Source organism: Thermobia domestica, chromosome 8 (genome assembly GCF_964235325.1).
Source record: "Thermobia domestica chromosome 8, izTheDome1.hap1.1, whole genome shotgun sequence".
Classification (NCBI taxonomy): domain Eukaryota; kingdom Metazoa; phylum Arthropoda; class Insecta; order Zygentoma; family Lepismatidae; genus Thermobia; species Thermobia domestica.
The window spans coordinates 286,616,348-286,688,436 of NC_137461.1; the positions used below are offsets into that span (position 1 = coordinate 286,616,348).

General features: G+C 37.2%; 1 protein-coding gene across 1 annotated transcript; it reads right to left on the minus strand.

Annotated features, from left to right (window-relative positions):
• Window positions 1-2,072: 2,072 nt before the first annotated feature.
• LOC145693674 (uncharacterized) lies at window positions 2,073-49,111 on the minus strand. The gene is made up of 4 exons (XM_081769914.1): window positions 47,562-49,111; window positions 32,153-32,231; window positions 10,937-11,133; window positions 2,073-4,112 (listed from the first exon to the last, which is right to left on the minus strand). The coding sequence occupies exons 1-4, from the start codon at window positions 47,833-47,835 to the stop codon at window positions 3,649-3,651; spliced, it is 1,014 nt and encodes a 337-aa protein (XP_081626040.1). The 5' UTR covers window positions 47,836-49,111; the 3' UTR covers window positions 2,073-3,648.
• Between the last annotated feature and the right edge of the window lie 22,978 nt (window positions 49,112-72,089).

Below are 72,089 nucleotides of genomic sequence, written 5' to 3' on the forward strand. Positions count from 1 at the left end.
TCAAAATTATATACCTTCATCTCCCAAAGGGAAATTCGTACTTCTCTGTGTATTTATATATATATATGTATAAAAATTTTAAATGCAAGTACACACACTCATAAAAATGAAGTCAAATGTCATTATATACATAAAAATTGGATTATCGGAAGTATTATATACAATCAATGACAGGGTGTTGATCGATCTTTAGAAGTCAAAAATGATAAAATGTCTCGAAAGCCGAGAAGAGAAAAAAAAGTGTCACCAATTTTCCATTTGATCGAATGAATAAATTAGATTGTACCAGAAGATTGAACCAAATGTAGAGTTCATAAGTGATTTTGTAATAACGTGTTTAAAATTACACTAGAAATAAAAATGAAAAACAAGTTTCTGACTTCAGCAGTTACTTTGACACAAAACTGCTCATAGAAAATTTTAATATTATTAACTTTTTACGAAGTATTTTTATTTTTTAAAAGGTTTTCCGCGTACATGTGCAGATTTTGTGCTTCTTACGTCGTTTCCCGTATTTCTTGTAAAACCATATATTTTTTTTTTCGTTGGATGTCAATCATATGCAAACAGAAAACCAACTATAATTTACTTTGAAATTTGAAGAATTTTTGCATTTCTATTCTACAGGGTGTTTCAAAACAACATCGACAACATCATTTGAGAGGTGATTCCTGACACCAAGATAAGACAGAAAGTATAGACCAACCTTGGTGCACAAATATTTCATTTGGAAGTTATAGGGTGCCGAAAACATGAAAAAAAAAAAAAAAAAAGAAAAAAGAAAAAAAAGAACTTGAAAGGAACATAGCTCCAAAACTATGGGACATACCACAGTCGAGTCAAGACTTCACGTATTAACTAGTGTGTGCCCTTTCCAAATATCCAAGTTTCAGAATCCTGCGATACTTCCACAACAATTTTTACAGAGGTAGTTGGTGAGTACTTCAAATTATATGCCCGTAGCCAAACTTCCTCTATAAAAAGTTGTTGCGTGAGTACCTTAGGATTCTGAAACATGTATTTTTGGATAGCGCATGTATTAGTTCCTAAATGAAGTCTTGACCCAACTACGATAGGTCCCATATGGAGCTATGAACCGTTAAAGTTTATTTTTTCATGTTTTCGGCAGCCTATAACTCTGAAAGGAAGCATTTATGCACCCAGGTTGGTCTATACTTTTTGCATTATCTTGGTGTCAGGAATTACCTCTCAAACATTGTCGGTGTTGTTTTGAAACACCCTGTTTAAGACTAAATTAAAGGAAAAGCAATGAAAGTATGATGGGTGGATATGCGAGGGAGAATATCTTGGACAAATTAGATCTCAAAATTTAATTTTTAGTCCAAAAACCTCACGTAAACGTAAGTTTGAATTCTGTTCGACACCCTTATAATCGATTGTATATTAACAATGGCAGTAGCAAAGTAAGATGAAAATTTACAAAGAATGTAGTTACATTACATATATGAGATTCGTTCATTTTGTGCGTTTTAATCTAATTTACGTATTTTCAGTCCGGCAAGTGTTTTAATTGTAGGAACAGAAAATTCAAATCTGTCTAATGTTATAAAACAAAAAAAACTTATTGAATCGTCATATTTTCACAACAGTTTTACCAATTGCTCAAAGTATACAGGGTGTTATAAAAATGTATCACAAATTTTGGGAACAAATTCTTGACATAAAAATAAGAAGAAAAAAGTTCATATAGACCTGTGCTCAAAAGTGGATAGTTTCGGAGTTATAGGCATCCGAAAATGGGAAACAAGTGAAGTTTAACAGTTCATAGCTTCACTACTATGGGACCTATCGCAGTCGTGCCAAGGCTTCACTGATGAACTGGTATGTGAACTATCCAAATATCCATGTTTAAGAATGCTCCAGTACTTGCACACCATTTTATAAGAGAGGTAGGTGGAGAGTGATCAAGTACTCCCAAACAGCTTCTCTAAAAATGATTGTGCAAGTACCGGAGGTTCTGAAAGTTGGATATTTGGATAGTTCACATACCAGTTCATCAGTGATATCTTGACCCGATTACGATCTGTCCTATAGTAGTGGAACTATGAATCTTTAAAGTTTTTTTTTTTTTTTTTTTTTTTTTTTTTTACGTTTTCAGTACCCAATAACTACGAAACTATGCACTTCCGACCACAGGTCCATATGAACTTTTTTTTTTTTTTTTAATTTTGATATCAGGAATCTATTCTCAAAGTATTGTGACATTTTTTTTTGCAACACCCTGTATAATTTTATGTTCAAAGTCACGATTTCTTGAATAATCCAAAATTAATTGATAAAATTTTACTTATGATTGTGAATTAATGGAATGTTGAACTTACAATAGAATGTAATTTTTTTTATTTTATTTTTGGAATGTATTTTTTTATTATCCGGAACCGAATTTTGAATAATTATATTTGATTTATTGTTTTCGTGTCTTAACAATTTGCAGGGTTTTTTTTTTCTGTTGCGTAAAATCAATATTTTTCAGGATACATATGGATATGAAAGATACAAGTTTCAAACCGAAAAGCTTTGTTCACAGTTTAGAACAAGGGCAACCATCTTTACACAACCGATGAGAAATTAGAAAGATTTATTTCATAAAAGCGATTGTGAAAACTTTCGAATATTTACAATAAACTGTAGTATTACCATATTTTACGGACTATAAGGCGAACCTTATTTTTTAAGCATTTTTTTAAATACCCGTAACATTTTTTACCATTTTTATTATTAGATTGCAGGGTTGTCCACTAACAGATCGACTGGTTAGTTTCGTCGTCTCATGTTAGAGTCGCTACGGTTCGCATTGTTTCCAGTGTTTCGCAGAGGTTACGGTCTGTATATTCTAGTCTGTGGTTCTGGGTTTGTGATGGCGGGGCGGGAGGAAGAGAGTGTTAGCAAGGTTGTGAATCCCCGCAACTCATGTTCGTCGCATCGGTGCACTGCTGCTGACAGTTGAATTCAATGTTGCCAGATAGAGATGGGTTTCCCGCGACATCGAATTTGTGGCCATTTTTAAGACTGGCGGGAATTTTAAATCAAACAATGGATATTATTATATTAATTTCGAGTATAAGACACACTTGAACTTTGGAGACAATTTTTCGAAGAAAAACGTGCGTCTTAAAGTCCATAAAATATGGTATAGGCTGCCATTGGATAAAAAGAGAAGGGTTGGAAATAGAGTAGGCTCGAACCGCATCCTGTTCCTTCATATGTTAGCCTGTGCTCTAGAATGCAGATTAAAAAAAAAAAAAGTCTTAAACTGAGAAAAGGTTTTTCTTTGTAGGTGAAATTCAAAAGTTTCTGCTGAAGATGTCTTTATACAATGAGTAAATGACACTTGTAGCTGTGAAGAATATGAATACCACAAGTACTCTGTAAGATATATGAGTATAATCTTTTTCGAGTCTTGTAATAATAGTTTTCAAATATTCTTAAAGTACATTTCGCAAACGTTAGAACATTGTCCCACTGATGTGTTTATCATTTCCTTAAGTAGCTTCCCATGAACAAGTCACATAAGTAAGCGCCTCTTACACTTGTTAAGGATAATAAGGATTGGGCGTCTGATTACGTCTGATGCAACATTTGCATCCTGAGGGACGTACAACCATCGCCGCCGCCAATGGAGCCAACTCAGTTGAGAAAGGGCGGCAGGCTTACAAACGTCTGTTGCTGTTCCTTATCTTTCGCTCGTCCGTTCTCGTAGTCCGTGGGTTCTCGTTTTACGTTGTTCAATAGCGTGCTTACGTCGTCTAGCTTATCAGGGCCAGGGCTGATGGGGCTATAGTCCATGCTCTTCATCGTATTGGCTGCTGGTGGGGGCTGGAACTCCCTCATGGCGTTGTTCGTTTGGTAATCGGGTGGTCGCATGGTGTTTGTGAACAATGATTCATTGATGGTCATTGGTTGCGAAAGCATGGAATATGAATATCCTGAGCTGGGATTACTGGAAAAGGTGTAGGAATTGGGGTCCATCAAATTTAAGTGAGATGGGTCATAGGTGGAGCTGGAATAGGCCCAGGAGTTTGTTCCTGGATTGAAAGGGTTCAGTGTGTTCAGGGCGTTGAATGTAGAACCCAAAGCATTAGTACTCGAGCCTGTAAAAAAACGAAACATAATATTGTTAAAACTCTAAGCGCATACAGTAAGCGAGTAACTTAATTTAGCATTGTCATTATCCAAAGCAGTGGCTGATCTAGAAGATAAAAACGGGGAGCACCCAGAACCTAGACTGTGATAGGTATATCATGCACTATACGCTTTCAAAAATATATAAATAATAGTGTAATATTGCTCCAAAAACTGGGGGCCTAGGTCCCTCGGCTAGATCCGCCACTGATCCAAAGCATCAACGAGATACAAAACATAAGTAGTCTGTGCGTCCCACTAGGAGAGAGAGCAAACAACAATAGATAAACCTACTACGTAACAATGTATTGTAGCACATAAACAATCTCTTTCAGACTTCTTCCCGTTCCTCGGATAGTGTTTTCGCCGAGGGACGTCTTCCATCATTCGTGATGTGCTAACGTGGCCACAGATGCTGAGAACTCAGAAATCTAAAATCCTAAAATCCCATTGTAAACAGCTTTAAAAAATAACCAATAAACCCCTTTTGGGCGGAAAGACAGGAGAAAGTTTGAAGAGCGTTAGGACGTTTGCACACGGCAACGATAATATCGGTGGAAGCCCCGATAATATCGGTGTCGGTGTCGGCGTACTTTGCACACGTCGCCGACAATATCGGTGGAAGCCCCGACAATATCGGTGTCGGCGATAGTTTGCACACGTGGCCGATAATATCGGCGCTGAGACTAGTATTGGACAGGACGTGAAAGAGAGAAGATGAGTCCAGCTATCAACAAGAGATATCTTCTTGCCTTGTTGTACTTACGACGTAGAAACAGGAAATGTAGATCGCGAAAGCTTTGGGTTCATCCATTATTGACTGTGCGTTATGTAGAAGGTGCTTTTTATACACTATATGAGAAATTACGCGAAGACGATGCAAAATTTTTTAATTACTATCGCATGTCCACACAAACTTTTGATTTTTTAATAGAAAGAATTGGAAACCATATTCAACGCCAGCATACAGAAATGAGACCCTGTATTCCACCCATAGAAATGTTGGCAGTTGCAATAAGTCATTATTATTATTATTATTATTATTATTATTATTATTATTATTATTATTATTATTATTATTATTATTATTATTATTAAAAAGATTTTAAAATATTCGAGAGTGGGTATACGTTATGGCAAAAATTTCTAGAATATCACTTTCAATGGAAAAGAACGTTTTTTCCCGTCGACGGGCTTTAACTCAAACGAACAATTATACAAACAAGCGTTTTATCCAGTCAGGGATTCCGCCAGACCCCCCTCCCCCCGATAGGGGGTGTCACCCCTAAACTTCGAGTAACACCCTCCAAACTTCTGCCTTGATCCTTGCCTGAATAGGCGATTTTTCACAATTATTTCATGTTTTGTGCGAAGAAGTCCTATTTGAATATAGAACTTTCAAACGATTGAAAGAATAAGTTTCTTCAAGGGATTTCTAATGAAACTTTCCTGTGAAGAATATAAATCCATTATATTTCCTAATTTGTCAGCTCTGGCAACAAAACGTGTGCTTGTTCCAATCGGTACCGCTTCAGTCGAGAGATCATCTTCAACAATGAATAGAATTTTAACTTCAGAACGGTGCCGGCTCCCCCAGAACACGTTAATAATTTGAAGGTGTCCTTGGAAGAACCTTGTTTACTGATGTTTGAAGTGAAAATAAAAGTGTTGAGGCTGATTTTGAAAATTTTATAGGTTGTGCACAGGCCCATCCGCCCGTATCCAAGGGGGTCTAGGGGACGGCCCCCCTAAATTTTTGCTGCCCCCTCCTAAAATTTTCACGGTAGGGTTGCAAATGACCTATAATATGGTGATGAACTATAATATGGTTGGATCGGGCCATAAGGGTTAAAATATCATACGGAAAAATTTTTGCCATCTCTAAAATTGTAAGCAAAACTAGAAAGGTAAGAACACAAGAATACACAACCTTTTCACCCACTCACTATAGCTAAACTGGAGAACTCTTTCAGGGGTCGATCCCGGTACAAAGGGGAGAGGGAAAACTTGCATACATAGCTCTGGTCTTTGTTTCCATTTGCCATTCCACAAATTCTTTTAAAAAATGGGAGTTGCGTTGGAAGTTAGAGAAAAGATGTGCGACAAGTGAAGCGTGGAGTCACATCCCTGTTTTTGAGATCACAACCAAGAGAATGCCAAATGAGTCACTTGTCCTCGGGAGCTTTGAAAAGAACGTTTGATTATCCTAGGTTCGTTTCAAAATAATAATAATAATAATTCTACTTGTCAATAAATATTCTATTCAATCATTGCTTATCGAGTGAGACCGGGAAAATTGTGTGCACACAATTCTGATGTAAATAAAAGAAAGTAATAATAATCAGGATTTTTCCATATGCTTATGTTCACAGAGTATCAAACTTTGAAAATTACGCTTGAATTAATTTCCAGAATATAATAAAACTTAAATGCATTAGTAGATTTAAAAAGATACAATCAAAGAGAGAGAGAGAGAAAGAAAAAAAAGGGAGTAGAAAATAATCAACGGAAATTGGTTATGTAAGTTTCCTATATTCTATTTGATAACTATTTAGAGGGAAATCAGTACTCTTCAGACTTCCCACATTTTATATTTATTTAATAAAGGGAATTAGCTACTCCAAAACAGAGACTGTAAAAAAATAATATGCTGTTCCAAAGTTGTTTATAGGACAAGATAATAATAATATTATACAATTGTAATAGAAAAAATGGAAACAGCAAAATTCCAAAGAAAAGAAAAAAACAAAAATACACAGCGCCTTGTCACTCTCTTCATCTAACCCGCTGGCCGGCCGACATTATCGGTGGCGTGTGCATCCAATCATAAGAAAACATTGCCCCCGACAAAATCGGTGTCGGCGGTACCGCCGACAGTATCGGGGGCTTGGCCGACAGCATCTGCGTGTCGGAGGAACGGCCGATAATATCGGTGGCGTGTGCAAGCTACGATTTGAATACATTGAAGTCGATTTCACCGCCGACATTATCGGTGGGACCACCGATATTATCGTTGTCGTGTGCAAACGCACTTAGGCTTCCATTTATGCCCAGTGGCAATTATCCTGCCCACTCCAGTCGAGTTCTGAGATATATATAGGGTGTCCGGAAGTGGGCGTACCCCTAATGGTGTTTTCTGACGGTTTTAGGTTTTACCCACTTTTGTTTGGTAACATTGCTTGGCATTGTCTGCCACGATTGCTATTCATGTTCATTCACGATTCAGCACTTCTCGATTCACATGTGCAATTATCTGAATTAGACATTTCCTGGTCGCTGGATTGGAAGAAGTTGTACATCTTTACCAGCTCCCTTTGCCTGGCCTCCAAGTAGTCCCGATCTGACGATGCCAGACAATGCTCTCTGGGGTTTCATAAAGTAACAAGTAAGAAACACTCGATATCAGACAACGCAGGAATTACGAGCAGCTGCGGAACACGCCTTCATCCTCGTGACTCCGGAGTATATCCGCAAACATCTGCGAGAACTTGGCGCAGAATTCAGCTGTGTTACGACATGGATGATGATCATACCTATGTTTATGACTCTTTAAGACTTCAAGGTAACTGTGTACAGATATTCTACCATAACAACTATATTGTTGAAACTAAACGGGGTACGCCCACTTCCGGACCACCGCCGGTATATATATATATATATATATATATATATATATATATATATATATATATATATATATCGTGTGTTCTATAAATGGCGCCCACGGACAACAATGCTATTCTTCAGTACAAAATAAAGAGAAAATCCTATATAATGGTATACCCTCCACGGCCAGCTTCAATCCCTAAATGTGGCAACGTCGCAGATTAACTTGGAACCATTAGTGTTGCTCTACGAATCCATCAAACAGCTACATTGGTTGATATGCTATTGCTAATAAGTGCTGATAGTGACAACGTACATAGATTTTAACTTCCATCTGGAAAGAATAGATGTAACAAATCTTATAGACTATATTTTTTTTTTTTTTTTTTTTTTTTTTTTTTAATCTACGACATTGTCACAGTGCTATTCGCGTCTCCAGACGAAAATCCGAAAGTTATAGAATTATATATGTTTTTCGCTTTATTTTGACTTGTAGAATAGTAGTCCTGTAGTCCGTAGGTACCATTCTTAGAATACTCGATATAGTGTTAGTCCAGGTATTTGATTGAAAGTATGAGAGCTATTCATAAAAGAAGTAGTGTTGTTAAAATTTAAATAATTCATTATACAAATATTCGAAAATTATTAGCATAACGAATAATTGTTTGAATTTTGAAAACGAATATTGGGATATTAGCATAATTGTCGAGATATTCAAATATCAAGAGAAAATGTTCGAATAATTTTAACAGCATTTTTTTTTTTTTTTTTTTTTTTTTTTAAGTTTGTTCCTCACAGAAAGCAGAGTTAGGGCCATTTCAGAGAGTGGATTAAAGCAAAACAATGAAAAAGATGCCTGCAACATATGGTGTGAGTGAAGTAACCATAGTGGATTAGTGTCGAAATAGGTATAAATGTACGAGAAGCGTACAAGTCGATCCGGGATTTCTTTTCGTTTTTCTTAAACAGGTTTAAAATCGAATCCATAGTGGAGGTAGTACATGCTGTAGGAACTGGCAACTGTGTCCTATTACTGGATGACGGTACTCATTTCGTGTACCAATCTGGAGACCGTTATTCAAGATGGCGAATAACAGCGTGAACAGGTACACGGAATACCGTTTGGTGATAAAGTTTTTAGTGAAAGAACGTATAAAACTGGATGAAAGTTGCAGAACACTTCAGTCACAATACATTGGTGAAACATTCAGTCAAAGTATGACATTTCAAAGGTGCAAGATCTTTAAAGATGGCACTACGTCTGTCAATGATGATTCCGGTGATGATGGATCCCAGCCCATAGCAGTTATTCCTGGGACCATTCAACGCGCTGAACAGCTTATATTTGACAATCGTCGCAACTGTTCCGGTATGTGAGTGCGCACCGGGTTCAAAAGCAGCTTTCCACTTTTGACCAGCAATGAATTACCACATACTCCTTATAGCCCGGACTTGGCACCAAATGATTTTCACCTGATTGGACCCATAAAAGAATTCTTCGGAAGTCAATATTTCTACAGTGATGACGAAATTAAACACTTTTTTTCTAGAATGGTTCACATGTACTGTCAAATCCTTCTATACCGAAGCCTTCAAGGCATGAGTTAAAAGTATAACCGTAGCCTGTAAGAGATTATGCGGTAAAAAAAAAAAAAAAAGAAAGTTTCAGTTCTTGAATTTTATTTATATTTATTTATTTATTAGCAGAGTACTCGTTCTTCGCACGTTTCATTTTGGACATAAAGTGCTGAATTTTTATTTAAACGGCATCGGAAGTGTTGCCATTCATCTCAGCGGCCCGGAAAACTATGGATTCGACACTAACATCGGTCATTTTCCATCATTTTAATATCTCTCAAGTTGCAAGGCTGAATTTGTATTTAAACGGCTTCGAAAGTGTCACTGTTCATCTCAGCGACCCGGAAAACTATGTATTCGACGCTAATATCTGTCATTTTCAATCAATTTTAAATTCTCTCCCTCCCCTTCCCTAACAAGGGAAGAGAGGGAGATTATATATCGAAGTGGAAGATGGAAAGCACTAAGGACACCTATTAAGAAACTGTAATAATTTTTTTCGGAATGCATATACTGTGAGAGTTATATGAATATACAGGGTGTCCAGAAAGACAATTGCCACCCCTAGAAATCGCAAATGGTGAGTTTGATGCCAAAACAGGAAAACACGTGTTTGATCATTTTAAACGTACAACGTAACAAAGCAAAAAAATGTTGACCTCGGGTCAGCCGCAGGGTCCCAGGCGGGGTCCAACTCAAAAATTTCATATGGTAAGGGGGTCAAGTAGCATATTGTTTGAAAGCTATTGGGAAATGAAAGAAGAGGGAAGAAGTCTTGACTCTAAAATGACCCTGTGCAAAATGGCGGCCGGTCAAAATGTCAGCAAAACGTGATTGTAAAGTTTATGAACACCCCCCAGAAAACTGAAACGGTGAGACAGATGTCAAAACAGGAAAACACATGTTTCATCGTTTCAAAAGAACAATTATTTAAAGTGAAAATATTTGTCCCATGGTCCACCACAGAGTCCCAGACGAGGTCCTACTCAAATTTCACATGGCAAGAGGGTCAAGTAGTATAACATTTAAAAGCTGTTGTTAGATGAAAGCAGATGGAACAAGACTGGACACTATACGATAACGCTGTGCAAATGTCATGATAACAGTACTGTAACACTATGCACTTTTATCAAACGGAAGTCTGTAGGAAATCAGTTTCAGACTACAGTATATTCAAACCATTTCCGATGCGTTCTGATACGATATTCGGTGAAAATAGGAAACCTTACAATTAAAAATGCATATGATTCGCAAAGTACATGCATTTAGAACAATAATATTACAGTTTCTTAATGAACATAATTAGCACTTTCGATTGGTGTATAAACAGTCTTCCAGTTTGATATATAATCTCCCTCTCTTCCCTTGTAAGTTGTACAATCAAAGTGAAATAATAGAAACCATCCCAGGCCCAAATCTCATCTATGTGGCAAATTTGATCGAGATCGGTCGGGTGGTTCAAGAATGGAGTCACAAACATAGTCACTTACGTATTACAAAATGTCCCGGATTGACTAGAACGCCCCTCGTACCATAATATATTAAGGTACTTATTTATACTGCAAGCCTAACTTAATCTATTACCTCAAGAGTTGTTTCCACAACCTACCTGTGGTCATGTAGTTTGTTTTCCGTGGTGGTTCTCTTTTCCTCCATTTGGCTCTTCGGTTCTGGAACCAGACTTGAACCCTAGACTCACTAAGGTGAAGTTTCAGTGCAAGTTCTTCCCTAGCAAATACATCAGGATATGGCGCTCTTTCAAAGGCTCTCTCCAGTTCTTCCAGTTGGTAGGCTGTGAAAGTGGTCCTGCAACACAATAATTAGATTATTGTTACAATTTTCGGAAACAAAATGATAGTCACAAAAATTAAATTTTATTTCATTCATCGATTAACTTTTTTTTTTTACGCAGTGCAGACTCCGTGCAGACAACATGTTTCTTGAAAATTCCGTAATTTTTTGAAAAATTATTATTATTTAAAATGAAAGAATTCACTTTCTTGTCTTTTATTTACATCCCCAAAAATAAAGGGGCTGCGCTGGTTTAGTGGTAGAATGCTCACCTCTGGTGTGTGGAGTCCTTGGTTCGTTTTCAGCTCGCGCCAAGTAGGCTTTGTGTGAACAAATATCGTGTATATGGATTTTCACAGGGTTCTCTCGTTTCCTTCCATTTTCTTCACTCCACCATTTCTTTCAGTATCACTTTTATCACCGTCTCCTTTAGCTTCGGTGCATAAACGTGGAAAGTTTAATTAAATCAATTATTTTTCACTCAAAAACTGGGGGGCTACCCCTCTGGCCCCGAGCTAGACCCGCCACTGCCCGCAAATCTATGGGACAGCTCTGAAGGGAAGATGGGCGAGAAGTAACGAAGTAGTACATATTACGTTGCGATATCTGCATTGTCAATTCATACTGACTTGAAAGTTTCTAAAGTGAATTGCGTGTTGCTAAATTGGACAGGTTTCTGTACGGAACTTCTAGGCTAGAACACTCGCTAATGCAGAGGAGTTATTTGGAGGAGAGATATTTAGGAGGCCTCTTTGACGATGAACATAAGCTCGAAGTATGGAGTATTACAACAACATAGAATCAAGTAGTAAAATTACATATAAAATTTTAGCATATAATAAGGTACATGATATACAGTAGTTACGAAAACTCGGCCTAATGTATACCGAAGAGTGACCGAGTTGGTGAAAATGGCGTGTTGTCGGGAATTGGGTTAAAAAAGAATAAGTATGAGTGTTTTCTCAGAAAATACAGTACTGTACTTATGTGTATTGGTTGCTTGAGAATACAACACAGAATAAACTGTACACCTTAAACAAAGGAAAAGTACACTCATGTCCAAAATTATTGTCGCATGTGTATAAACATGTTGTTGTAGGTATATAATTTGATAACGAATTCGTCCGGTATTTCTTATAATGTTAGTATGTGTATAATCGGCAAAGATATCTATGTGGCAAATTTCATGTCAAAAGAGCAGTAAATAAGAACAATAAAACTTTCTTGTCCATTTAGCAACATTTTGTTTTACTCATTCTAATTTTCGTATTTATAATTCTTTTAGTGTGAAATTTACCACAAATATACATTTCCCGATTATACACATAGTATCAGTATTAAAAGTACCCTGCAAAATCATTATCAAATTATATTCTTACATGGAGACAGTTATAGATATGCGACAATCATTTTGGACATGAGTGTACATACTTCATGAAGGCATAGAGCCTTTACCATACATGAAAATGAAGATTAGTAAATACACACTGTACAATAATTTACCTGATAAAACAGACCTGACGCGAGAAAAAGGGATGCGGGAAGAGGGAGGACACGTACGCGGGCAATGATCTTAAACGGGTATACGCGCGGGATTTTTACGCCTTGCCAGGGTGTGGCCAAGTTATCGACTTTAGTTGATTTTAACGTCCCTTTCAGCATCGAGGCTATATGAGAGGGACTTACTGATTAATGTGGAATCCGAACCACATGGGCTAACGCCGGGAATCAAATCCGGGTCTCCCACGCCAAAGGCGCATACCTATGCTATTCACTTAGCCACGAAGGAACTCTGCCGAGTTATCCAGTGCCGAGTTTTAGAGACTCTACTATACTGATTTGTTGGTAGATTTTATATGATAAATTGTAATTGGGATGATGCTAAATAGCAAAGTTAGAAAAAATTCCTTTTGAGAGGGAAGTCAATCATTTCATCACTGCTTTTTCTTGGATCCGCCACTAGTCTAGGATCATAAACTGAAATTGACGGTTGGTTACCTAATGTGCTAACCACACATCACCCAACTACGACACCGTCTGGGCTTCCAAAGCCTTTATGACCTAGAACAGCAGGGAGTTCCTCTTCAATTTCCTCCGCCCTGTTTGTTTATTGTCTCCTGCTGTGGTCTCATATAGTCATGGGTGCGTGATCTGTTATATAACATCCACCCTGACTATTGTCGCAAACAACAAAAGGAAGCGACAAACGCTGTTTTTGTTGTCATTTTTAGAATAAATAAAAATAACACAGATGATTCAGATGGAATGTGTGTGACAAGGTGTTAATAGACACGTGTCTTTCATATATATATAAGTTTCATAAAGAGAATTCACCACTAACACCATATGGTCCGCTACTCATTTTTACCATTTAAATTGCCACCCCTGGAGAAAAGTGTGTACGTGATGCGAGTGGTGGGAGGTGACCACATATGGTTAAATGACTTGGCGTTTAATTAAAACAACATATGCGATTTACACGATTAAGCGTTTTTTTTTCCTTTGAAGTGTGCGTGAGGGACATAACAGAAAAAAATACAGTAATAATAATAATTATTATTATACCATGTACTCGTGGTTGAAAAAGTTAAAGAAAAAAAGAGGTCAGTTTCACACTTCTACACCTAGTTTAAATGGATTTTAAACCTTTATTTATGCATATAGACCACAAAATGCATTGTGGAAGATGGAAATATGCAAAAGTGACCAGAGGTATAACAACCAACTGTATGCCAGTGTTTGTAGCGTTTCTTAAGAAAGATTCCCTCGATGGACACAAAATGTTCCTTTTCTTATCAAATTTTCCCTAGTTTGAGTGTTTAATTCCTATGACAGAAGTTACGTATGATAAGATTAATCTATCTATCTTTATATACACGTGTATATATATATATATATATATATATGCGAGTTAACTCTTGAACCACACGACCAATCTCGTTCAAATTTTCAACTCATGTGGTTCGGATTCCACGTTAATCAGTAGGTCCACGTCTCATATAGCCTCGCTGCTGAACGGGACGTTAAACTCAAAATCAACTCAACTCAAATTTTCAACAGAGATGAGGTTCGGGCTTGGGATGGTTTTTATCATTACGGTGCAACTTAGGGTTGGGGAAGGGAGGAGATATATACAAATGGTCGAAAATGGCCAATATCACCCACATAGCACATGAACGTCCACGGGATGTCCGAGACTGATTCGCAATAGACAACGGGACATCACGGCGGGAATGCGGCGTACGATCGACACTGCGTACGATCGAAAAATTCAGCTGTCACTATTTTATTTGTCAGTTTCATTTCTATGCAGTTTCGATCGTACGCAGTTTCGATCCTACGCAGTTTCGATCCTACGCAGTTTCGACGCTACGCAGTTTCGGTCGTATACAGTTTTGATCCTACTCCGGTTTTTCCCTATATAACTTCAAAAAAATACTATTACTTAATATCCTGTGATTATAAAATAATTGTTTTTTTATTGTTCGATCATATGACCTCATCTGTTTTCGATCCTACGCCGGTTTTAGTTTCGATCGTACGCAGTGTCGATGCTACGCAGTGTCGATCCTACGCATGTAACCCCTCACGGCATCATCCGAATTTGCTCCCGGGACATCCACAGGACCTCCGTGGGATATCCAGATGTTCGCTTATATCCCGAATAACGGGATATTCAACGGGACCTCAAATGGATGTCCACTGGTAAATCGTGGGACAGTGTGGTCCTAGGTATGTCCGGCGTGGAATTTCCCTGGGATCTCCTGTCCCATCCGGGACGTCCCGTACATATCTTGCATGGAAATCATTTAGAACGTCCATGGGATGTGTACTCATTGTCCCGATAATCCCGGGAACTATATGGGATAATTGGGATCAAAATGGAACGTCCTAGGGACGTCATGTGCTATGTAAGCAGTGTTGAATCCATAGTTTTCGGAGTCGCTGAAATGAACAGTGACACTTCCGATGCTGTTTAAATCGAAATTCAGCTCTGCAACTTGGGAGACGGGGAGGAGAGGAGAGGGGGATATATATATGTATATATATATATATATATATATATATATATATATATATATATATATATATATATATATATATATATATATATATATATATATATATATATATATATGATCGAAAATGACCGATATCACAGAGCGCTTCAGTGATAATAAAAGGTTGTTGTTCATTTGACTTTAATTTCCCTTTCAGCAGCGAGGCTATATGAGACGTGGATCTAATGTGGAATCCGAACCACATGAGCTTTCGCCGGTAATCGAACCCGAGCCTCCTACGCCAAAGGCCCGTGTGCTAACCGCTTAGTCACGAGGGAGCTCTAATAGTAAAAAAATGTCTGACTAACGGAACATATTAATAATTTCTCTTATTTTAACCCAGCAAAGCAGGTAACTGACATTGGTTTAGCTATATTAAAGGAAGTGTCAAACGCATTTGTTTTGTTCATTTGCTTTATGCTTCTATTTTATTTATACTTTTTCCTTCGCTTTTTTTTAAAACAAAAAATACATACAAATACACCTAGCCAACAATCGGTGCAAGTTATAGTACTTTGAACACACACAGGCCCGTAGCCAGGCCAAAAATGTAGGGGGGCCCGGTAGAAATTAGGGGCCCGACCCAACCATATTATAATTCGTCACTATATTATAGTTCCTTTGCAAACCAACCGTGAAAATTTTAGGGGGCCAGTGAAAATTTAGGGGGGCGTCCCCCTAGCCCCCGTGGATACGGGCCTGAACATACACATACAAGGTATTGCTATTCTATTTGTTTATTTCTGAAGAATAAAGAAAAATTTAAATTTATGTTGAACAATCAGTCAGAGCGTGAGAATTTTCCTGGATTTTCACATTTTCTTGAAAAATTCCCTTTTTCCGTTTTTAGTAAATTTATCAATGAAATTTCCCCTAGATTAGGGAAAGTCCCTTCAAACTACAAACCTCTCGTAACAAGGAAAGGATTCTCACAACTTTTGGGTAAAATTAAGAAAAAAAAAATCAAGGGATAAATTTTGTAAATAAATTTTATAAAACAAGACGAGAAAAAGCTTTACGACAGGGACGGATCCAGGGGGGCAATCTCCCCCCTCCAGAAGAGGAAACTTTCTGATTTTATATATAAATAAAACCCATCCTAGAGTATGAAACTCTTAAAAGTAGCTCTAAGTAGCAGTATTATAACCCACCGCCCCCCCCCCCAGAAGTCCGTCCTGTATCCGCCCCTGCTTTTCGAGAAACCAAAGGAGATGGGAAAGAAGTCTGAACAGTAGTTTAACTACGGATGCATGTCCCTTTCCCCGAAAATATAAATAAGTTCCCTCTCTTCCCACGTTCATGAAAACACCTAAAATTTATATATTAATACCAAATATTTTTTTGACTATGGGCGTTCCATTTAGTTAGTCACTACTTCCTAATATTATACAAAAGTGTCACATTATTGTTTTTATATATTATTATGCGAAGTTTGATAGTGTTCTCTTTGTTACCAAGTAAAAAGTTTAATTTACTCTCAGCTGAAAAATATTGCCAATCCTTTATTATTGCAGTCTCTATACTGTATATTGGCGGTAAATTGCATTTTAGACACTAACCTAAAAATATCAGAAGATTATAGAAGTTGATCAAGTGCTGGACTATGGAGTATTAGATCGTATAGTTGAGAGACGTGAACATTACGGAAGTTAGGTAAGCAGTATCGAAATATGGTGTTAGAGGAAGATGGAGAATATAAAATAGATAGAGAAACAGTAAGAAACGAAGACGTTTTAAAACGGGTAGGAGAGAAGAGGACTTTTAGCCAGCATCCTTCATAGGAAGGCCAATTGGACTGAACACATCTTACGAAGAAATTGTCTTCTTCGTACCGCCAAGGAAGGAAAGATGGAAAAAAGGAAGGAGCAGGATGAAGAAGAACATAACTGGTTGATGATTGAAAAATATAACAAAATATTGGGAGTTCAAAAAGAGAAAGCTGAAGATCGAGAAACGTGAAAGAAACATTTCCAGGTCCAAACCTAAATTAAGAATAAAAAAAAAAAACTGATTAGTCCCAGGACTTGCCAAAAGGTAGCATACTTACTAATAGTAATATAAAAATATTGAGGGAAAAGTGTGAAATAATGTGAAATCTGAAAAGTTGATTTTAACATCATAGTATCATGATACTCGAAACTTAAATGGGCCCCTTTTGCCGTAACCCCTTTCCTTGCATTACAGGGGCCCGTTAGTTACGCCACTGATGATGAACCAGTACGCGTAGTGTCAGATGATGATGATGTGTTCTTGAGATCGAATAAGCGTGATTGGATTGTAAATAGTTAGGTAGTATCAGACTGGTGATGTATGGGCGAGATCGAACTAGCTGATGAGTTCGAGTGAAAGTGATGGACATGAATGTAATGTCAGACTATTGTGCTGCCAAAATGTCTTGAGCCGTGGCAAAAATGCTCACACCCTCACACACCCACGCGTTGAGCCAATAAGGGTTCAGCTGTTGCTAAGCGAGAGAAAGGGAGTGGAATTCCGTCAGCCGATAGCAGCGCTTGCAACAGGAGACTAACGGTCAAGTCAATGTGGTATATCTTTAGTGATATGAATGTGATGTCAGATTGATGATCTGAGCAGTGGTGTGATTCAAATCATTTAACAACTGATTCTACAATTAGCATTTAACAACCGGTTCTATGATTTACTATTAATATTATTACTATATGATTATGTTAGTAATGGTGACTAGGATTAAATTATATAGCATCTTCATATTAACCCCTTACCGCATGCCATGCCATATATAGCACATAACCTTTTTTTCACTTTAGCTTTTTTGTGATTTAAGACACCAAATGACTGCTGTGTGAGATATTGACGTGTCTGAATAAGAGATTTTGGTGTTATCTGGCATGTTTTTTGTAAGTTGTAAGTGTGTCATATATGGTACTTACTTATTTCTCGTCGGAATTATGTAAAAAATCTAAAATTCAAGTTTTAATTCATTTTTCAAGTCCCCATATGAGGATTTCCAATACTGATTATTTTTTTCGCTAAAAGAAAAAAAAATCATTCAGAAAATGATTAATATTTTGTATATTGATTTTGAAAAATAGTACTACAGAATCAATTTCCTTTCATACGTACTGGATCTATAGCTTAAGAGAGAATTTTAACAGCCGGTTTTGAGCACCTAGGAAATTTTAACAACCGAGTTTGAGAATCTGGAAAATTTTAACAACCAGTTCGGGCGAACAGGCTGAGTGACATCACTAAATGTCAGCAGAGATGATTTTAGGGGGTGACATGGGAGGAGGGAATTCTTCGTCCCCTAGAGCTAGAAATTTCTTCCGGGGAATATCTTCGACAGAGCCGGATTTAGGGGGGGGGTGCAAAGGTGCACGTGCAGCTCCACCCTTCATTGTAAATATACAGTACACTACTTAAACTGAGAAGCTAGCAGTGAGTTTTGCAAAATCAATAGTTTGACAATTTTGTGAAGGTTGAAGGAAAAGAATTCATCGAGAGCAAACACTTACCATTTCCAAAGGAATTCCTCATTCACATCACAGATACCTAAAGGCAATCTCAAATTTAATTAAAATGTACTGGTAGTTATTGGTGCACCCCTCAGAGAATGCTGCATCCGGCCCTGATCTCCGATCAAACTCAACATGAATTACCAGCATTTTCGCAGTACTACTTTAACCCCCTGTGTATAAAAGGTCTCATCTCTTGGGGCAAACCATCTGAAATCATTACTGCTTGTGAGTGTGAGATCGAAGGTATGTGGCATTGAAATGATTTGAGCGCGGTGTTAGAGTGATGATGTAAATGTAAGATAGAACTAAGTGAAGTGAAAGTAGCCACCTACACTCGAGTCATTAATGATCCCTTGATATCAGATATATCTTGGTCCCTAAATCTCACAATCCTTCTTCCCCGACTAAAGATATTTTGCGACTTGTTAATTTCATGCCATTTCAGCCTAATTAAAGGCCCTTTAATTTCATTTAAGGGATCCTGCTAAACGTCACAATTTGAGCCAAGATTGACTCTTCATTTCGAAAATGTCGCAATTTCTCCATGATTTTGACTGGTCACCTAAATTTTAACTAGATTTGTAGACTGTAAGATGTGAGTCCTCACATCAAAGTAAGAAATAGAGTTCATATGGGCCTGTGGAGAAAAGAACTTAGTTTTAGAGCTAGGGCCGTCTTATACTGTGGTATGTTATTTGTCTGGGAGAAATATATACAAAGAGTAATTTACTCTTGAAATTGAGTTCTTTGCGGACGATTTTCTCAAAATGTATTCAGACGATTTTGTTCAGATATTATAAACATTTCATTCATAACCTGACAATATGGCATAATCTATTTCTCCTGCAAATATCCACAAGGCATAGTTTAGTCCTATGGTGACTATTTTCTGCACAATTTTCGCAAACTCCGTGAAGTGTTTGGTCAACAAAATGCACCGAATAACTCGATTGTTCCAACGTATTACAACAGAAATGAGGGCCTCCCAAAACTTGTTCTTTATGGGACAGCCTATATAATTAAATAGATTATATCCATTGATAAAGTTCACATTAGATTATCTACCGTTATTTTTCACGATATGAAAATGTAATTTCAAAATTAATTCCTACATTTAAAAAAAATGGAAAGAAAAGACACTTGAGCTCCGGAGCACGTATGTACTTGGCACCTATTGTGGTACAGAAGTTGCCATAAATGAATAGGGTTGCCAACCGTCCGGTATTTTACCGGACAGTTCGGTTTTTGACCTCATTGTCTGGTGTCCGGTTTCGACCTCAAAACCGGACGTTAAATGTCCGATATCTTTTCCCCTCTAACTAGTTATTCTATTGAGATTATTTTGGAGTGACGAAAGGAATCGTTTGTCGATGAACATGGTTCAAGCAGAGCTTATAATTCGTTTTGATATCGACCTGTCGTGCGCGGAATTCGCTGAAGAGTTGAAGGCAGGAAAATTTACTGAATTTATCAAAACTGCTGAAGGTCAACAAAAGTACATTTTCAAGAGTGCAATTAGCACTGCTTCATTCTCAGCTACATTTTCCAATTAAATAATACATCCAGATTTGGTAAAAGGATGTAGGCATTATGAGATATTACCAGCCCCAGCAAAGCTGTAACACTTATTTTTCAAGTATATTTTGTGCATGCCGTAATTATATTGCTAATTATGTATGCTTTCTTGTATTAAATACAATGTACGAGAGAGACTACAAAAATTAGACGTGCTGGCTCAACCACAACTGGAATAAATGCTTCAAAAGTAACTAAAGTTATTAAATTTGAACTTTGAATCGCTGAAGTAACCACTTGCAGGTGATTCACATTTTTGACGAGCGATGACGTCACAATCTTAAGAGTATACGTACTCCAGGAGGGTGTCCGGTATTTCCATTATCACAGGCTGGCAACCCTGTGAGTCAAATGAATTGCTTTGTCAAGGAAATACATATCTACTTCAGTCCTTTGCATTGTGCTTAGCGTAAGAGGCAAATGATAGAAATAATCAATAATATTAATAATTCCATTTTGTGGCATATTCGTTCTTCTACTCTTTTATTTTCCAATTGTGAACGCTATTTCTCCCAAATACGACTTTTACAGTAGGTTCATGATTTTTTCTTTCTTTTCAGAGCTTCTGTGTTAGCAGCTTACTGAAGAAACCTCAAACTGTCGAAAGATAATATTACACTCGCTTAATATACCTCTTACAAGTGCCAAGTAAATATATATCACCGTAAAATCCTAATTTGAGATGCACCCTCTGATGTTTCGCTTGAATGCAATTGATGCATGCAACCACCAGATGGCATTAGTAAGTAGCAGGAGAGGGTTAAACAGATGAACCAACATAATGCGTGTCATTGCGATAAGAGCATGCTGTTTTATATGAACACTTGAAAAAAAAATGGAATGAATTACTATTGTTGCCGCAATCAAACAATAAAACGCTTGTCCAGTATTCAAAGGAAAGGTCGAAGTCATCTTTATCATATTGTTATCATTCGGAAAACTAAATTAGCAGTGGGCTCTCGTTAGAAGCTAAAAAATACTATGTGATGACGTGCAACATGAGTTTTAATTAGTTTTTAAATTATAGCCACCGGAAGTGTACCGGTTCTTCTGTAGTTTTTGTACAAGGGCGTCAATATCTTCATTAAATTTATTTTTTCACCAGTAGTTATCCAGGAATAAAGGTACGAACTATAAATATGCGCTATTTGTTTTTTTTTTCCTGAAATATTTGAGTCTACCAAAGGTTCTAGCCCCTCTACCTATTGTAGCTACCAGGGTCGTAGCATAAGGTGACCAGTTTTAGAAAATGAAAATTAAAAAAACAGGACAGTCGGCAAACTAGCATAATTGGACAATCTAGCTAGGTAGTGATTGTTATGTGGATGTTGTTATCAGAGGCGCACCCACGGGGATGCACCGGTTCCTGATCCCCCCCTTCCCGCAGAAATTTTGTAACTCGACTAACATTCATAGGCTTTCTTTACTTTACTGATCTAGGCCTATACTTGTTTAACAGACAAATGATTGATGTAGGCTCAAGATTTGATTTTACGCCTCATCTGTACTCTTTCTTTCTATTAAAAATAATCTATTTCTATTTTCTGAAAATATAGGTGACAATAATTAAATATTACCAGGGATGTAATGGGGCGTATACGGGAATATAAGGCGTATACTCACCTAAATTTTTTTATAGTCCAGCGTATACTCATCTTAAATTTACGAAAGAAAGAGCGTATATTGGGGTGCGTATACGCCAAGTAGTCTTGCATATACTATACTTTTGAAAACGATCGAGTGTATACATACCAAAAATTCTAGCATTACACCACTGACTATTACTTATCTTTTCGGGTACAGAATAAGACAGTTTAATATTACATAGACGTATTGGACTCTCCTCCCCATATACTTTAGACCTCTCCCAGTAAACATTTCTAGGTCCGCGCCTGGTCGATATTGATGCCAGTAAGGCGCGCACCGAGATTTTTTTTTTGTTGTTGTTGTTGCAAGAGGTCCAAGCTTTGAGTGGGACAATACTACAAAACATTACGTCTATGTAGTATTGAACGGGTATTATTCTCCACCCGAAAAGACAATAAGTAATTGTAAAATACTACCATCTATATTTTAGGGGAAAAATGATAGAACTAGATTGTTTTTCTAAAGAAAAAAGTGCAGATGAAGTGTAAGATCAAATTTTCATGCCACATCAATCATTTCCTTGTTAAGGGTCTTCACTACAGCGAAATTAAACTACCGCTAATTTTAGAGTTTTTCTGCAATATCTTCAAAACAAACAAAAATATTTGAAAAGCAGAAACGTAGTGAACTAGACAATACGATTTTGCATGTGATACCGTTACCACAATTCACCTATCTGTTTTTGGTATACCGCTATTCACAGAACCCGCAAAAAATGCTAAATCTATCTTCAGTTCCAAATCAAAAACAGATAGGTGAGTTGTGATAACGGTATCACATGCAAAATCGTATTGTCTAGTTCACTACGTTTCTGCTTTTCCAATATTTTTATTTGTTTTGAAGATATTGCAGAAAAACTCTAAAATTAGCGGTAGTTTAATTTTGCTGTAGTGAAGACCAGGCCCGTGCTGGCCCACCGGGACACCGGGACGTGTCCCGGTGCGCCCTCCGAAACATCATGGTATAAATAAGGGTACAAGTTTTTAGTAATAAATTCTTACAATTTTATTGGTAAAGAACCCTTGAAAGGTGCACTGCGCCCTTTACATTAGGCGCCCTTGCGAAACCACATCATAGATGAACGATTTTATTTATTTCTCTGTATACCACAGTTCTTTACAATAAATAGCCTACATTCATTTACTGTTAGTAAAGAACCCGTGAAAGGTACAGTGCGCCCTTTACATAAGGCGCCCTATGAAACATCACATTATAGATAAGTGGTTTTAGTTATCCTGAATACCAGCTTTGTATAATAAATTCAAATAGTGACTGTTAATAAAGAATCTGTAAAGGATACAAGGCGCTCTTTACATAAGGTGCCTTGCGAAATATCACATTATATTAAAAAAATATTCTTCTGTATTTCAGTTTTATATTATAAATTCATATAGTTGCTATTGGCAGAGAACAGGTAAAGAGTATAATCACGTACAAAAATGTTATAAAGTTATGTAGTTATAAAACGAAACAATGTGATATATCAAGAATAATTCGGATAGTCAAACGTTCGATGTATTCATGAACATTGACACTAGTCTCTAATTTACGATTTTTACGGCATCGAAGCCTTCACAGTCTTAATATGCATCCATATATTCGAGCACATTGATTGTTCCTATGTGTTTTAAAGAGTATTCAGATAATCAGTACCTATTGTATTTCTAAAATAAAGCTATATTAATTTGCGTGAAATGTGGTCTTCTCACCACGGCACGGTGCGTCTTCAGGTTGTGGATCAAGGAGAAGGCCTCTAGAGCTTAGCTGTGAATATACTGAATAAGCAGTCGCGGACAAACGACAAGGGGTGATCCTCCAGCTTGGGGATTTGGTGTGGGGCTAACAAACCTCATCCTGTAAAAAGAGGCTTGTACAGATATATTCGCAGAATCCTCGGATCAGAACTGCTAACTTGGCACGAACTCAGCAAAGTAAAATCGACATGAGATTTGGAACATGGAATATACCTAGAAGTCTCTATAGGGCAGGCGCGTTAAAATTTTTAACGAATGAGTTTAGAAATAGAGGATGGACCTAGTGGGATATCAGGAAGTTAGATGAGAAGGAAATAGAGGAATCAAGTCGGGAAATTTTACGTTCTTTTACGGAGAACGAATTAAAAATTACCAACTAGGAAAAGGGGTTTTTCGTTCACAAACGAATAATATCAGCAATTACATGGGTTGCATTGTTAATGGTAAATTTTCTTTTACTTCTCTTAATGGTCGGTGATATAATATTACTGTTTTAAATGCACGTGCCCTAACAGAAAATAAGGATTACGATATAAAAAAGACAGTTTTTACTAAAGAATAGAATGGGTATTTGATCATCTCTGGCATTACCATATGAAAATTCTGTTAGGCGATTTCAATGTGAAGGTAGCACAAGAGGGTATTTTCAAACCGATTATAAGGAATAAATGTCTGCATAAGGAAGGTTGTGACAACGGCGTTAGACTGGTGAACTTTACAGCATCCAGAAACCTTATCGTGAAGATTACAAAATTTCCACATCGCAAGATTCATAAATATACTTGGACTTCACCAGATGGAAAAACACATAATCAAACTGATCACGTTTTAGTAGACAGAAGAAAACAGATTAGCACAACTGATGTTCAGTCGTTCAGAGGAGCTGATTGTGATACTAATTACCACCTGGTAACAGCGATAAGAGAGATACTATCGTTGAATAAAGGAAATATTCCATATCTGAAAAAGGAGCGGTTTAATTTAAATAAATTGGAGAAGAGTCAGGTGAGAGTGCAGCCAGATTGAAGTGTCGAATAGATTTTCGGTTTTAGAAGGTTCGGAGTGCACTAGTGTTCAGGATACTTTGTTGAAATTAGAGATACCATTAAAATTTCAGCAAAAGAAATATTGAGGAACGCAGAAATACGTAGGAACAAACCATGGTTTAACCAGGAATGCACTAAAGTAGCAGAGAAGAGACAACAGAAGAAACAGCGCTGGCTACAAAATCCGAACGAAATAACCATATAAAATTTCATTGTCATCTGGCAGAAAACTTCCAAAACTTTTAGAACAAAGAAACGCGAGCTTCGAAAGCTAAAATCAATTAACTTGAAGATAGTAAAAACAAACATTCGAGACATGTATAAATGCATCAAAAAATGAAAGAAACACACATCTCCGTACACGAAATTTTGGCTGAGTTAATTTTAGCTGGAGGAGAAAAATTATAGAGCAAGATACCTCACCTCATCTGGAACAAGGAGGAATTAACACAAGTGCGAAAAGAATCATTGTCCTAGTTCAGAAGAAAAGCAACAAAACTGATTATAATAATTATTGAGACATTTCTATTCTGTCAACATCCAATAAATCCTCTTAAACATTCTATTAGCAAGATTGACTCCATACACAGATGAAATTATTGGAGATTATCAGAGAGGATTTAGGTAAAATCGATCAACTATGGTACAGATATTTACCATTCGACTAATACTTGAAAAGAAATGGGAATGCAATATCCTGGCATATCAATTATTGACTTTAAACTCGGATAGGAGGGAAATATTGTACAACATGCTTACAGAATTTGGAATACCAAAAAAGGTAGATTAATTAATATACAGTCTGTTACAAAATAACTGCACCACCTAAGAAAAATCGATACATTTTGCGAATTGTTATATATATTATGTAGGATATTAATTGCAATGGTTTCAAATTATTTCTCATACATGGTTTGTTGTTTTATCTAGTACATATATAGAGACAAAAGATTCAAACACAATATATTACATAATTATAAGCTACAAACAGCAATTATTACAAAAAGTATCAACATATTTGTTTTCATGCACTTTTTATGAACGCACGTTAACATCTCATTAATGAACAAGAAATGGATGCGAGTAATTTTAACAATATTAAGTGTATAAAAGCCATAACTGTGTATATTCCCGCTTTTAGTGCTGCCAACCTACATGGTATGCTGTGTACGAGAGACTGGCACAATGATTCGTTTAACTCATGGAAGCAAACTTGAAACACAGCTTCAATAACCTCCTTTCTTGTTTGGAAGCACTTCCCCGAAAGCTTGCGGAACAAGACATGCCATAAATTTTCAATAGGATTCATGCCTGGAGAGTTAGGTGGCCACCAAAACCTTTCGATATGCATGCCTTAAAACCACTTCTTAACCACAACAGCTCTGTGACACGGCGCATTATCATCTTGAAATATTATGTAATCTAAGTTTTTGCCTGAGAAATGATCCCTTGCTGTTCATAGAAGTTTACGGTTAAAATGCCCATGTAATACTGTGCATTAACTGACCTCTTGCAAATTTCTAGTCTTCCGACATATTTGGACGTGAAACAGCCCCATACCATTACTCTCTCACCAAACTTCTCTGTCGGTGATACACAGTCGCTATTAAGTTCTTCTAGCCGTCTCGTCCATAGTCGGACGCCACTGTCATTCCCAAGCACCTAAACTTTTTTCATCGGAGAAAATCACATGTTCCCATTCTTCAACACCCCACGCTTCCTCCATGCTAAGAAAGTGTTTCCTGGCTCTTACGTGAATTGCGTTAAGTATCGGCTTCTTTCTAGGTGTTTTCTTCCAAATTCTTTGTTCCTTTAGTCGTCTAACAACTGTCACGTAGCTTACACTAATACCAATATCATCGGACATAGTTTGAGCAATTTGTCATGAAGATGCTCTGCTTGTCTGAGCTAGGGCCTTTATTCCTCTATTTATTTAAGGGCTTGTTTTTCGCCTTCTGCCACATTGGTGTCTCACAGAGGACTTACTATACATTGTTTGCTTTTTAGTAACTCTACCAACCGTTGTATGATGCAGTTCAAGTTGTTTTGCAATTTGACGTTGCGGAATGTCACGATAGTACAACACCAGTATCTTCCCTTGCTTACGAGGGGATGTGTCGTTCAATATTTTACCCATGTTTAGTACGTAATCACACTAACTATTGAGGAACAATCACAAAGAACTATATCATATACAGATCATAAACAACAACTCACAAGAACAAACGGTCATGTATGGAACAAATTTTCATTAACAACTATCAGGGGATCACCATTCACTTGTGCATACATGAGGCAGTCATTTGCATAGTGAATGCACTGCCACCTGATGAGCAAAGATCTCACAAAATATATGATCAGTAATGAACAAAAACATATCAAAATGCAATGACTAACAATTGTATGATACGTTAAGCCCTATTAGAGATAAAATTAAATGCAAATTTTCTAAGGGAAACTAAAACATTGAAATTTTGGTAGGTGGTGCAGTTATATTGTAACAGACTGTATGTTTAAATGAATCCCAAAGTAAAATCCGAGTACGAAAATTTTTGTCCACGAGCTTTCACGTCGAAAATGGCCTGAAACAAGGAGATGCGTTGTCGCAATTATTATTTAACTTTGTTCTGAAGTACACTGTAAGGAAAATCAAAGACAACAATCAGGTTCTAGTGCTGAATTGTATTTACCAGGTTATAGCGTACGCTGATGATGTAAATTTAATAGGAGATGGTAGAACAATAGAAAGGAATGAAGAAACCTTAATTAACGCTTGCAGGGATATGGCGTTATAAGTAAATGCAGAGAAAACTAAATACATGGAAGTTTGTTGGGATCGTAATACTGTATTCTATGGATGCGTTAAAATATCAAATAATATTTACTTTCGAGAAAGTGGATACCTTCAAATATCTAGGATCATTATTAACAGACTAAAACTATAATCACTAAGAAATTTGATGTCAACTGAAAGCAGGGATTTCGTGTTATTATTCAGTTAAAAATCCTTTGTTGTCACGAATTCTGTTGAAGAATTTGCAGCTTAAAATATAAAACGATAATCATGCATGTTGTGCTGTATGGTTGCGAAACATGGTCACTGACTCTGAGGGAAAATCGCAGACTGAAAGTATTTGAAAACAATATTCTTAGACCATTATTCGGGCTCCAAAAGGAACGGGAATGAGGAATGGCGGAAACTTCATATCGAGGAAGTGCATAATTTATACGTTTACCAAACATTGTTAGGGCCATCAAGTCTAGGAGGTTCAAATGGGCAGGTCATGTAGCCAGAATGGAAGAAAATAGAAACGCTTTCAAAGTTCTAACTGGAAATCTAAATAGGAGAACGACCATTAGGAAGATCAAAACACAGATGGGAGGACAATATCAAAATGGCTCTTGCAGAGATTGGAATATAAAGTAGAAACTGAGTCCAGTTGGCTAAGGACTGAAATCAATGGAGAGCTTTTGTAAACGCGGCACTGACACTCCTGTGTCCATAGGTCATAGAGCTATATTAATTTGTTGATATATTTAGCTTCTTTTTATTTGACAGAAATGTTATTAAAGGAACTAAAGAAGTATTTCTCTAGTAAACATGATTTCGATTCGATTTTTCCACAAATTAGATATTTACGTTAATAGTAAAAAAATGATGATGATTTTTGATATAAAATGACACCCATACTTTCTTTCAAAGCCTCTCTCTCTCATATATATATATATATATATATATATATATATATATATATATATATATATATACTATACCCGTTTGTATGGGCGCCCTTTTAGTACACTTGTCCACCGCCCTCATTACTATCCCAGCACGGGCCTGGTGAAGACCCTTAAACAAGCATAGTTTTATTGAGAAAGTATACGTATGTTGAGTTAGGAAGTTTAGGGGGGTTCCGGACCCGATGGACTCTCCATGAATACCCCCTTGCCCCCCCTCCGAATTGCCTGTGAAGAAGAAGTTTCTAGCTTTTAAAAATAGCGAGACTTGATTTAACCTTACTGCAATTTCAATTTTTACATTATCTTTTGTCATTTAATAGAAACCAGGTTTAGGGGTATCGATTGTCAATTGAGTGTCATACGTTTCTTTCTTTAAGTTGAGAGCGAGTAGAGTTGATTAACCTGTATTTTATTCTAACCAAAGGCTACGTTTAAATTATTTTCATTGTAGCGCCTGTATTATCGCACAACACCAACGTTGTTTAGATTCACTTAAACGTTTAAAATATGTAGTTTAGATGTTGTTTTTTGTTTTGAAATTTATTAATATAATACCAGCACTTAATACGAATGAAAATAATTGTATTTATTGTAAATTATGAAGGGGGTCTCTCTCTCTCTCTCTCTCTCTCTCTCTCTCTCTTTTTTTTTTTTTTTTTTTTTTTTCTTCGAGAAAGCAGATGCCTCAAACCTTTTCGAAACAATACAGTATAGTTTCGCTACACTAGTTAGTAATACACATGTCGAACACGAGTGCTTAGTAAATATTCAAATTTTTATGATGAGATGATAGAACGTTAACGGAACTTTTGAACGCCGAGATTTAGACTCTGTTCGGCTAAACTTGAAAATGTCATGTTAAAATGTCCGCTCAACGGTTCTGAAAAATAGAACAGTCTACTTCACACAGCGAGGAACTCAAGGTAGGTGTCTATAGTTAAATAATATTTTGTTAGTTGTTTGATACCATAGCCTATATGTTTGGTTAATAGTAATGATAGTGTTAGTAGTTACTATAGTGATCGCAACGAGTCGTGAAGTTTACAATAGTGGTTATAATTGTTAGAAATAACAGTTGTCTCGTTAGAACAGTATGGAAGGTGACCATGTATTCAACCTGGCGTCGTCAATGGATTAAATAATAATGTAGAAGCGTGACTTGATGCGTTGTCTTTCTCGTCGTAAGGTTGTGGTGATAGAAGAATGCGTTACGTATAGGCCTATGTCAGTTTCAATCCCGAAGTGTTTGTTTCTGAACTAAAAGGAAACTCTCATCTCTCCGAAGAAATCTAACAACAGTTTTCCTATACATGTTATAATGAGGGCCGGAGATCTCGTAACATTATTCATCTTGCCATACTTCTCCGGATACGTCCGTATTTCGAGAATATCTCGAAATATTGTACGAGGTACTGGTAGATTCCGATACCAGACAAAGTTGGAGTCCTAGATTACAGAATGAGGCACATATGCATTACTCTTCTCCGGCAGTGGGTAAACGGACAGCTTCCAGTGTGAATTAGACAAATACATTTTTATTCTTGGTTTGTTTTAGTTCTGATTTTGTATAAAAACGAATACATTTTGATTGTTGGTTTGTTTGAGTTCTGACTTTGTATAAAAACGAATATATTTTGTTTGTTTGTTTTAGTTCTGACTTTATATGAAAACGAATACATTTTGATTGTTGGATTGTTTTAGTTCTGACTTTGTATAAAAACAAATACATTTTGATTCTTGCTTGTTTTAGTTCTTCTTCATACAAAAACGAATACATTTTGATTGTTGGTTGTTTTAATTCTGACCTTTTTGTCCTTTGCGATCTTGTTCAAATCGATGTTATGAAGAACGCGACCTAGTATTAATGTGGGCTCCGAACCATGACAGGCATTTAAATTTAATGCAATTCGTTCATGCACAAACTACCATGGAAGATCAATCTTCATAAGACCGTTGCCCACTATAATATCTTGTCTCCAAGAAAACTGCTTTACCAAGTAACTGACACTAATTCATTGATTATTTATTTTAATATTTATCATTATTATTATTATTATTATTATTATTATTATTATTATTATTATTATTATTATTATTATTATTATTATTATTATTATTATTATTATTTAATACAAAGCTATGTCCCTTAATTGTAATTTTACAACGATGTTATGGCAGCATGCTTGTCAAAGATTCATTGTAATATTTCACAAAATTTTTAACATTGTGTCTACTAGAATTGTAGTCTCATTCTATATTTTCGCATTTCTCTTACTATTTATTATTTGACGGGATAGAATAGCTTCATTTGGTTGAGATATGTTTCAATATTCACCATAATGTAATTCAGTAGTCTATAACATTAATGTGTTCTATTTTGATAAATACCTATTAGTTGCAATAATTGCTGGACAAAAGCTTTCAGACATGCAGGCAGCGCAGGTAGTGACACCTATTAGCGTGACGCACTAATGTGTTCGTCTTATTTCAATCTGTCACGTTGGTTCTTTTTATCCACTTAAGAATGTAATTGAAAATAATTGGTTTAATAAAAGTATTTGTTTTTACAAACTAAGGACTTCTTTTCCAGAACCAAAGAAAAAAAAAATAGTTTCCGCGTCTCAAAAGATATCGTTTTACAAAACCATCAGGATTATTATAAAGAACCAATAGACTCATTTTACACAACTAAAATGCTCTCATGTGTTTGTTTTACACAAGTAGAAGTCCCGTTTTACTGAAGTAAAAGCCACGTTTTACACAAGTACAAGTCTCATTTTACTGGAGTAAAAGCCACGCTTTACGCAGGTAGAAGTACCATTTTAACGTAGTAAAAGCCATACTTTACACAACTAAAAGTAACATTTTACTGGAGTAAAAGGTACGTTTTATCCAAGTAGAAGTCCCATTTTACCGAAATAAAAGCCACGTTTTATCCAAGTAGAAGTCCCATTTTACCGAAGTAAAAGCCAAATTTTACACAAGTAGAAATCCCACTTTACCGAAGTAAAAAAAGCCTTGTTTTGCGTACACAGAAGTCCCATTGTGCCGAAGTAAAAGGCACGCTTTACACAACTGAAGTCCTAGTTTCACTGGACTAAAAGATTCGTTTTCTGGAGCTAAGAGGATCTCTGTACACAATTAAAAGTTTCATTTTGTCATAATTAAAAGATTCATTTAACATATTCAAAGTGTTAGATATTCCTCAACAAGCTATATTCTAGCGAACCTAACGGTCTTCGCTCTCTCTGTTTATTGTTTACAATACAAACTGCACCATTCCAATATTGCCAGGCGTACAAGGTTTCCGCACACTTTCGAACAAGAACACTTGTACAAAATTGAGTGTGCATTATATGTAAGATTGTATTACCTAATAACTAACTCGATTTGTCATAACGTTAATATCTCAGTCATCTCAAAAGCAGCAATTTATGTAGTAATAATAATTGTTGTATGACTGTGCAGAAGTAGGTACATTCGGTTCGGCAATTCATGTGCCTGGCAACCATGAATTAACAATATAGGGGTGAGAAGCAAGGTTTTGACGCTCGCACTACAATTATTGTTTGTAAACACTTTTCCATCCTAGAGTGAACGGACAATACTTGTGGCAAGAGAGTTTAGGCCCTATTTATTTATTTGTTCAATACTTGAGCCCATTTCCGTCTTTTGTATCTATGAATAGAAACTTACATCAAGAAAACACTCACCTCGTTTTCTTCTTTTTTACGCCATTTGTGTCTGTTTTCTTTTTGGAATCAGATTTCTTTGCCGTCTGTTCCACAGCAACTGAAAGGAATATGTAAAAACCCATGATTATAAAAACAAATTAGGCAACAAATAGATAGATATAATTTTTGCAATACTATATCATGAATCAATATTGAAAACAAACCCGAGAAATTATGATTATTTGAACACGAAATTGTTAGTGTGTAATGACTGGTTCAGCTATCATAGAATACGTGATTTGTGGATCACTTGTTTAGATACCTGTAACGTAAGTCACCAGACGACGGTCAAATTCAGTGCTGCAAAACCTTTATTTGCTGGATTCTACGGAAGTTGTATTTGTAGTGTCTAGGTCAGGTCTGTATGAAGATATTCCAACGGAACTGCTGCTAAATACTCCTTCTGAGGGATATTCCTAATTATGATTGACCATATTACGGACAACGTTACCCATTAGCAAGACATGATTATTCTAGCTATTTTAGAGCAACGTTGTTTTTGGACATAAACATCCGCTAGTTTGTATCCAAAATACAAAAATATTTTTAAAATTACGGAATCATGATTAGGAAGGCGTGTTTCAGTCATAGAATCAAAAAAAAACATTGATTCTATACAGAGAAATTATTAGAAAATATTTGTCTGTACTTTCTATTACTATCATCAGTCACTACTTCAGCTGTACGTGGGGACCGCGGTAGCTCAGTTGTAAAGCGTTCACTTGTGATGCATGGGGTCCTTGGTTCGATGCCAGCTCGCATCAAGTGAACGTCGTGGTGAACAAACATCGTGTGTGGGGGTTTTCTCGGGGTTCTCCTGTTTCCTCCCACTTTCTTCATTCCACCATTTGATTCATTTCTCATCATCACCGTCTCCTTTATCCTAGCCAGCATAATCGTGAGACGTAAAACTTAAAGATTTCATTTCAGTTTTTCCAGCTGTACGTATATCAACAAGTAATTTTTCGTCCTAGAAATTTTAAAACAATTCATTCTAATGCTTAAATTGTAGAAGAATTAAATCTAAATTCAAAATTACACCCACAGCGAAGACGTTTACGCCACCAAGAGCGGGATCCTGTACCCCTGCTATGAATTTTTTTTTTTTTTAAATTCCAATAATAGCATTGTTTAATTTTACTTCGAAATATTGATTAAATGAAATGAAATTTTTCAGCTTTACATCTTTACAATTAAGCCGCATAGACTGAAGAACACGCATAATTAACGAAAGTGAGTGATTATGAAAAGAGTTGATTTTGATTTTAACGTCCCATTCAGCAGCGAGGCTGTATGAGACGTGGGCCTACTGATTAACGTGAAAACCGAACCACATGAGCTCCGTCGGGAATCCCACGCCAAAGGCGCGTTCGCTAACCGCATATCCACGAATAGGGATCCGCACGAGACAAGATTTGTGGCTGTCTCGTCTCGAAAATTTGCTGTAAGAAAAATGTATATTTCTCTATTGGAAGAGCCGGGTCCCGACTCGAATTTTGTTAGGAAAATCCTGTCTCGACTCGTCTCGTACGCATCCCTATCCACGAAGGACGTCGATTATAGACAAGAATTGGTGGAATGAGAATGTATGGGGAAACCTCGAGGAAAACCCACGGACACGATATTGTCCACCACAGATTTACAATGGCCCTTGGATTGAACCAGGAACTTTTAGGACTAGAGTTCCGGTAAGCACTGTATTACTGAGCCTCCGGACGCGCTCCGAAATATTAATCTTAATTCAAAATAGGTTAATTTCGCTTTGTATTTATGTCGTTTGCCAGCAGCAATTATTTATAGTCTGTGCTGGATATCGGACTTGATCTTTAAAATGGCGGAACTCTGTTGTAAAAATCAGATAAAACAGATACGAATTTGTTAATTCTGAAACTAGAAACTACATGACCTATATTCAACAAAATAAAAAGAATGGCGCCTTTGGTTTATTGTTAACATATTAATAATTGTAATTGTAATATTACATTCCCCTTGTTTAGAATATTCAGTAGGTTCAGACCAAAACCATATCCACAAAAAAAATAAATGTCGACTGAAAGCAGGAAATTCGTGTTATTATTCAGTTCAAAATCTTTTGTCAACGTGAATTCTGTCAAGGAATTTCAAGCTTAAAATACTGTATATAAAATGACAATCTTGCCCGTTGTGCTGTGTGGTCGCGACACACGGTTGCTTTTTCTAAGGGAAGATCGCCGATTGAAAGTATTTGAGAACAAAATCCTAAGACGAATATTCGCACCCAAGAGGAATTTGAATGGAGAGTGACGGAGACTTCATAACAAGGAACTACATAATGTATACGGTTTACCAAACATTGTTAGGGTCATCAAGTCTAGAGGCTTAGGTGGGCAGGTCCTGTAGCTAGGATGGAAGAAAGTAGAAACACTTTCAAAGTCTTGGCTGGAAGACCAATCGGAAAACGTCCATTAGGAAGACCAAGGCGCAGATGGGAGGACAATATTAAGATGGATTTCATAGAAATAAGAATCCAAAGTAGAAACTGGATCCAGTTGGCTAAGGACAGAAGCCAATGAAGAGCTTTTGCGAACGCGTCATTGAGCCTCCGGGTTCCATAGTCCATAGAGTTAGTTTTTATATTTTTCATACAACAAAAGTCAAAATTGGTACACAATAAATCACTCATGCTGGATATAGAATTCTCACCTGCATCATTTTCCTCGAAATTTACTTTCTTCCCAAGCCTCGCAAATCGACGTAACGACCCCGATTATATCCCTTTGTGGCATTCTTTGGAGAAAAGTTAGTAACATTGTATGAAGAGGTCTAAGCCGATTTAAGAAATTCAAAAGAAAGAAAATAAAATCTAATTAGAACCACTTACCATATACACAAGAACATTACTCGAAAAGATTGGAGCCACAGAATTAGAATTGAAAATTAGGTACAAAAACACGATATTTTAACTTCGTTATCAATCACCAAAAAACACAAAAACACTACCACAGTAGAAACCGACTGCAAAAGGAAATAGAGAAAGTAAATCGAAATATGAAAGTTGTAACAAACTCCGAAATCAAAATGTAACGTTTCACTTCGTGTTCCATCCGTTTGCGTAGAACGAAGTCAGCTTAAAGTAAGAAATACGAACGCTTTTATAAAATGGCTGCTAATAATTTCCATTGCAGTCAATCAAGAGTTAAACAGATACAATTGTTATCTTGCGATATAGCCAACAAGGCATCAGAGTTTAAATTGGTTTCTATGAGAGTAAAATGAAGCCATTCAATATGACTGTGTACGTGGCCTGTCACAGAGAAAGGGTTTAAGAAGCGCGGAGAGAATAAACTTATTATGGATTCCCTGCTGACATAAGAAAAAAACGCGTATTTTGACTCCAATATACATAAATTTCTCAACAAGATATTGTATTTGATATATCGTACTGCATATTAAGATGACGAAATTCTGATCTGAAAGACTAAATTCCACTATTTTCAGAATACTCACTGAACGCTTAACTACTATGGTAGTCTACAGTCACGAATGTTTCAATGTTACGACGAACTATTTTACCTGTCAATGGAGTCGCCAGGAATTATTTTGCAAGCTTAGACTGTAATTCCAGAACAAAAAGAGCATTCTTTATTTCCACGGTTGGCCCTATGCCGCCCCCATTTTTCCAGAAAGAACAAATCTTAAAAGCCACGATTTGAACTATGCTACCACATCATGGACAACAAAGTGGAGAGAAACAGCGGTTGCATTCAGAAAGGCCTAAACACTACAAATACAATTTCGTTGTGTCCGTTCTTTTTTCCTTTAAATAATAATCTATTGTTAGTGAAAGATAAAGCAAATACACCTGCAAAGGAAAGATGGTATTTTTTTCATACTGTAGAATTCAATATCAAGCTTCAATCTCAATATATCTGTTTGCCATTTCAGTGTAACTAGCTCTTTTTTATGTTTATTTCTTGATTTTCCTTCTACATCTGTTAGAGGTCTGCACGGGCCGGAATTTTTAGCCCAAAACTGGCCCGGCCCGTGAATTTACAATGTGAGGCCCGACCTGAGTCCGAAATATGTTTTAGCATTTAGGCCTGAGCCCGAACTTGTTTGTGGCAAAGACAAGATTAGTTTGCATATCAAAACAGTGATAACTTACTAAATGGAACAGGTGTTCGCTACTGTTCGAAAATTGAGTTCTTCAACAATCAAGCAATTTATACTGGGATTTGTTTGACCATTTGCTTTAGCACTGTCTATGTGACAAAGTAATGCGACCTAAACATGATTTATGAATGTAATATTCAAATAGAAAGTTAAGCTTAGTAAATTTAACTACCATCAAGTAAGAAATAGGCCTATTTATTTTAAATAATATAGTTATAACAGACTTTGCTGCCCAGTGCAAAGCCACGTGTTGGTATATGCAAGAGAGTGCCCTGTTTATATATTAAGTGTTTGTCTGTTGTGAAACAGTACTGCATATACTGGCGGATCTCAAGCCGAGCCGATCAAGTTAAGCTTGCTATTTACTATTTCCACGTGTTATTTCAGAAACAGAGCGCTCACCTCTGGTGTCCCTGGTTCGATCCCATGATATGTAAGTTTGTGGTGGTCAACATCGTGTACACGGATTTTCTGGAGGTTTTCCTGTTTTGTTCCAATATTCTGATTGCATCACTATTCTTTCATAATTATTCACTTAGTTATATTTCCTCTAACGTAAAAGGTATAACCTAAAGCCCAAAAAGAAAACGCGGGATCTATGTCATATGATTGTAGTTCACATGATAGATGACATATGACAGTAGAAGATTAGAAATGGCAAAAACTAAAGTTTTCAAGATTTCTGGCATAGCTTTCTCTCTCACTGGATCCCTCAATCCATTCTGACGCGAAAACAAAGAATTAAAAAGAATTATTGAAAATACGCATTCTAAGGGGGGCGGGGATATATATACTGCCGATAACAGTGTTAAACTTCCCATAACAAAAATAACTGAATATGTGTTGTAGTGTTTTTGAAAATGACGTAGAAGCAATGAGAGAACAATTACTATAATATTTAAATATTCCACTGTTTATTCAGAAAGTTCCCAATGCAAGGATTTACTTAAGTTGAAGCTGTGAAATTCGGTACCTCAAACTCTTAGTTAATAAAAAGTAGGCACCACCGCACTAAACTTTCACACGCCAGTTTCATTCCAGGAAATCCATGATATGGTGCAGTCTTTTTTTTTTTTTTTTTTTGCTAGCCGGAGGCTAGCACCCTATTAGAGGGCTACACCCTCTTTGAGGGGGGAGAGGTATATAGGATTATTGGATAGAGGTTTAATAGGCAGATGGGCTAAGTGATTTAATTTATTTATTTATTTATTTATCATCGAATATCTGGACATTATGACCTTTTCGATCATAATCATAAATTAAGGAGAGGTGAAACTACTTAACTATATAAGTATAAATTGATGTTACACATTGTTATATACACATAGAATGAATGAAAAGTGAAATAACACTGATAATGAGTGAAAATATAAAGTGATCATAAACATATAAGGAACTTAATATGAAGAAAACAGGCATAAATAGTTAAACTCCAAACACAACTATATATATGATTTGATGATTGAGAAATCCTTATAGATTAAACGACTAATAATTAGAAGTTATATTAAAAGAGAATGAAGGTGAATAATGGGATGAAGTGCGATACACAGGACAAACACAAGGGAAATTAGTATGACAAATGAGGTTATCTTCTGCCTAGGGGCTGCTCTAGGCTGATGAGGACGTAGGGAGCCCTGTTAGAGACAGAAGGTCTTACTGTGCAGAAAATGATGGAAATACGTGCGGTAACTGGGCATGAATTTGATAGTCTTCGAGTAGGAGTAAGTCCGGGTGATCAGGTGGCAGCGTATAACAGTATAGAGTGAAGAGCAGACTAAGTGGGGAATAAGCATAGCGGGGACGGACAGGATGAAGAGCATGATAGTGCATAGTATCGAGGAGTAATGGCTGATGGGAAATGTATCTGACAGTGATGAACTTCTGTCTAAGAGATTCAAGATGATATGAAATGTCGGGGAAGGTGACGAGATCATACAGCTCACGAGTTGGGCTTGGTAATTGAATACGATGTGCGATGCGGAACGCATGTCGCTCTAGGATGCGTAACTTTTCATAATATGTTGGAAGGGCGGAAATCCACGCGGTAAACCCATACGTAAGCACTGGTCGCATGAACACTTTATATGTATTCAGAACTGTTTTAGGTTGTAGGCCCCAGGTTGTGCCAGTCAGTCGCTTCAGAAGGTTCAGGCGCTGATAAGCTTTTGCAGCTACTTTCTTGAGGTGTGGTTTCCACGTGAGGTGAGAATCATAAAGAATGCCCAGATAAGTAACGGATCGGGTTTGAATAATTGGAGCGTCATTTACTGTGAGTGAAAGCAGCGAGGGGTTGCGGTGTACTCTGGTGCGTTTTCGTGGGGGTATAAAAGTAATGGCCTGTGTTTTTGCTGCATTGATTGAAAGACTCCACTTCTGGCACCAATGGGTGAACTTGTTGATGGCTTCTTGGAGAGCTCGAGTGATCTGACGGATAGTATTTCCTAAGGCTAGAAAGGCAGTATCATCAGCATACTGAAATAGGTACACATCAGGAGGAAGTGGAGGGAAATCGGCTACAAAAATGATATATAACAGCGGAGATAGAGCAGAACCTTGTGGTACTCCTGACAGAAGGAAGATGGGATGAGAAATTTGATTATTGATGCTGACGTAGGAGAGACGACATACAAGAAAGTGATAAATGAAGCGAATATATGTAATGGGAAAAGCAAAATGGAAAAGCTTATGGAGAAGTGCCAGGTGCCAGACTTTATCAAAGGCTTTTTCGAGGTCGAATAAAAGTAGGCAAGAAGGTTTGACAGAATTATAATGATTTGTGATGAGACTGGTGAGGCGAAGGAGTTGATCATTGATAGAGAAGGCCGGGCGAAAACCTGCTTGATGAATAGGAAGGATATTTTTGGATTCTAGGTACGGGTGCAATCTTTTAACGATGATGCGTTCGAGAATTTTGCTAAAGGTGGATGTCAGTTGAATAGGTCTATAAGAAGATGTGGCGGTAGGTGGCTTGTTTGGCTTCAAGAACATAAGTGTTTTAGAAGTTTTCCAATCCGTTGGGAAGAATCCGGTGCGGAGAATGAAAGTATAGATGAGGGCGAGAAGCGTCAGAAGTATAGGAGGGCTTTCTTTAATGTGCCTATATGTTACATTGTCAAAACCTGGGGCAGAGTTACGTTTGCGGTTAACGACAGTGAGAATTTCGGTTGTGGAAATGGGTGTTGTGAGTGGATGATTTGGAAGCGTATGATTGATACTGGGCTGTAAATGAGGAGTGTTAAGTGGTAGATGGTCAACAGGATGCGGAGCTGTGAGATCAGTAAGAGGTGTAGATGTGAAAATTTTCTGCAGGTAGTCTGCGAAGACATCGGCTTTTTCCTGATCACTTTGAAGTGGTGTGTTATTATGGAGTAGAGGATAATGAGGTTTTGTATATTTACCGCAGAGTGCGTTGAAACGTTTCCAGAATTTAGAAGGGTGGTTAGTTTCATTGAGGTTATTACAAGTTTTTACCCAGTTTCTCAGTTTATATGCCTTGAGATAATTACGAACAGTGCGTTGCAGTTGGTGATGGTGGTGAAGGGTTTCTGGGTTTCTAGTACGAACGTATTCGCGATAAAGCTGTCGAGAGCGGCGAATCATGGTTAAGTATTGAGGCGGTAGTTGTGGTTTGTATGGAACAGAAGTTGAACATGGAATATAGAGTTCGGATGCGTGAGAAATAGTAGAGCTGATTGTAGTTATGCTTTGGTATAGCAGCTCTTCCGTAGATGGTGGTGCGTGATTTTGAAGTGATTGGGTAATATGTTCACGGTATTTGTTCCAGTCGGCTTTGTCATAACGGAGTGATGTACGAGGAGGTGGTGCATTGACAGGTTTGTTGGCGGTATTGTGGTGATAAATAAGTTTGAGAGGTGCGTGATCGCTGCCAATGAGATCAAGAACTTCGACTGTGCAGTGGGAAGCTATGGTATTAGAAGTGATAATAACGTCAGGCGTTGTCTGAGAGATAGGACGAGACGGTGTGGGTAAATCATGTATTATTCCTGTTGTATGCGAAGAAATAAATTGAAGGAACGTAGTGCGTTCATTATCAGTTCGACTATGGAGATTGATGTCTGCCATGATTAAATAGTGCTTAAAGTTATGTGAAATGTGTTGGAAAAAAGCAAGAGGAATCTGATGTCCAGGACGGATATAGATGGTGATGACACTGATTGCGATATTGGGAAAATATAATGTTGTGATAACATGCTCTGAAAGATTGGTAAGTGGACAGGTATGGCGTCGAAATGGTAAAGCGTGGTAGAAGCCAATAGCGGCGCCACCGTTAGCTCGGTGAGCAGGAAGCTGGCTGTCACAACGAAGTATGTTGTAACGGGGTATGTGTATAGTATCACGGGGTTTTAAGAAGGTTTCGTTCAGAAGGAAGGCGTTCACCTTTTCTTCTAGCAGAAGCGTGTCAAAGAGCAGCTTGTTTTTGGATAAGGAGCGAATGTTTAGAAATAAGAACACAATACCCATGATATGAAGTATGCAGAGGTAGTTAGAAGTCGGACGGAAGATTTGTTGTGTGAAAATAGACATCGGTGTTCGAGTAAGTAGCATTAAAGGAAGCATGGAAGATGATTCGGGCGGCATGGGTAATCTGTTGTAAGATATGTGGGCGGATAAAAGGATGGATATTTTGTAAGGCGAGAGTTGTGAAAGCCAGAAGTTTATCGATAGTGACTGGTGTGGATTCAACTGGAAAGTCTGTGTTGGTGGATGAATCAAGTGTTCGTAATGGAGCTACTAATTCAGGATGTGAAGTTTCTGGTGGAGGTTTCCCTTTGCACTTATAACTATAAGTGGGATGTTGGTCATTGCAAGTAGCGCAGCGAGGTGGTAGGTTTAGATTAGTACATGAACGAGTAGGATGAGTGCCACTACAGTAGCCACAGACGGCAGTGTTACGACAGTTTGCAGTTGTGTGTTGGTTATAAACTTGGCATTTCTCGCAACGAATCGGTAACGGGGGTGAAGAACGAGAGGGTTCGACTCGATGTCGTTGCTTATAGATGAAAGCACCATTTGCAAGTAGGGTATCGATTGTTTCTTGGGATGAAGTTAATATCCGTACCATAAAGGTCGGTCCTTGATCATTGCGAATTCGAAGTGCTTTCGTGATGGTAAGTCCCTCTGCCCGCAACTCTTCTAAAATTTCCTCGTCTGTATACGACGGTTCAACTCCCCTAATAACCACGGACAAAAGGGGAGGTTTCTTAGGAGGTGGTGGTTGTTTGCGCCGAGATGAACTAAGAGTTTCCATTGTAGCGTTCTTGCCAAAGATTTCAAACGAGGCTTTGTTGCGTACAGTGATGGCAAACTTGGGATCAGTTGATTTCAGAATGATTCCGTTGCGAGTCTTAACAACTCTAGTGACGTTTATGCTTGGAAGATATTTCCGTAGCTGGAGAACTACAAACTTAACATTTTCGAATTTCGGGTCAAAATTCTGGAGTAAAAATGAATGTAGCTGATTTTCGGATGATGGAGTAATCATAGGTGATTGTGAAGATGTATGAGCAGTTTCCAAATCCATAGCATTAGATGCTGACGATGTTTCTGACAAATGTTGTCTCTTAGCCGGCGGTGAGTTTCTTACACGCTCAGCATAATTCACAGTGCGAAGTGGCGATCTTGATCGACTGGAGGCGTTCGAGATGGTGGAGGCATTGGAGTGCTCTGAGGCTCTACGTTGTCTGCTGCCCTCTTTCCGTCTTTCCACCTTCGTGGCTTGAGCCGGTGGAGCGAGAAAGACTGGGGGTAATCCTCCGTGACGACCATCCATCGAAGCCCCAGTGATCTGAGGAGGATCCGCCATGGAGATCAACAGATGGACCGAAGCCCAAACTTAAGGTACTAAAGCAGTGTACAATGATGTGATGAGAGATGATGAAGGTGAGGTGACCCGTTTGGATAGCCACCAAGGTAGGAGGAAGTTTCCGGACAGACCCGTAGCACTGCACACCCTTGGCTTGATCAGTCTGGAGTGCAGGGCTCGTAGGAATGACACAGAAAAGTCTCCGGGATATGGAGTAGGTAGGTTCCAAAAAGCACAATAGCCACGCTATTGCGGTTGTCGCTAGCGGAAAATCGCTTGCGACCGAAAGTATGGTGCAGTCATTAATGACACTTTTTTTTTTGTTTTTTTTTTTTTTTTTTTTTGTGAAATACGAACAAAATTATAAGGGGTTTTCGGCAAACTTCACCCAAAGAAAATTCATTCCCAAAAATAAAATACCCCTTGTGAATATTCTCAAGGAAGTGATTTATCCAACATTATAGGAATAGTAATAAAATATAAACAATATTACCCGAGTCGTTTTAGAAAAAAGTAGTTAAGAAACTCACCTCCATGAGGAAACTATCCCTTGTGATTTTTTTTTCATAAATAATTTAAACTACACTATACAGTTATTTGCATTTCGACTAAGTGGATACTTTCAAATGTCTAGGAACAATATTAGGAGATCCAATACCGTACAAGTATCCACTTTGTCGAAGAAATTAAATATCGACTAAAAACAGGAAATTCGTGTTATTATTCAATTCAAAATCTCTTGTCGTCACGAATTCTGTCGAGGAATTTGAAGCTTAAAATATATAAAACTATAATCATGCCTCTTGTTCTATATGGTTGCGAAACATGGTCGCTTACTCTGACAGACGAACATAGACTGAAAGTATTTGAGAACAAGATTCTGGGACGAATATTCGAACTCAAGAGGAATGGGAATGGCGGAAACTTCATAACGAGGAACTACATAATTTATACGGTTTACCAATCGTCATCAAGTCTAAGAGCTTAGGTGGGTAGGTCATGTAACCAGGATGGAAGAAAATAGAAACGCTTTCAAAGTCTTAACTGGAAGTCCAATCGGAAAAAATGAAATGAAATCTTTGAGTTTTACGTCCCACGGTTATGCCGGTTAGGCTAAAGGAGACGGTGATGATGAGTGACGAATGAAATGGTGGAATGAAGAAAGTGGGAGGAAACGGGACAACCCCGAGAAAACCCACGCACAAGGTGTTTGTCCACCACAAAGGAAGTCCAATCGGAAAACGACCATTAGGAAGATCTAGATGTACACTCATGTCCAAAATAATTGTCGCACATCTATAACTGTCTTCTTGTAAGAATATAATTTGATAAAGATTTTGCAGGGTACTGTTAATACTGATACTATGTGTATAATCGGGAAATGTATGTATGTGATATGTTTCATAGGAAAAGAATTATAAATATGAAAATTAGAATGAATAAAACAAAATGTTGCTAAATGGACAAGAAAGATTTATTTTCGTTTTATTGTTCTTATTTACTGCTCTTTTAACTCGAAATTTGCCACATACATGTCTTTGCCGATTATACATGCGACAATAATTTTGGACATGAGTGTACATGGGAGGACGATATCAAGATGGATCTCGCATAAATAGGAATGCAAAGTAGAAACTAGATCCAATTGGTTAAGGACCAGGTAGAAGTCAATGGAGAGCTTTTATAAACGCGGCATTGAACCTCCGGGTTTCGTAGGCCATAGAGTTACTTAGTTATTGAGTTATTAATGAAATATTACGTAAATCGCTGGAGTAATTTTATGAGAAAATCGTCCGAAAATCACTCACAAGAATAATTTAATACTCGTAGATTTTTGAGGTCAAGTGAGATATGCAGTATTGTAAGGATATTAATGAAATATTTATATATTTACGAAATATTAAGAAAATCGCCTGATCGTTTTTGAGAAAATCATCCGAAAAATCTTCCCCCCTCGTAGATTCTTTCAGAAGAAATGAGTTATGCCATATTGTCAACTATTAATGCAATATGCTTCATACTATTATTTATAAAGTATGAACAAAATAGGACGAGTCGTTTTTGAGAATGTCTTCCGGAAAAAACTCACCCCCCCACCCCCAAGATTAAACCATCCGTTGTCGACTTATAGCACACGATGGGGTTCCTTTTAAAAAATAATTTATGAAATAAAAAACAAAATGGTTAGAGCTGTTTCTGAGAAAATTTTATTTTCTTTTTATTTTTACCATTAAAAATACTATCCTCATTTTTAGAAGTAGGAAGAAATTTCAAAAACTTTCTCTGAAGAATCACATAAAAAAAGGCCTTAAATTTAAAATTTGATGAAAATACGTTGAACGATATGGCCTCTAGGTAAGTGTACAACAGGCGGAACAGACGAACAGATGTCGAAAAATAACTTTTCTTTTTTGGTATCTACGAGTCATGAAACGGTGTAAATCCATTGAAAACTCGAATCGATTTTTTTTTTAACGATCATCATACTTTTTTCTCTCCTTTTTGTCCCTCAAAAGTAAAAATTAGTGAACATGCATTTCAGCATTACGAAAATTCCTCTTCTAAAGACGAGAAAAAGGCTACAATTTTTATAATATTAGTATTTTCTATTCTTTAGTCAGAAAAAGCCGAATGCAAAAATTCGCTTAAGTTTATTTAATATGTGAAATTTCGATGAATCAACTTTTCCATTACGAATGACCGACCGCGCGTTGCACCGTCTTCGAAAATTAAATGACGAGAGAAGGATTCTTATAATATCTTTTTAACGTGGAATTTCATTCCGATTCGAAGATGGTCGGGACGTAGAAAGATAACGCCTTCTCTTGGGCCATTAGCATTCATTTATTGGCAGTGCCCATGGGAGATGCGTATAGGATTTATTTATTTAATGATATATTTATCTTGTTAGGCATAAACCTACAGAAGAAAGTGACTTGAGCATCATATGTAATTTAAATGATGAAGTGCAGAAACAGAACACAAGGATATACAGGGTGGCCCAAATGTAGGCATACAGTACAGTATTGCATTTTATATAATTTCTTATTGTTATCCATCAGGTAGACTTAGTTTCTTTATTATTTGTTCTTAATGTGTTTTTACTTACATCTTAAGCTCGGAAGAGCCGAAGCAAATAAACTCATAAACTAGAATATTATACTTGGTCAATGCAGGGGTGCATACATACTTTTGGGCCATCCACCCTATATATGATGTTAATTGCGACGAGGGTGTTAATGTTCTGCTCTGGGGCTACTCAGGTCGGGTTCAAACACTGTTAGTTAGAAAACAAAAGAGTTCGTTGAGAAAATATATGCAATTGATGAATGGAGGGTGACAATACATACGACGACGCGGGTTAGAGTGAGCGGTGGCATTCAAATTTGCGGCTTTTTAATTTATCCATACAGGGTGGTCCAAAAGTAGGTATATAGTCCCGTACTGATCAACTCATTGCTTTTCATATAATATATTATTATCCATCAGGTGGACATAGTTTTTTTATTATTTGTTCTTAATGTATTTTTACTTATATCTTAAGCTCGGAATAGCTGAAGCAAATAAACCTATAAGCTAGAATGTTATACTTGATCAATGCAGCGCTGGGGCCGCGGTGGCTCAGTGGTAGAGCGTTCACCTCTGGTGCTTAGGGTCCAGGGTTCGATCCCAGCCTCCGCCAAGTGAACTTTGTGGTGGACAAACACCGTGTGCGTGGGTTTTCTCGGGGTTCTCCTGTTTCCTCCCACTTTTCATTCCACTATTTCATTCATTACTTATCATCACCGTCTCCTTTAGCCTCACCGGCATAACCGTGGGACGTAAAACTCAAAGATTTCATTTCATTTTTCAATGCAGCGCTGTATACCTACTTTTGGGCCACCCTGTATTGAGGCCGCGCGAGAAATGGCACCTCTGCTAGTTACTTCATATCTAAACAAAAGACTTTCCCGATTTGCGGAAAATATTCGTATTTCTGATTTTTTTTTTTAAGCAAATCTTTACTACAAATAGAGGTGGTAAGTAGTGTTGAGCATGAAACGAGACGTGCCTTCTTAAATTCAAGACGATACGAGACGAGACGATAAATTTCACAAGTTTCGTGGATAACACTAGTTTATCCATGTCTTAGGTTTCAATCTCTGTTTTAGTGTTACATGATCTATAGTATAACAACAAGTTGATAAAGTAATTGTATGAACACAATGAAGCACATTTATCAACGTTTAAAGATACGAAAGCCATCACTCAATAAATTGCAATAATAAATACATGGCAAGTCAAAATGATAGGCTTGATTTCAGAAATTTATTCTGTGAAAACTTAAAAAAAAAAATGTTACTATAAGACATGCGCTTCGAAAGGTTAACTTGCAAAGTTTACGTTCCACGCAGCAACGAGTAGTTAAGAGTCTTCATCCCGGCGAAATTAAAATACCGCTAATTTTACAGTAATTATGTGATATCTTCAAATAGATAAAAGATAATTGAAATATGGAACAAGAGCGCCCTAGACAATATTATTTTACATGAGAAACTGTTATCACGACTCACTTATCTGTTTTCAATTTCGAGCCATTTTGAAAATTGGCATTTAATTTCGCGTTTCTAAACACCTGAAAACGGAAAGCCACTAGGTGACTTGTGATAACAGTACCTCACGCAAAATAATATTGTCTCGGGCGCTCTTGTTCCATATTTCAATTATCTTTTATCTATTTGAAGATATCACATACTTACTATAAAATTAGCGGTATTTTAATTTCGCCGGGATGAAGACTCTTAAATATCAGAAATGTCGAAAGTTAACCACACAGCAAGCACGCACCAGAAATATTTGCTGGGAGGAGTTCAAATATTTGGGGGGGTTAATATTGAATGTCTTATTTTGCAAATGAAAAATGGTAAGTAATTGTTAATCACTGTCCTATTTTACAAAAGAAAATGATACAACTAGATTGTTTTTATAAGAAAGAGTAGGCCTACAGATGAGGCATATAATCAAATCTTGAGCCTATATCAACAATTTCTCTGTTAAACAAGTATAGTTCTGTTAAAGTCTACAAATGTTAGTAGAGTTACGAAATATTGGGTGGAGTTTGGGCCTGATGGCCCCTGCCAGTATTTTCAAAATGCTATTCGATGTAACTGATTCCACGTGTTTTCTCGTTGGCTAGAAATTCGGCTGCGTAGTTTCTGGATGACGTCATAATTACCGACCACTTAAATTCCTATCCTATTATGAGAGACCTTCAAACACTTATCATTTAATAGAAGTACAAAATCCTTAACAAAGTTTCTCAATAATAGAAATAGCCTAACAGACAAGCCATTATTAGGTAGAATGTAATTAATGGATTATACTAAAAGTAAAATTTTTGGAGTGTAATAAAAATTTAATTACTCTTACCTTGCTGTTGAGGTGTTGTTGAGGGTGGCATTTGCTGTGTTTGTTGCTGTTGTTCTTGAAGCTGTTCCTCCACTTTAGGCTTTTGCTCTGTGGTTAATGTCCCTAAATCCGGCGGCTCTGTCGTTGGATTTTTCACCATAATAGGCCCGGAAATATTTTGATTCGCCGGTAACAACATATCGGAATGCTGAAGACCAAGCATGACTTGTATTGAGTGAAAATTTCCTCTGGATTCAGCCTGTGCCCTCGCGGTTAACACGGATCCTCCATTCATAGAGAAATCCGGAAAAAGTGAATCATCAAATGGGCCTTCCAGTTTGATAATTATTTCTTACACCGTGAAATTTACGGTTTATCTTCCCGGATTGTTTTTTGTCTTTAAAATAATGAATTGTCTTTTGACTACAAGGTCACTATTAGTGACATACAAACACACACGCACACATACACATAACACAGTTATTCAAATATGCAATCAAGCATTAAGTAAAATGTTCTTGATTGGCTTGATTACGTCTGAACGCAAACGAGATGGACTAATCTGTGTGAATTACCCTCGCCTCAATTCGGGTTAATCTTCCCAAGTAGATTGAAGGTACCGGTGTAGGGCGCCTGTAGAGTTTTTGATCAAATTTATATGAGGGAACATCCCACGGAGGGGGAATCAAGGATCGTGTGGCCAATAGACATAGGGAAGGCTAGCCGCACCCTTTCGCCGGAGCCTCCAATAGCGGAGCATGCTTCGGATCTGACGTAAAACGTTTGCGCTGCGCCGCGGTGCTGATGGGGGAAACCTCGCTCGGTGCCAGACGCATGGTTCTTTGCTTTGATAGGTTTTCCAACACTAGCCAATAACAATGGCCGCAGTCACGAGTAATTATCAATATTCACAAATACACTGTTAATATTTAATTTCAACCCAGAAAAAGGAATTATTTTTCCCTTTTATATGTACCAAACTTCGACTTGAAGATTAATTTGCAAATGTCATTCTTTTAAAAAAAAATACTTATTAAACAAGAATAATCACCAGTAATAATGATTTATTATTTTAATTAATTATTTTCCCACTATTTATATTCACTTCTTGGGAGAAATATTATGATAAATATAACATTTCAAACTGCCAGTATTTTAAAACTTGCTTGTCACTGTTTTTCAACACACTAATCACACAAATCCATGACGTATGCAATCTTCACAGAGTAGCCAGATCAGATTCGAACTCTTGCTGCTTTAGAATTACAGCAAAAATAACTTGTTTCAACTTTCACAAACTTTCACCAGTTAAACAGAAATATCACCAAAATTATTGTTAAAAAAAAAAAACAAAAAAAACTTGGCACTATTGAACGCTACGTAAGTTGTTCGTCATTTTTTTCTCCACGTTTTATAGAATACCAATTCCACTTCACTAAACTAAATTCCGAATTGTAGTTGTGTTTGTTGATTACAACCGGTTTTCCCACTGGAAGTGCGATTGTGAGACGTAGCGACTGGTATCCAACACAGAAGTGAGCTAAGTCCTCTGTTGGTGAAGGCTCCTATTCCAGCCAGTTAAATGATTGCTATAGGATAACTTCGTTCTCGCAATTACTACTTATTCCACGCTCATTGAAACAAACTCGGCCTCCCACACTGGGCATAGGCTAAAGCAGCGACACCAGCTAGTTAAAAATAATAATAATAAAAAAAAGTTGTTCCCCCATCACCCCACTCGTCAATAGGGCCATCCCGCACCCCACTAATTACAATTAATGTTCATTATCTGTATATTTGTTGTGTGTGTCTCTCTCTCTTCCTAGGAACTCATAACTGACACAAATAGGGACAATTGACGAATGCATGCTGGAACAATGTTGAGATCTTTTCTACTCTATCGCTGCTTTTTCTTTTTCAAATGTCTCTAAAACCTTTTTCACGAACATGAACCAAATTAATTCTGTTTTTGATGATACATGTGCCTTTACGATATTCGTTACAGCTTTCGAACTTTTCCATGAGTTCTGAATTACTCAGAAACAATCAAGAATACTAAAAATTGAAAAGTAAGACAGGAGATAACACTTTCATAAGTTCTTCTTATTCACTCAGAAACAATCAAGAATATCAAAAATTGAAAAAGTAAGACAGGAGATAACACCTTCATAAGTTCTGAATTACTCAGAAACAATCAAGAGTATCAAAAGTTGAGAAAGTAAGGCAGGAGATAGCACTTTCATGAGTTCTGAATCACTCAGAAACAATCAAGAATATCAAAAAGTGAGAAAGTAAGGCAGGAGATAACACTTTCATGAGTTCTGAATTTCTCAAAAACAATCAAGAATATCAAAAATTGAGAAAATAAGGCAGGAGATAGCACTTTCATGAGTTCTGAATCACTCAGAAACAATCAAGAATATCAAAAATTGAGAAAGTAAGGCAGGAGTTTACACTTTCATGAGTTCTGAATCACTCAGAAACAATCAAGAATATCAAAAATTGAGAAAGTAAGGCAGGAGATAGCACTTTCATGAGTTCTGAATTACTCAGAAACAATCAAGAATATCAAAAATTGAGAAAGTAAGGCAGGAGATAACACTTTCATGAGTTCTGAATTTCTCAGAAACAATCAAGAATATCAAAAATTGAGAAAGTATGGCAGAAGATAGAATATGCGGAATTATATTAAATAAATGAATGGAATTTCGGGTTGTTTCCTTATAGGACAGATATCTATTAATATTGCATTTAAATTTCTAAGTCATATAAAAGACTACCTAACTAGAAGATTAAGATTTATAAAAAGTAGATTGAAAAGTATGTTTACAGTATCTTTAGGATGTTATACCACTTCATAGGGGGTGCCTTTAAATCAAAGTAAATTTATACAAACATAGGTTGAGTCAAGTGCTAAAGAAGTTCAAGAATTCATTTCAAATGGTCTAGTCATTTTTTTTTTTTTTTTTTTTTGTAAAAGGGCGATATCTATAAAAGTTCAAAAATATTGTAGAAATTATTTTATTTCCTCTTGTCAGGAGCAGAATTTCGGAAAACATTCGAACACGCTATTTTTGAAGAGCAATTTATATACTGAGTGTAGAATTAGGATTAGAAATTAAGATTTCTGGGCTTTCGGCATCTATGGTCATGTTAGCCCGTCACTAGGATTAGGATTAGGAATTAGATTTCTGGGCTTTCGGCATCTATGGTCATGTTAGCTCGTCACTAGGATTACGATTAGAAATTAGATTTCTGGGCTTTCGGCATCTATGACTATGCTAGCCCGTCACTATGATTAGGATTAGGAACTAGATTTCTGGGCTTTCGGCATCTATGGCCATATTAGCCCGTCACTAGGATTGGGATTAGAAATTAGATTTCTGGGCTTTCGGCATCTATGGCCCTGCTAGCCCGTCACTAGGATTAGGATTAGAAATTAGATTTCTGGGCTTTCGGTATGTATGGCCATGTTAGCCCGTCACTAGGATTAGGAATTAGATTTCTGGGCTTTCGGCATCTATGGCCATATTAGCCCGTCACTAGGATTAGGATTAGAAATTAGATTTCTGGGCTTTCGGCATCTATGGCCACGTTAGCCTGTCTCTAGGGTTACGATTAGAAATTAGATTTCTGGGGTTTCGGCATCTATGGCCATGTTAGCCCGTCACATATAAGAATGACGTCTCTCGGCGATCACACTATCCGAGGAAAGGGAAGGAAGGAAGCAGCCTGGGATCTGCGTGTTAGGTAATATCCCGGCATTTGCCTAGTGTGAATGAGGAAAACTACTCAGGATGGCTGGGCTGAAAAAGCTTTAACACTTTGTCGAACGGATGTCCCCAAGGAGTCGATCTCGGGACCGCTCCCACCAGAGACGAGAGTGGAATTTCATCTCCCTAACTTAAGATAATCTATTTTCCCAAATAAATAAATAAATTTGATAAAAGAAAAGTAATAACATCCGTTAGGATACACACTATAATGAAAGTGACATAACAAAAACCCAACTGGACCCAAGTATAATATTCAAAAGTTTACTTCAAACTGTACAGCCGTTTTTCCGTGATGACGTGACAAATACGTTGAAAATATGGAAGTTGTCTTTTTCACCTTTAGAAACAGAATTTTTGGAAACGCCTCGGCACGTGTTAATCCTTTTTCTTTCTTGTTTTTTCTTTAGTAAGGACTGTTATATACAGAGCTTCATTTCCGTAACTTAGACCTCACTAACTCGTGAGATACTGTATTTGTCACGTAAACTTTGAACCCACTGCCCCTTTAGGATACGCATTTCAATGATAAAAAATCCGGATGCAGCTGAATATTATGTTCAAAAATTCATTTCAAACGGTTGTGCTAAAGCCTGTGACAAACATCTTGGCATTTCAGCTAAACGAATAAAACGCAAGCTCTGATGCGACGTTGCCAAGTGGTAAAGAGGTGTGGCTATGGCTAAGCAGACATCAAACTACTGCGCGATCAGGTGGCAGGGGATAGACGTGGATGTGTACAAAACAAACATGGCAATACCGCTGGCCTCTCATTTGCTAGCAGCATTTAAAGGGAACTTGAAGCGCCGCCTTCAAATGCCAAGATGTTTGTCACGCCGTTTAGTTTTTTTTATGATAGTGAAATAAAGAACTCCGATATCGTTTTCATTTATATAGATCTGGAAAGTAACTGTTAGTGCATTTAATAGCATTTGTAAGTGTTAATTGGCCTGCTTCCAAAAAATGATCCAATTATTATCGAGTTATTTACCAAGAAAAACAATAATATACTCATAAATAAATAAATACAGAAGTTTATTTTAGTTTAACACACCACGATTATGCAGCTAAGGGAGACGGTGACAATGAGACATGATAATGGTGGAATGAAGAAAGTGGAAACAAACGGGAAAGCCCCTCACAAAATCCATTCACCCTTTGTTTGCGCACCATAAAGCCCACTTGGCGGAAGCTGGAATCGAACCAGGGATTCCTCGCATAAGAGGTGAGGGCTTTTCCACTGAGTTAGTGTGGTCTCTACATAAAAGAGTGTGAGCACGGAACTAACTCAGACCACTTAAATTTAGGAATATAATTAGTTAATAAAACTGTATCCTGTGTGTTCATGCATGAAAGCCACATTTACTTCCTACCATGGTAAAGGAGTATGATCGCAATGCTATTAATACAAACATATTTATATAATACCAAATATATCTAATATTTCTGTAACCTGCAATGAGAACAGAGCAAGAAAGTTGTAGAAAGATTGGCAGACTTAAAATTGGGACAAATTGTAAACCGGCGGACAACGTACCATGACAAAGGCTTTCAAACCGGGACTGTCCTGAACCAAACGGAATGTATGATAACCTTACCTAAACACTGTGATAGAAAGGCTTAATACTTCAATGTACCGTGTAGCTGATTAGCTACACACTTAGTTCTTGCGTATAAATCTCACAATAGTTATTTCATTTCGTAAGTGCATTTTGTCGCAGCATGTATACATTCCGTTTATGCAAGTGCTACAAGAAAACATCCCTAGAATGCAATATAATTCTGATGTGTTGAATTTTAATGTCATGTCCAGGGCCGGATTTAGCATTTTGACGCCCCTAGGCACAATAATGTTTTCCGCCCCCTAGTCTGGTTAAAGTTACTTTCTTAAAAACCTTCACTAAAAAATTATATCAGGCCTATATGTTAATTGCTTAAACACCATTCCACGATGCAATTTTATCTTTAACTTTACCAACAATTATTTGTTCCAATGAACTTCAAAATCAGAATGCTTTATTAGCCTGATTTTTTAAAATCAATTCAAAAAATATGTTAAGTTATGGCTATTTATTTTTATTTCTAGATATTTTTTTCATTTTTTCTCTCGGCCGTGCACCCCCTGGGAGCTTGCGCCCATAGGCCCTGGCCTACCGGGCCTATTGGGAAATCCGGCCCTGGTCATGTCCACAAGTAATAAAACTTTACAACAGAGAGTAGAGATATACGTGTCTAATATCTGTGAATGAGTAAAAGAACTTTTTAACATTTAGTACTACTAAAACTAAAAACAAAGTAGATATTGTGACACGGGTTTAAAGTGTAAATTGCATTATGAGATAAATAGCTACAAACAGTTTATTACAAATTATTAATCTGAATTTTGGTCCTAGCGTTTTAAATTTGTTTTCCCATAATTTACAACATTAAATTCTACTCATGATATTTTTTTAAAATAAAAAATCATGCATTTAAGGGTTGTCTCCCCCCCTTCAAACCAAGAAGGTTAAGTAGTGAAGATTATATTTATTAAACTAAAATATTTTGAAAATGTAAAGAAAGTTCTGTCAGTTCCGCTCCTCCAAAAGGAAGACAGAGAAAAAGGAACATGCGTTCTTGCTACGTTACCGGTGAAGTGAGTTTCCTTGAACTTGAGGTCCAAGCTAAAACGCTTTTTCGCACAACCGAACAAGATATAAAAGTCATCAGGCACGTTTGCTTCAATTTGTTTGGTTGTTTATTTATTGGAGTTTAGCGCCCTCTACCAGCGCTGTAAAATGCTATATAATTATCATCATCATATGTATTCTGCCATTATAGGGAGGTCACTTGCTGCAACTGAGAAACTTCCATGTTCCACAGTCTTCTGCTAACCTATTCGTCTTTACGTACAATTTTTCCTCTTTTGATATCGTCCATTAATGTAGTCTCCTTCGCCCGCTCCCGCTTTTTCCTCCCACCATACCCTCTAGCACATCCCTCACGATATAGTTCCTTCTTAACTTATGTTCCAACCAGTTTCTCTTCCTCTTCTTAATAATATCTAATGTATTTTCATACTATTTCTAACACTCTTTCATTTGTTTTCCGCTCGAGTCAGCTAATTCTCTCCATTCTTCTCCCCACCCACATTTCGAAAGTTTCTTGTCGTCTTTAATCATTTTTTCATAATGTCCATGTTTGTGCCCCATTACAGTACTATTCCACACTGAAGCATTTTATGAGTTTTTTTTTTTCTCAACGCGTTATTCAAGGCCCCACAAAATAGTATTTTCTTTCTCTTAAAGGCTTCTTTCGCCATTCCTATCCTTGCTTTTATTTCGCGTTCACATTTCATATCATCACTAAAAATACTACCCAGGTATGGGGAAATAGTCACCTATTCTATTTTCTTCCCTCCTACTTCTATATTTAACAAGAAACGCTTCGTTCCAATCTATGTAAGACACACAATTTAAAATGGAATCTGAGCTACTGTGTTGCGTTTAAATTTCAAAGTTGTCTCGGCGGGAATCGAATCTAGGATCACCTGCACCAAAGGGGAGCACTAGGCAGGAGCCAGCGGGGATGACCTTCGAGATAAAAATTAGAGTAACTTTTGAATATTATTTCTGCACCTACTTCACCCTCGAAGTCGATCATTAACAGGTATTCCCAGGCCCGTATTTATATATTGTGCGCCCCTGTGCTCTAAATAATTTGACACCCCCGAAAACGACCAATATTAGAGCTGAATTCATAGTTCTTGGGGTCGCTGAGATGAATAGTAACAGTTTTAATCCAATTCAACTTCAAGGTCGTATTCCAATTCCCAGGGAGGGGGCGAAATTTTAGAAGTAATCGAAAACGACAGATATTAGTGTTGAATTCATAGTTTTCGAAGTCTCTGAGTTTCACGATATCACTTTTCATGATGTTCAAGTTCATCCTCACCCCTTGGGGTGGGGGTGGGAGAGAATGACTTTTTAAAAATAATCAGATAAGCTAGCTAATTAGTAACTACTCTAACTAGAGTGAATTAAACACGTTAACGTATTTTCTCGCGCTTGCGCTGGACTCTGCGTGTTGCTAGTTTTAAATATTACTTTATTGTGAATCTTACAAAGAATTCCAAAATTTTGCCGCTCCCCAAATTCTGCCGACCTGTGTTTGAGCAGAATAGCACTTACCTAAATACGGGCCTCGGTATTTCCAAAGTAATATGAACTCATAGATTACAAAACGATTTTACATGCTATTAATTTCAATTTAGTCAATTTCTTTGATTCTTCTTCATACCGATATTTAGAAGGTTTCCAACTGGCATACCCAACTGGCAGTACACTAAGGCGTTATAGTGACTATTGAATGATCTACTTGTCGCGAATCTAGTCAAGTTCAAGATATGGATGTTGTGTAGTGTTTGTTTTAAATTTATTTCTAATCGTTACGTTGAATCGAAAAGGTACAACCGTAAAGCGTAAAAAAAAATCTTAACTCTTTATTCGTTGATCCAAAAAACACATCTTTCTTCGTTAAAGGCCAATCCATTATTTTAACCAATTAGGGATAGAATTAGAAATTAGATTTCTGGGCTTTCGGCATCTATGGCTATGTTAATTCGTCAGTAGGATTAGAATTAGAAATTAGATTTCTGGGCTTTCGGCATCTATGGCTATGTTAGCCCGTCAATAGGATTAGAATTAGAAATTAGATTTCTGGGCTTTCGGCATCTATGGCCATGTTAGCCCGTCACTAGGATTAGGATTAAAAATTAGATTTCTGGGCTTTCGGCATCTATGGCCATGTTAGCCCGTCACTAGGATTAGGATTAGGAATTAGATTTCTGGGTTGTCAGCATCTATGGCCATGTTAGCCCGTCACTAGGATTAGAATTAGAAATTAGATTTCTGGGCTTTCGGCATCTATGGCTATGTTAGCCCCTCAGTAGGATTAGAATTAGACATTAGATTTCTAGGATTTCGGCACCTATGACTATGTTAGCCCGTCAGTAGGATTAGAATTAGGAATTAGATTTTTGGGCTTTCGGCATTTATGGCTATGTTAGCCCGTCAGTAGGATTAGAATTAGAAATTAGATTTCTGTGCTTTCGGCATCTATTGCTATGTCAGCCCGTCACACGTAAGATGGATGACGTCTCTCAGTGATCACGTTGCTCAGGGAATTGGAAAGGAAGAAAGCGGACTGGAACTATTATGTTAGGTACCATCTCGGCATTTGTCTGGTGTGACTGAGGAAAACCCAAGGAAAACCTCACTCAGAATGACTCGCCTGAAAAAGCTGTTTCACCTTTTCGACCGAGTGTCCTTGCTAGGAATTGAACCCGGGATCGCTCGCATCAAAGGCCACAACTTAAGCGATTACGCAACGCAGGGCGACACCATTATCTTAGCTCTGCTTGCCTAGCGGTTCCCGTATGATAAAGGAAGTAAAGTTTTTAAGATTCTGGTAATAAGCTTCCATTGCTGCCCATTATGGAGAACCACATGGTATTAGCAGTGTCAAAGGGACAATTGGGGAAGTACCTTGAAGGAAACGGATTTCGGCTAAGGAAATCGGCAACAACGACGATACATATTGTGATGAATTGTCCACACATCTCCAAGCTCCAAATCGCCGGCTGATCTTCTTAAGCTTATCTCCAAACAACGAATAATATCAAAAATATTGAAGGTGAGTTGCCAGGTAGTATTTGGAAAACGCTATTATACAGGGTGACACACGGGAGACGGACGGTTTTGAACTGCACTGAGAGTGCGGTAGTGGGAGGTGTTCGTGGTGGGGATAGTTCTGCTCTACACAAGACACCATTTCATTTACTCAGTCACTATGGAGCAGTGGAGCTTGCAACGTCGATTGTTTGTCTATGACAGTTTTGTCAGAAGTGGTGAGTCTGTTACAGCTACGCAGCGATTGTTTCATGCGCGGTTTAATGCCGGGTGACATGGAGCTGTTCCGAGCCGTAACACAATCCTCAGATGGGTGAAAAACTTCAGATCGACTGGAAACATACTGGATAAGAAGCATCCTGGAACGAGACGCAGTATAACGACACCAGAAAATGTTGAAAGAGTAAGGGAATCGGTAGTCAGAAGCCCAGGACGGTCAGCTAGACGTCATGCTAGTGAGCTGCAAATCAATCATGAATCGGTTAGACGAATTTTCCATAAAGAATTAAAATTCCATCCCTACAAAATGCTCTTGGTGTACGCGAAGACTTTGCCTTACAGAATGCAAGTGATTTTGGGATCGAATAAAAATGCAATTTTATTGATGAGTGATGAAGCTTATTTCCATTTAAACGGGACCGTGAATAAGCAAAACCTACGTTACTGGGCTCCAGAGCATCCACACCTCATCCACCAGTATCCACACCTTATGCAATCATTCAAGAAATTGCTGCCATCCCTGCAGAGGTGTTAGTCCGTGTGATGGAGGGTTTTGAGAAGAGACTTGAGTCCTGCATTCGAAATGATGGACATCACCTTGACGACATTACTTTTCACAAATAACTGAAATGGTAGGTAATGAGCTTTGTTAACTAAAATGGCAAATAATGAGCTTTGATTTTGTGTAAATAAGCATGCATTAATTTTCAAATTGGCTAAGTATTATTTCATTAAAAACCGTCCATCTCCCGTGTGTCACCCTGTATAAATTTTTATTGTATCTATCTCTATATATAAAACTGAAAGTCACTATGTTTGTGACTTAACAACTTTCGAACCACCCGACCGATCTCGACTAAATTTTCAACTTAGATGACGTTCGGGCCTGGTATGGTTTTTATCATTTCACTTTGACGGTCCAACTTAGGGAAGAGGTGGATATATGTATAAATAATCGAAAATGACCGATATTAGTATCGAATCCATAGTTTTCGTTGTCAATGAGATGAACAGTGACAGTTCCGATGCTGCTTAAATCCAAATTCAGCCCCGCAACTTGGGGAGGTAGAGGTATATAAAAATAAATAAAACTTAATAACTCATGAATCATCCGACCGATCTCGATCAAATTCTTAACATAGATGAGGTTTGGACTTGGGATGGTTTTTATCGTTTCACTTTGATGGTGCAACTTACGGGAGGAGAGGGATATATATACAGGTCAAAACAACACCGACAACGTTTGGGAGGTGATTCCTGACACCAAGATAAGACAAAAAGTATAGACCAACCTGAGTGCACAAATGGTTCCTTTCGGAGTTATGGACTGCCGAAAACATGAAAAAATGAACTTTAAAGGTCCAGAGCTTCAATACTATGGGACTTAGCGGAGTCGGGTCAAGACTTCACTTAGGAACTAATATGTACGCTATCCGAAATCCTAAGGTACTTCCGCAACAATTTTTTATATAGGGAGTTTGGCTACGGACTTATAACTTGAAGTACTCACCAACTACCTCTATAAAAAATGTTGCGGAAGTGTCTTAGGATTTTGAAACATGTATTTTTGGATAGAGCACATATTAGTTCCTAAATGAAGTCTTGACCCGACTTCGATAGGTCCCATAGTGTTGAAGGTATGGATCTTTAAAGTTCATTTTTTTTTCATGTTTTCGGCAGCCCATAACTCCGAAAGGAAGCATTTGTGCACCCAGGATAGTCTATACTTTTTGTCTTATTTTGGTGTCAGGAATCACCTCCCAAACGTTGACGGTGTTGTTTTGAAACACCCTTTATATATGATCGAGAATGACCGATATTAGTGTCGAATCCATAGTTTTCGGGGTCACTGAAATAAACAGTGACACTTCCGATGCCGTTTAAATCCAAATCCAACCCTTTGTGTCCAAAATGAAACGTATTCTCCCCCTGCGAAGAACGAGTATTCTGCTACTAATAGTATATAAATTTCAATGCACAATAATTATGACGTCATAAGCTGCGCACCAAAATTTCTGGTCCATAAGAAAAAGTTTGGAAACCGTTATTAGCTTTTTTAAATAGCGTTTTGTTGGCTTATTTTCAACACGTTTTAAATATTTATCACGTTGTTGTCTTTATGTTAGTTACTTGAATTCAAAGAAATGAGTTAATGAAAGTCTGACCACTTCGGGGTTTCCTATTAGGCAATTTAGGCTCTTCCTATTAGGCAATTTAGGCTCTTCCTGTTAGGCAATTTAGGCTCCTAAAATTAGTCACATATTCTAGTGTTTTTCCATTGAACCTTTCATCTTGTATAATTGATAACATCCACATTACTTCTGATCACTGGTTAAGAAAGCCTGAAACAATATGTGTCGAAAATAAGTTCCGAAAAAGACAAAATCAACCTCTCTTTCTAACATACAGAACACAGTGTATAAGTATCTTCACCTTATGATATTCACACCTTTTTTGTTTCTTTGAAACTTCATCTTTGAGAATTGCATCTGCAACTGACGTGTCTGCAACCAGCAATACCGTTACGTTGAGTGGGGATGTCAAACATCCAAGGAGCAAATTTAACTCCAAGATTCTTTTTCCTGCTGCTGAAAATAGCTATTATTCGTTTAGGCCTATACATTTTGTCAGTTTAAGTGGCGTATTTACATTATTGAACCATAATAATAATAATAATAATAATACCTTTCGCAATTTAGATAATCAAGAGTAAACTGTTGTGCCATCTTTGGCTTCAGAATACCGGTGATTTTGTGTTTATAAAAACCTATAGGTTTCCTATTTACACCTTTATACTTTTATTTGATTCAATTTGCGTCGCCATAAAAATTATAAAGATAGATTACCTGTGGGTCCTTGGGAATAATATTTCGTTACTTACAAAGCTCATTAGTTTTTTTTTCCTTTCTAGAGGTTTAACCTCAATATATATATAAGAATTGAGATCAATATATATAATGATAGATTTAATTGTTTTGAAAGCAAATTAATTCTATTGTATTACTATAATATTACAATAAAATTAATTTGCTTTCAAAACAATTAAATCTATCATTGAAGCATTTTTATTATCTTACCTACTTACACGTCATCATTATTAGTGTCTTTGTTTCTTTCAGAAAAAAAAAATGTTCCTGGAGACAAACTTAGTATTCGGAGGTCTACATGTTATTTTCACACGGTACTATTCTATTTATTATTATATTATAGACCAGGGTGTCTATTGGTCACGAAAGTCAAGAATGTCACGAAAAAGTCACGAAATCAGAAAACGGTCATGAAAGTCACGAAATTTAGCTTTTGGGTCACGATTTTTTTTAACTGTACAAATGTAAGTACAGATTGGAAAACTTTGTTCTATAAAACGTCAAAATTCACCACCAAAAATGTCTATGGTCGGGTTTAGAGGCTACCAAATGGCAAGCAAAGTACGTTTCTATCGCATGGATGAAAATTCGGCCTAATTCGTACCCAAATTTGCTCTTGAAAATGTTAGGAAATTTTATGATTTGATAAAGAAAAGGTCACGAAATTTAGTTTTGGAATTTTAGTAGACACCCTGTAGACGTATTATTTTGGTCTCCGCCGGAATGCACTCTCACAGCTGCGAGGTGGGGGGTGGGGGCGGAGTACCCCTACAAAAAAAATATCTGGAAGGACCATTGATTGGTGTTAAGAAGGTTTACCAGACATTTGTCCTAGTGTGCTACAATTATGAAATTGTTTTATGCCTCCATTGTTTTAATGTCAATAGGTCTAATTAAATTACAATATTTGCATAGCGACAATAAAAAATACATTTTGATAACTTGTCCAGATTGTTATAATAGCAATAAATCAAGTTTGTTTTATGTTTTACGGTATTATCTTCGTATGGTGTATAAGATGAAGATCTTTTCTTTTTGCATAATATATTTTTCATACGACTAATAGTTCTGAAATGTAATTGCCATTTTTCTTTGAAACATTATGATGAATCAATTGTCACATTGCTTAAAACATTAATATAGTTTGTACTGTAGTATAAACTTGAAGTAATGAATTATTTAATTATAATTGTAAAGAGAAGTGATCTTCAATTGTTTTTATACTCATCTTGTTTCGAAGAATTATTTGTATGTTTTCCACTTTTCACAGTGAATTTAAGTATTTGTTATAATTAATTGTATTTATGTACTTATGCGTTGCTTTTAGATGTAAGAAATAAAGAGCTATATGAAACACTTGTAAAAATTCTAAAATAAAAACATGCACACAAAACAAACACTTCCGATCACAATCACGCCCTCTGCCCATGCTTCACCAACTCCTTATTCTTTGCATATTTTGCGATGTGTTACGCTCCGCAATTTTTGTGAAAGTATGTTACGAAATATGGTCCTAGATTTTTTTTTGTTAAAATTTAACGTCTCAGGATTATGACCTTTAGTATAAACGAAACTGATGATTAATGAAGTAATAGCAAATGATTATGGTAGACTGATAAAATGAAAATGCGGAAGGAAATGAGAGGACTCCGAGATAACCAACGAATGAGATCGAACCAGGGATCCGTCACAACAAAGGTAGGTTCTCTACCACTGAGTTACCATATCTGCTTAGCAGTAGCGTACGCAGGAATTTATTTCGGGAGGGGCCCAAACTCAATGTGAGGGTATTTTTTATTAAAATTCCTAAAATTGCCCCTAAAATTAGCCTAAATTTATACAAAATTCGAAATTTTTTGGGGGGGGTTCGGACACGCAGGATCCACCCCCTGCGTACGTCCCTGCTACTTAGACACATGAATTTCATTATCCGCATTATATGCGCGACAAGTATGTATTGTAGAGTGTCAGATTGTACAATTTTCACCATACAAGTAGTTATTCGTCTGGCTTCGCAAAGAACGTATTTCACCGCTGGAGTCGCAGTGGCTAGAATATGCAAGCCTTTGGAGTATGGGGTCCATGGTTCGATTCCCGGCGGAACAGCCTTGAAGTTTGAATGCATTACAATGGTTCGGATTTCATTTTAGAACTGCAGGTTCACTCTCATATGGCCTTGGTGCTGAAAGGTAGTGGCGGATCTAGAAAGTAAAAACTTGGGGAGGCAACTACAACCCAGTCTATGATGAGTTTACTATAAACTTTCGAAAATATATATAAATAAAAATGAAAGGGACTATGTCTGTGATTTAATAACTCGTGAACCACCCAACCGATTTCGATTAAATTTTCAATATAGATGAGGCTCTAGTCTGGGATGGTTTCTATCATTTCACTTTGACGGTGCAACTTAAGAGTCTTCATCCCGGCGAAATTAAAATACCGCTAATCTTACAGTAATTATGTGATATCTTCAAATAGATAAAAGATAATCGAAATGTGGAACAAGAGCGCCCTAGACAATATTATTTTACATGAGAAACCGTTGTCACGACTCACTTATCTGTTTTCGATTTCGAGCCATTTTGAAAATCGGCATTTATTTTCGCGTTTGTAAACGGCTGAAAACGGAAAGCCACTAGGTGACTTGTGATAACGGTATCTCACGCAAAATAATATTGTCTAGGGCGCTCTTGTTCCATATTTCAATTATCTTTTATCTATTTGAAGATATCACATAATTACTGTAAAATTAGCGGTATTTTAATTTCGCCGAGATGAAGACTCTTAAGGGAGGGAAAGGGGGAAGATATATAAAAATGATCGAAAATGACCGACATTAGTGTCGAATCTATAGTTTTCGGGGTCGTTGAGATGAACAGTGACACTTCCGATGCCATTTAAATCCACATTCAGCCCCGCAACTTGAGGGAGGAGAAGGGAGAGAGATATATAAAAATGATTGGAAATGACCGATATCAGAGAGTGCTTCAATAATAGTAAAAAGTGACTGACTAAGGAAACATATTACTCATTTTTCTTATTTTAACACAATGAAGCGGGTAATTGATCCTAGTATATAAAAATGGCTTAAATTATTTTTGTCATCGAAAAATTGGGGAGCTTAGGCCCCCCGGCTCCGGCTAGATCCACCATTGGTGAAAGGGACGCCAAAATCCAATCAAATTAACCCAACCACTGGAGTCAAATGCGCCTTCTTTCATTTTAGTTTAGAGTTTATTTTGAGTATTACTATATGAGAACTGTATCGATAGTTTAACACGAGACTCGAATTATCCATTTGGAAACATAATCCAGGACTTTTGCGCCAAAGTCGTGAACGCTAAGGAGCTCAGAAGTATTTACCTAAGTTTAGGCGTATACCAAACATATTTTCATGTCAAATTTGACGTTTAGTCTAAACAGTGTGTTGAAAACATTAATGTTCCCAGAAGAATTCAAATTTCAAAGCAGCCTAGTTAAAAATGAAAATGAAATGAAATCTTTAAGTTTTACGTTCCACGGTTATGCCGGTTAGACTAAAGGAGACGGTGATGATGAGAAAGGAATGAAATGGTGGAATGAAGAAAGTGGGAGGAAACGGGAAAACCCACGAGCACGGTGTTTGTCCACCACAAAGTCCACACGGCGCGAGCTGTGATCGAACTAGGGACCCCGAACACCGGAGATGAACGCTCTACCACTGAGCCACCGCGCCCCCCAGCAGCCTAGTTAAATTTACCGTCTTTACGTAAGTGAGCTAGTTGCTACATCAATACATATTGAATACCCAGAGAATTCGCCCGCAGCCTCTTTTGTCTACGTCAGTCCATTGTTTCTGCTAAAGCTATCCATCAGATTAAGAAGCTATGCTTAGATTTGAAAAGCTCCGATGATGTGTCACCGTCCCGCATCCCTTAACCTCAACCCCTGTGCATGTTTAAACGGTAGAAGTTCTCCCACTCTCTCCTGGCCTCCTGTGAGCAGGCTCAAAACGAGTATTTTTTGCATTATGTGTTGAACAATGAATCAAAAGGCCCCGACCCAGTTAGCAGCGCCTCTGTTGATATTATAACGAATTACGCTTTGTAGCATGGTATGACTTCGTTTCTGAAGGCATGAACAGATGAAATAAAGAGCTTAGATATTATTGTGATAACACAAGAATTGAATAAGAATTTAAGATACACTGAACGATATTTTCATAATGAAAGGCATTCTAAGGTGCTGCTGATTGACGATATCACAAACAGAACGTTGAGTGTGAAGTGTGAGTAGCAAGTATCACAGATTTTCAGACTTAAAAACCAGAATACCCTTAAGCTCACTATACATGGTCATAGTTTTCCACCAAACGCTGTATCAAACTTATCTTTAATATTCAATTTGCTCAAATAAGCTGGCTAAAGTTTTTACACACACTATAAGCAATCAAATATAAAACTTAATTTTGTTGCTTATTTGTTTGCATTTCTTCATTCAATTGTTTTGTTAGTAGGTGCAACACGGTACTCGCTTGAGGCGGTTATTTAAAAGTAAGGTATTTAAATCGTAAGTCTTAAAATTATGGAAATGAACAGTGCATGTGAAATTTGATTTCAAATTACCGTAAACAATATTACGATCTCTATGTTTATTGTAAACCATCATCTGTGTGATTCAGTAACACACCCAGAAATTTTTGTTAGGAGAGATTCAAAGCTTGGGGTATACAATAGTATAATACATTATGTCTATGTTATTGAATAGATGTTATTCTGGATCCGAAAAAAAAATGTAAGTATTTGTTATGTTGTGTCACCTATACTTTCAGAATAAAATAATAGAATTGAATTGTTTTTTAACATGTAAAAAAACAAGAGTATAGATAAAGTTTAAGATGAAATCTTTAGGCTAGAAAGATACATTAATAATTTTCCTGCTAAATAAGTACAGTTTTATTAAGAAAGTGCACATGTTACGAAGTGGTGGGGGAGGGGTCTGGACCAGGTGGGTGCAACCTGGTGTGATCGAATGTGATACACTAGGACGTCGATAATCTGAACGTCAAAAATTCGAAACGTCAAAAATCCGAACACGGTTCCTAGAAGCTTTTTACATTTTGTCTTAGGGCTAGCGATTAACAAACAATAGGGTTGTCCGTCGGCGTTGTGTGAAGTCAGTGTTTTTACAAAAACTCATCATAATGTATTTTTTTGTCACACATATTTTTATTTTTATTTTTCCTTAGGCCTATACAAGTTAAGTGTGAATTACAAGTAAGTTTTAAGTGTGAGTTACAAGAACAGTGTAATTTAGTGTACGAGCAGGTTCTTCAGAAACATTAAATGTAAGTAGCCTTACGTACGGTATTGTAATTACTGTATGTACTGTATAACCACTATATCGATAATAGACTATATTTAAGCCTGAATGGCATTTTCTTGGTTATTTTCGAAAATTCGAACTACCTGTGGTCCCAATTAGTTCGGATTCTTGACTTCCTACTGTATTTTTCTAAGCTTTGTTTTTCGAAATAAAAACTTTTAGACGAAAGTAAAACTGTAAATCTCTTGTAACCTTGTTCCTATTTCCTAGAAATATCATATCGTGGTCATTAGTATTTAATACTAAGGTACTTCCAATGTGCATTGATATGGCTCTCAATTGTATTACTACTATCGTAGAGGCTTCGAAAATTTGGCTATTTACGAATTTTTGGGGATACTGTAGCATTCTTAGTTTGCAAAACTGAAGAACAAATATGTTATTGCAAGCCGCGGCTTCACCTATACATTAGAAATATGTATTCAACTGACGAAGTACCATTACAAACACTATTATATTTGCGGAACGTGTTAAATCATGTTTTCCTGTTGATATTTGGGGGCACGGTGGTTCAGTGATAGAACTCTTACCTCTGGTGCATGGGGTCTCTGGTTCAATCTCCGCCAAAGTAAATTTATTTGGAGTATGGAAGAATTAGTGAAATGAGCATGAGAGAGGAGACGAGAGTACCCTGAGAAAACCCACAGACACGCCGGGGATCGAACCAGGGACCCCACAAAGTAGAGGTAAACACTCTATTACTACACTACCATGCCCTGCTCTAATCCTACCTAAGGGGACGCGGTGGCTCAGTGGTAGAGCTCCGGTACTTGGGGTCCCTGGTTCGATCCCAGCTCGCGCCGTGTGGACTTTGTGGTGCTCGTGGGTTTCCTCGCGGTTCTCCCGTTTTCTCCCACTTTCTTTATTCCACCATTTCACTCATTTCTCATTATCACCGTTTCCTTTAGCCTAACCGGCATAACCGTGGGACGTTAGATTTAAAGATTTCATTTCATTTCTAATCCTACCTAGATTTCATGTCCGATCTTTCTTCTAAAACAAGAAGCGGTAGAAATTATTACCGTTACATCTGCGGTTTAAATATTGATCTTCATAAAGCAAAACGCTAATATTACTGATCAACATTCCAATAATAGATTTCAACTCAGACCTTATTTTTCTAGTAAAGGTTGGGTAACGAAAATTATGTTCTAATATTTTGTCGTGTATAAGGCCTATTTCCAGGTGGGGGGATGCACAGGTGTACGTGCACCCCTTCCTTGTAAATAATACTATCTAAAATGAGAAGCTAGCAGTGAAAATAGGAGCGCTTTCTGCCTTTATGTTTTCGTTTGGGGCTAAAAGGAAAGTGGAGTTTTGCAAAAGCAATAGTTTGGTCGATTTTCTGAAGGTTGAAGGAAAAATAATTCACTAAACAAAACAATATTCCTCATTCACACCACAGATGCCTAAACGCATCAAATTTAATTCAAATGTAGTAGTAGTTATTGATGCACCCCCGTCAGAAAATCCTGTATCCGCCCCTGCATATTCCTATAGGTGTTTTATCCAATTTGTTGCTTCAACCTTCCGTACAAGAAAACTTAGATAGAACATACGATGGAGAAGTATGATCATGTTTAAACGGCCTTATAAAAGGACATTTCCATCCTTATTTTCTTATCCTCAGCTGAGTATGGTGTGACAGGGGTTTTAATAATGATAACATTAAAAAGAAAAATCATACACATATACAGAAAGCCGGACGGAAGCCGTATGTCGCCAATTACACGAAAATTGCCCCTCTATTATGATGTGTCATATGGTGCGTTATCAACAATAAATCGAAACATTTGAATAAAGTGTTAAAACAAGCGCTTTATAGAGGGTTGCAGAAAATTAGATATTCCGTTTCTTCCATGATACATTGCTCCCCCACTGACTGACATGCACGACACCATTTCCACCGTCAATTTCATTTTATAGTCGTGTGATGATGCGCCGCCAGGTGGCAGATGAGTTCCTCAAAAGTTCTTAACATTTTGCAGAGGGAGCTGTCAGCAAATACATAACATTTAGATCCGCACCACTGCCACCCATAAACTTATTTTAGTACACGTTCTATTTAAGAAGAATCTAGTTAGAATTTTCTGAGTAAAGAAACTATAGTCTGTTTTAAGCACTGGTAAAAGTGAGGGGGAAAACGGGGGACGCCGTCCCCCCACTTCCAGAAAATATATGTGGCGTCCACCCATTTTCTAGAAAAATTACAATGGACAAAGATAGGCACGGGGGACGGTGTGACGTCATACGTAACCCTTACCTTTTCAGATCCACTTTTACCCCTGGTTTTAGGAAATATTTCTATACGAGGTCGGAAAAACATATGTAGATTTATACAGGCAAGCACATTTGAATTAGGGTCTATCTTAGAATAGATATATAGAGAGAACCTACTGCTACATAGATAATTCTTAATCAAGCTATTATGAACTTTAGGGATGGGCACGAACGAGTCGAGCTAAAATTCGACTCGACTCGAAACTCGAAGCGAATTCGAGTCGAGTCAAAGGTAATTTTCTTGAGTCGAGTTCCGAGCCGCGTCACTGTTTTGAGGTCGAGTTTCGAGTCGAGTCGAGTTTGATAAATGGCTCGCTCGATTAGCTCGTTTTAACTCGTTTTGAAATCATTGCCTGATTAGACTGGAAAGCGAAAGCTATGAGAGATGTAAGCAGTAATGTGGAATATTTTTAGTGTTGGTCACGATACAGGACACTGCTCGCATCTCATCTCGTCTCGATTAACAAGGTGACAATGGATTTTTATAACAAGACAGCCTCAAATATCGTGAGCACTAACATATATATACTGTAGTTCTCACCACCAAGGCTGAGACCTGCACGGTTAAAGTTTTGAGCCGAAGCAGAAGCCCAACCAGTGTAGGGATGTTAACCGGCTCAGCTCGGTTCAACTGAGCGAACAGCTCGAGCCGGCTTGGTTGAGATGAGGCACCGACTCGGCTCAGGTGAGCTATCGTCTCGAGCCGGCTCGGTTGGCCCGAGATGAGCCATCAACTAGGTTTGTTTCGGCTCGTATCGGTTTGGGTGGGTGAGCTGTTGGCTCAGCTCAATAAGGAATGAGCTATGATCCGAGCCGTTGAGAACCTTAAACCCGGACCAAGCAGTTTTGAACATGTGTGACTGGCACCTTCTAACTTTTAACGGTTTTTTGTTCGATCCCGGATACTTGCTCCTCCGGAACTCAAACCCAGAACCTCGTGAACGAAGTCCTTGCATCCTAGACTTCACGACTATCGAGATCAGCAGTCAACTAGTTTTTAGTATTCAGATACAAACCACCTATCTTTCATGTTTATACACGGTGTTGTTATAATAATAATAATAATAATAATAATAATAATAATAATAATAATAATAATAATAATAATAATAATAATGTTATAGTAGTAGTAGTATCATTGATAATAATTATATTGTCTATGTAGGATACTTGAAGAAAGTACTTGAAACTACACACAGCATTTGGCTCCTTTTGGCTCGACTCGACTCGGAACTCGAGTCAAATTCGAGTCGAGTTGGCGGAAATTTTTCGAGCCGAGTTCTCGAGTCGAACTCAAAGATGTCCGCTTCAAGTCGAGTCGAGTTTCAATGAAAACTCGCTCGAACTCGCTCGTGCCCATCCTTAGAACTTTTTTTCTAGCATATAGATGTAGGGTTGCCAATTTTCGGAAATAGAAATACCAGATACCTTCCTGAAGAACGTATACTCTTAAGAGGCCTCATCCCGGCGAAATCAAAATACCGCTAATTTTACGGTAATCATGTGATATCTTCAAATAGATTAAAGATAATCAAAATATGGAACAAGAGCATCCAAGACAATATCATTTTACATGAGATACCGTTATCACGACTCATTTATCTGCTTTCGATTTCCAGGCATTTATAATATCGGCATTTATTTTCGCGTTTCTAAACGGCTGAAAACGGAAAGCCAATAGATGACTTGCGATAATGGTACCTCACGCAAAATAATATCATCTAGGGCGCTCATGTTCCACATTTGAATTATTTTTAATGTATTTGAAGATATCACATAATTAGAGTAAAATTAGTGGTATTTTAATTTCGCCGGGATGGGGCCTCTTAAGATTGTGACATCATCGCTCGCCAAAAATGTGAACAAGCTGACAGTGGTTACTTCACATAAAATTCAGTAATTTAAAGTTCGAATTTAATAACTTTAATTACTTCTGAAGCATTTATTTATTTATTTATTCCAGTTTTGGTTGAGTTGGCACATTTTAATTTTTTACAGTCTATCACCGTCGTCTCTGGCGAGGGGACGAGGGGGACGCTCCCCCCAATATTTTGCTGTACAAAATATACAATATTTTATTCTAATTTAATTTATATACTAACGACAGAATAATATATAAATAATAATAATATTTATTTGGAATATAATATTCAAGCTTTGAAACGACTGTAACAGAGTTCTTGATATATCTCAGTGGGTCCGTGAAGAGAAGCAGCAAGGTAAGAAATTGAATCGAAGATAATACACAAGTTGGGCTAGGTTACCATTTAAATCAGTTTCCTTGATCCCCCCCCCCCAAATTTTACATGCTAGAGACGCCAGTGCAGTCTATCATCAATATTATATCATATTTAAAAGAGAAAAGCAAATATAATTGGCATGTATAGAAGCGGATTTAGAAGGTAAAAACTGAGGCAACAGACAGAACCCAGACTATGATATGTATATCGTGAGTTTACTATTTCTTTTAAAAACAAATACATAAATAACAGCTTATTATTTTTGTCACTGAAAAATGGAGGCGTAGGCCCCTCGTCTCCGGGCTGGATCCGCCACTGAGTATGCACAAAATATACTTGAAAAATAAGTTTTTACAAGTCTCGCGGGGGCTGGTAATGTCCCATAATGCCTACATACTTTTACTTAGGGATGCGCAAGAGACGAGTCGAGACAGGATTTTCCTGACAACATTCGAGTCGAGACACGGCTCTTCCAATAGAGAAATATACATTTTTCGAGTCGAGGCATCATTTTTACAGCACATTTTCGAGACGAGACAGCCACAAATCTTGTCTCGTGCGCATCCCTACTTTTACTGGATCAGGATGCATTATTTAATTGGAAGATGTAGCTGAGGATGTAGCAGAGCTCTTCAAAATGTACTTTGGTTGACCTTTACCCAGGGGCGGATCCAGGGGGGGAGCGATCGCCTCCCAGAAAAAAACTTTATTATTTTATATATATATATAAATAAAACCCATCCCAAAGTTTGGAGCCCTTAAAAGTAGCAGTATGACAATCCACGCCCCCCCCCCCAGGAGTCGGTCCTGGATCCGCCCCTGCCTTTACCAGTTTTGATAAGTTCAGTAAAATTTCCTGTCTTCAACTCTTCAGCAAATTCCACGCACGACAGGTCGATATCAAAGCGAATTATAACTTCTGCTTAACCATGTTCATCTAATCATCTGCAATGATTTTTTCGTCACTCCAAAATATTGTGAATAGAACAAAGAGTAGGGCTAGTAAGAGGGAAAATTACCGGACATTTAAGGCCTAGTTTTGAGGTTCTACAGGACACCGGACAGCATCAAAAAATCGAACTGTCCGGTAAAATACCAGACAGTTAGTAACCCTATATAGGCATCAGTGTTACAACAACAGGAGTAAAAAAAAAAAAAGTCAGAAAAACGACCAAAACTTGACATATCATTTTCTGGCATTCTCGTACAGATTTACTATAAGTAAACACTACATTTGTTTAGCGTTGAATAGGTTAACGTAGCCGTATAGTTTCACATTAAAATTTAATTGGTTTGTTCCATCCCTGCAGGCAACTTATTTCTGGAGGAGTTCAAACCTGTTTAAAGCTAAGGGGGTTCAAATGAGGGTAAATTATGTTAAAATTTGTAAAAATCACTCCTAAAATTAGACTAAATTTACAGAAAAGTCGGAATTTCGAAGTGGGGGTCTGGAACCCCCACAATCCTCCCCTTGCGTATGTCCGTAGTTCCATCAGAGCCATAGCTAGATATTTTGGCCCCCGGGGTGAAATAGAATTCGATGCCCTCTACACTCAAGATTTTCCTTCTGGTTTGTTTTTATTTTTCTCAAGCTACTTGGAGTTGGACAGAAATTGCAAGAGCCAAAAGCAATCATTATGCACTCTTTTACAAATAAGAGCTGCTTTCAAAAGGCTTAGTTTGGACTTTTTGTTAAACTTGACAAAAACTATCTATGGTTGGTATATAGATCCACTTGGAGAACAGTTATGAAAATTTACAACCATTTACAAGTTTCATACTATCGATAAGAAACTAATTTTCAATACATTAGAAATTATGTGCTTTTAAAATGTTCGAAATTGGTGGCACCAGTAATTTCTAGTAATAATTGGAAACTTTTGAAAATTTATTCTGTATGTGATCACACAAGTATATTGCATTTTAATGACGAATATTTTACTCTAAAAAAATATTTTGTGAAATGTAAGGGAAATTCAGAAGGAGCCTTCTTTGGGAATTTCTCAATATTGATTGATGGAGTTGAAGAATATATTGAATATTGATATTTAAAATCCAAATATATTTTGGCTACTACACGTCTAAAATTATAGTAATTACTTAATTTTTTAATGAGTGAAAGTATTTATTATTA

What these genes read in the sequence shown, in the direction of transcription:
- LOC145693674 (XM_081769914.1), bottom strand. Translation starts at nt 47,835, where the DNA reads ATGAATGGAGGATCCGTGTTAACCGCGAGGGCACAGGCTGAATCCAGA. An exon ending in AACAACACCTCAACAGCAAG is followed by an intron (nt 32,232 to 47,561) that starts GTAAGAGTAATT and finishes TATTCCTTTCAG; the next exon opens with TTGCTGTGGAACAGACGGCA. An exon ending in AACAAACTACATGACCACAG is followed by an intron (nt 4,113 to 10,936) that starts GTAGGTTGTGGA and finishes GTTTTTTTACAG; the next exon opens with GCTCGAGTACTAATGCTTTG.